Genomic DNA, 72089 nt, shown 5'->3' on the forward strand with positions numbered 1-72089 from the left:
CCACTCGTCCTACTAAGTGCTCCGCTTTCCTGGCCTTAGGGGTATGATGGAGCTTCGCAGAAATCAGCTCGAGGCTTATCACTGCAATCATATCCTCTTAGTGAACAAGTCCGTTGACCCGTCTATTAGCACTAGGAGCGAGCCTACCAGCTACACGATGGCCAAAGATTTAATTGCTGAAGTTAAGTCCAAAACACCAAAGCAGAACGCTGGGGGTTTTATAAAAAAAGTCCATTCGTCAATCAGGACCCCAGAGGTCGCCCAAGTTCCTATTAATCCACCAGGTCGGGGACCCGAGGTCGCCTGACACTTGTTAGTTCACCAAAGTCTGATTCCGAGGGTCACACCAGCCCCTGTTGTCATGACCACAGAGGTCGTATCAGCACCTATTATCGTAACCACAGAGGTCGCTCCAACTCTTGTTGCCAAGACCTCCATTCCTCAGATCCACAAAGCACCACCAGAGACCAGTTCCCCAGAGGTCGCCTCATCTTCAAAAGCAGCAGTCCAAACTGAAGAAAAAGGGCTAGTGAACTTAGGAATAGAAGACGATCCCAAGTTCGTCTATATGGGGGCTAACCTTGACCCTACACTCAAGGCCCAGCTTGTAAACTTTTTATCAATGAATAAAGATGTCTTCACTTGGTCGTATATTGATGTGCCTGGTATAGATCCTAGTGTTGCATGTCATAGGTTAAATGTCAACCCTAATGTTAGGCCAGTTCGGCAGCGACCTCGAAAATTATCCCTGAGATTTCAAAAAGCAATCAATGATGAGGTCGACAAACTGAAGCAAGTCGGTTTCATCAGAAAGGTCGATTATCCAGACTGGATTGCTAACATAGTAGTGGTCCCAAAAAAAAATGGCACAGTTCGCCTCTGCGTCTACTTTACTAATGTCAACCAGGAAACGCCTAAAGATAGCTTCCCTTTACCTAGAATTGACCGACTCGTGGACTAGACCTGTGGCCATGAACTCTTGTCATTTATGGATGCATACAGTGGGTACAACTAGATACCACTCGCTGAAGAAGATCAAGAGAAAACCTCATTCATCACAGAACAGGGAATCTACTGCTACAACGTCCTCCCGTTCGGCCTCAAGAACGTAGGAGCTACCTACCAGCGGCTCGTCACTGACATGTTCCAGGACATATTGGGGGACACCATGGAAGTCTATATTGATGACAATCAAGATCAAGAAAGCAATTGACCACCTCACTCACCTTGAGCAGACGTTCTCCAGATTACGCCGAACTCAGATGAAGCTGAATCCCGAAAAATGCCTTTTTGGAGTGTCCTCCGGAAAATTCCTTAGGTATCAGGTATCACAACGAGGAATTGAGGCCAATCCAGACCAGATCCGAGCGCTCTTGGAAATGCCCAATCCAAAGACAAATTAGCAAATACATAAACTATCAGGAATGGTTGCAACACTCAACCGATTCATATCAAGGGCGTCAGACAAATGCCGAACTTTCCTACAACTTCTCAAAAAAGGGGAGTAGTTCTCATGGAACGGCTAGTGCCACCAAGCGTTCTCTACTCTCAAAGAGTACTTGACAACACTGCCCGTCCTAGTAAAACCCACAGAGGGGGCAGTGTCAGACTTTGCTATCAGTTCGGTTCTCTTCAAGGAGGACAACAACTTAGATAAACCGATCTACTTCACAAGTAAGATATTAACACCATCAGAAAAGAACTACTCATACATTGAAAGAGCAATTATGGCATTTCTATATTTTGCAAGGAAATTCAAGCCTTATTTTCAAGCACATCCAATCAAAGTACTCACCGATCTCCTACTGAAGAAGATCATTTTTAAAGAAAACAAGACAACTCACATGGCAATATGGGCAGAAGAGCTCGGGGAACATCACATCGAGTTTGTCCCGCGCACTTCTCAGAAAGGGCAGGTCATTGTAGATTTTCTAGCAGATTTTCCCGTTGACGACCTGAATTGGGAACCATAAACAGACATCCCATCCATTAAAAAATTAGGACAAGTCCATCTGGTCACTCTTTGTGGATGGTTCTAGCAACCCCCAGAGGAAGTAGAATCGGAGTCGTCTTAGTATCCCCAGATGGAACTATGGTTGAGAAGTTAGTTCGCATCGACTTCACAACCTCTAACAACGAGGCCGAGTACGAGCACTAATCATGGGGCTCAGAATGACGCTACAGCTTGGTGTACAGGAACTTCAAGTCTTTAGTGACTCGCAACTGGTTGTTCGCCAGATTGCTAAAGAGTACACTACCCATGAAGGTAACATTTCTAAATACCTTCAAGTTATTTATCAGTTACTTCCTTCTTTTAAGAAAGCCACCATACACCACTTCTTGCGTGACGAGAACCGTCACGTGAACAATTTAGCTTATCTGGCTACTCAAACACCGAACTGTGCCCCTAGACAGTTACTCATCGAAGTAATTGACCGACCTGCTTACCAAACTGAACACATCCTAGAAATCAGCGACCTGTGCCCACTCTCTGATAGTCAGATGAGTCAAACATGGATGCAGCCCCTCATAAAGTACATCCAACATGGTACAATCCCAGAAGAGAGTACCAAAGCCATACAAGTTTAATATCAGGCATGTTGTTACTACCTAATCAATAACAAATTATTCAGAAAGTCTGCTGGCGGACCTCACTTGAAATGCATAATCCCAGAACAAGGTCAGTTGATTTTTGCAGAAATCCATGTGGGCGAATGCGGGAACCATGTTGGAGGTCGCTCCTTGGCTCACAAAGCGATCTCCCAGGGGTACTTCTGGCCACGAATGTAGGTCGATGCCAAAAAGTACATACTTAAGTGCATCAAATGCCAAACTTTTGGACACAATATCATTCAGCCAGCTTGCGAGTTAATCAACATTGCCAGCCCTTGGCCATTTCACATGTGGGGCTTGGATATCATGGGACCATTCATCCCACAAAAAAACACTGGCTTTCGATTTGTCTTGGCCGTAACTGATTACTTTACTAAGTGGGTCGAAGCAATCCCCTTAGCTCATGTCAAAGAATCACACGTCAGAAACTTCATCTGGACACATATCATCACCAGATTTGGCTTGCCACATATACTGGTGATGGAAAATGGTTCCCAGTTTAAGGGAAAAATAATCAAGGAGTTTCTGGCCAAGTGGAAGATCGTTTATACATTTTCCACTCCCCAGTACGCCCAAAGCAATGACCAAGCAGAAGCTAGCAACAAGGCAATTCTAGAAAATTTGAAGAAGAAGATTGAAAAGAAGAAAAGCCAATAGCCGAATCCAGTTGGAAAATATCTTATGGGCTCACCGAACAATAACTCGCTCTAGCACAAGCGAGTCGCCATTTTCACTATGCTATGGCACGGAGGCCATTATTCCTACCGAGCTGACAATCACAACGACCCGGTCAGAGCTCGTCGAATCTGGGCAGAATGACTTCGTCCTAGCCCGAGAGGTCAACTTACTGGAAGAACACCGCGACCTCGCAGCCATCAAAGTAGCAGCTTATCATCAGACTCTAAAAAAGTCATACAATAAGCGAGTCAATCCTCGATCCTTTCAACCTGGTGACCTAGTTCTGAAAAAGACTTAAGATGATTCTAAGCTAGCACCAACTTGGGAGGGTCCGTACATAGTGGAACGCGTCGTCGACAATAGAGTGTATTGGATCAAGACCCAAGAAGGGAAACCATTACCATGTCTTTGGAACACTTATTTGTTAAAGAAATTATATCAATAAAAGTGTCATGTTGTGCAATCCATGTTTCTATTTACTGCAAATTTCGGTATAATTTACTTATGTTTATTATTACAACCGATTCCGTTCAAGTTCATCAACAGACATGGAACTCGCACTGAAAGAGCCACCAGTACATGCGAGCCACAAACATTCTCATGAGTTCAAACGCTCTCAGCAAGCAATACACTTTCTTAAGCTAACACGCTCTCTGCGAGCAATACGCTTTTTTAAGCTAACACGCCCTCCGTGAGCAACACGTTTTCTTAAGGTAACATGCTCTCTGTGAGCAATACGCTTTCTTAAGCTAACATGCTCTCCGCGAGCAACACGCTTTCTTAAGCTAACACGCTCTCCGCGAGCAATACACTTTCTTAAGCTAATACACTCTCCGCGAGCAATACACTTTTCTTAAGCTAACATGCTCTCCGCGAGCAACACGCTTTTTTAAGCTACCACGCTCACTCGAGCTACCAGGCTCCATAGCCTATACAGTTCTTACTAGTTGACGACCTACAACTCTAGGATCAACTAAGAGAGGACGCTCTTTACGACCAGAACGCTCTCTACGAGCAAAACGCTTCCTTAAGCTAATTTTCAGGCTCCTTAGCCCTTACATGCCTTATTTATTATGGATAAAACAATAGCTACAAGCAGTTAAGCATAAGCAAATGACATGCATTCCATAAACGTCCATAATTTGAATTGCCTGAACAAACTCAGGAAACCAGTTCACAAATCCACTGATCTGTTGGGACTACCCAGAAATCCAAATCAGTCTTCTTCCAACTTTTGAAATTGTCGAATTGCCACTTGCGTGGAAACCAGTTCGTTCTATATCTGTACCAAAAAGGTGAACTGCCCAGGCAAGCCTAGGAAAGCAGTTATATAGTTTTAATTTCTGACAAAGAAGGGAATAGGCAAAACATTCAAAGTATTTAACAACTTATATCCAAAAGACAAGTCCAACAGCTATAGTCAAGAACCTTGAATAATGTGTTTATCATCAGCATGCATAGTGGGAGCAGCACTGGTCGAGGGAGCATTCCTCACATCTCTTGGTACGACACACATACTCATACCCAGAGCCTCACGATCGCACGTCTCTCTCAGCTACAAGTACTTCTCTTATAGCTCGCATACTCGCCGCATGCCCGGTCGTATGCGCCTTGCGCCTTGCGTGCAACGCCCTGGCAATGCTTAGCATACTCCGTCACAACCGCCAACTTTTCTTGCAAGTCCATCATTGAACTAACCAACACCGACCTCTCATCAGCAACATCCTGGTGCTTTTTCGTCATAGCTTTCAATTTCTTCTTGTCAGCCTCCCATGCAGCTCGCATACGCCCCAGCTCGACCTTAGCATTGTCACCATTGTCAGCACATTGAACAGTATCTTTCAGCTTATCATACCCAGCAATGAACTACAAATAAAATACCAAGGTTAGAATCTCCCATTAAACAACAGGAAACCATACCAGATAAAGAGCTTACCAAACAACAAGCCATGTCCATAGTCCCTAACAACATTCCCAAGTCTTCATCTTCAACTTCTGCTTTATCACCGTCCAGTACTATCCCTTCCAAAAGGCAGGTCGCTATAGGTGCCGAGTGGAAGCTACAGTCAGAACGTTTGACCATACGCGTCTTCCCCGTCCTCCCAACATAGAAAAACTCGCTCCCCACGTCACCAACACGTTGTGCAGAGCTGTCACCAGCAGCATTTTGGCCTTGACCCAGGTCGCCACGTTCCTCAGCCGACAGGTCGTCCCCATCCCTCTGATTGGGGGACCTGAATACAATACCTCCGCTTTCTACTTTTTGAATCAGCAGCAACCACCTTCCTTTTTCCATGATCACATTGATGACAAGGCTTAAATTCTATCTCCTCCATTACGAGGGGGGATGCTTCCCTTGCCCCTTTATCATCAGCTGTACATCCACGTCGCCTGGCCATCATATATGCTAAAAGATATTCAACGATCAGCTAGGCAACGCAATAGGATAAGAAGAGAAAAACAATGAAAGATGCCTACCTGAACTGATCAAGAAACTTGCACAAGCATTTCGGAGCAGCAACGTCAAGAAACGGTAGAGCAGATGCCCTTGAACTTACTACAACAATTCTTTTTATGTTCAACATGTATACCTTTCCAACGTACATCATAAATGCATCAAGAAACCAAACGTCAGGCCACCTTGCAGCCATTATTTTATATCTCCAACGTTCATTTTCTCACGCGTGCCACACACGTGGTAAGAGCCCCCTATCAGCAGCACGCTCCGAAATGGAGAACACTTCCTCCGACCTCTCAGTTTATACAGACTTAGTACCTCTCACTATTCGCGACCTACAACGCTAGGGACGAAGAAGGAACAGGACGCTGACTCAAGCTCACAAGCTATGAAGCCTCAACCATTTTTACTAAGGGTTGCATACACAGCCAGACAATTACAACAATATCAAGAATCACACATTCAAACCATCAAGGAGCTTAAACAAAATGAAAGGAGCAAAAACAAGCATTTCATAAAGGCAAAAGGACAAACTGCTCGACCAACCTTAGGTCTCAGTTCGTCTACTAACCGAGCTGTTGAGTCTACTCAGGAAATCTAACTCGATTAGCCACTATTTATCACCCCATGAGCTCCCCAGAACAATCTGGGAAGCCAGTTCGTTCAGTATTTTAACAACCCAAAAGAAAGGCGAACTGCCCAGGTTACCCTAGGAAACCAGCTCTAATGTATCACAACTTACACCATCAGAACAAGCAAAAATAACTCACAAATCATAAATTCAAGAAAGAACAGACAAATTTTCAGTCAACAGAGGATCCAGTTCAACCTCTGCAACGTTCCCATCACCCACAACAATAGAGAGACCAGCAGCTTCCACATCCACAAGCACGTCAGTAGCGACTTCTTCAGTTTGGGACTCAGTGACCTCCAGACCTAGTGCAGAGAAGATAAGAGCATCACATGCATCTCCCAACACGAGTACCACTGATGTACTGAGAGCCCCGCGTTCATGCTCCTCTTTGAAAGCTTTATACTCTGCCTCCAACTCGAGGAAATCAGCGTCCAGAACATAGTAAGCTTGGGTAGCCTGTTGAGCGACATCTTTACAATGTTGAGCATACCCAGTCACCCTGACAATCTCTGCCTACGCAGCATCAAGTTTTTCCTTTGTGACAGTCAGATTTAGCTTTGTCTCTTCCAACTCGGTACTCATCACCATCTTCGCCAAACAAGCGTTCTGGTACTCTTTCTTCAGTTCCTCGAGCTCCTTGCAATCAACGACATATGCGTCTTGGACATTGCTAAACTCTTCCTTCAGCTAGGTGACGGACTCCTTCTCTGACTCAACGATCTGAGCAATCTCCTTCAGCTTCTGATATCCACTCACAAGCTACACACATAAAAGTACAACAATAGTCAATATTTGCGACGTAGATACAGAAGTAATGAACAAGATCTGGAGAACGTCACTTACCAGGCAGTGAGCCACATTCATTCGCCTAAGATTGTCAGCAAGGCCTTTGGAGTCCAGTTCTTTACGGTTACCATCCAGAGACATATAATCAATCATACAAGATGCAATCTTACTTGACTTGAAGCTTACATCGGTTCGCTGCACAGTTCACTGCACCCCCTGGTCGTCCACATACACCACCTGACGATCCAAATCAGCATCAGCCATAACAGATTTCCCACTCACCTTACTCGGGACTTTTAACCTCGCCGACGAGCTGGGTTCTCAAGGCACTGGTGGCCGGTGGACTCTGACTGACCCCAAAAGTCTCCAAGTCTAAGAGACTCAGGTCAGGCGCAGGCCTCAACCTGGTGTTACGAGTGGTTTTACCCCCAACTCGCTCACCACCAGCACCAGAGCTGCCCCCAACAAGGAGCTCCGCAGCCCTAGGCTTAGCCTCAGCAGCCTTCCTCTTCAATGAGCTGTTCCGCTCGCTAGGCTTGAAGACCATCTCATCCAACTCAAGGGGAAAGCTACTAGACCCCCCTCCCCCTTCAGATCGCCTAACCGACCCACAAGCCCCTGAGGCTACAGCACCTCCGGCAGGTCGCTTAGGACTAGAGCAACTGCGGTTCCTGTCCTCCCTCGTCACCAGATCGCTCTTGTTCTTCTCCATTGCTACTTCACTAGAAGATTCACGAACAGTTTGGCCCCGAGCCCTTTCTTTCTGATTCCTTCTCTTCTCCCTGACCATGCGACCTCCTCACTCTACAAAATAGTGTGCGACCTCCTGCAGTTTCTCCCATTTCTAAGCTCGAGTTAACTTAGCAAACTTCTCTATCACCCCCCGTTCAGTTCGCTTCTTTATAACGAGCTCTGCAAAAATAGCACAGAACCATGTCAGTTACAATATCAACAATCCAAACATCAAAACAACAGAACAATACACTCCTACCTACCCAAAAAAGTACAAACCCTAGTTTGCAAGCCAGATCCTCTGACACAGAAGTTCCTAACTAACAATAACGGTCTCCTTTCCCAAGCCTCATTACTTACACCATCTAACACGCTCAATTTTCCTGTCACTGTTTGCAAGCTAAAGTTGAAGGCGTGAGATCGCTTTACTAAGTAATGCTCAATAATGTTAGCAACCCCAATGCGGTATTCACCACTCGCATTCAGCATATCAAACACCCTTAACAACTACCACGTATTACCCACAAACTGGCAGGGCGCTTTCCAACAAAAGCTCAAAAAGTCACATGTCAACTTCGAGAACGGTATCCTCAAACCAGCCCTCAGCTGCCCCTCACAGACTATTATCCTGTAGTTTGGAAGTGTACCTCTCACTAAACACATTTATGCTCTTTTCCAGTTCGTGTATCTCCCGGGTCCCCCTATATATACACTTCCCTTATATCAGTGAAAGCTTTCGTGGCACGTTTATCTACAGCCCTAGGGGCAACCCACTAGAGGACGACCCCTCATCACGACCTGAAGTACTAGCTACAGCAGCAACATATTCAGATCGTACTTCCTCCTCCACATCCTCACTCTCAAACCCTACTGATTCCTCCCTCTCATCCTCCATTTCCCCACAACTCAATGACATTTCTCGAATCTCTTCATATTTAGTATCGTCCGAATCAAACATTTCCCTTTTTCTTAGTGAATACAGATCCTAAGCAAGACAAGCTAAAGATGACCTAACAACTGAACGAAACAAACAAGAACACAAGAAAAATGAGCAGCAACAATGGCGGGAGCACTAACCTGAAGAGTTCTAGTCTCTGCAGTTTTGGAAACGAAACAAAAAATGGTTTTTTGAATCTCCAAAAGTTGTTTTATACAACCGCCCCTCCAGTTCCCAATGCATCATGATTACAACTTAATCCTTAGCCCGCACACGTCTACCAAAGACCTGTCTTTTCAAAACTCCAGAAAAAGTGCTGACATGTTCCCTCACTAATTGTTCAGATTCTCTCACGTGTCATCCATGTGCCAACTATCACCCCATATCAGTTCGTCATACAACACAAACTGACTTCCATATAGCACGGTGGTTATTTCCTTTCATGTTAGTTCGCTTCTTCACTCATGCTCAACACGCGCCACCGTTTTCTCTCAGCAGGTCGCTTCAATGTACAACACGCCCTACTGAGAGGGGGCTGTGTGAGGAAGTGATATTCTCATTCAGAAATATCAAACACGTGTCCAACATAGCGGAAATACCACACCGACCTCTGACCTCGTTCCTCGAACTGCCTTCAGAGCGACCTACATTATCAACTTACACACCCGAACTACAAGATCGCTCCAGAACAGATCGACTCGCACATCTTCACACAGAGCGTTCTATCTTGTGACACAGCCTATCTTCTAGAAACAATCATTGCCAAAGCCGTACTTACACATTCCATCAATGCAAATTATGAACCACTGTAACCACTCCATCATTACAGAATTCCTACCAATACCATCCTAATACCCCTTTTCAATCTCAACCATACATTTGTGTTTGTGAGTACATGTGTTGGATAGATCTCCACGTTCACCAGCTATAAATACCCCCTACATGAACTATGCCAGGCCTGATTTTACTCTCCCCCCAGAAGTGAGAGATAGATACGTAAGTAGTTGACTTAGCAACGAACTTAGTCTTTCCCATTTTCAAACCCTATCTCCCCTAGATACATTTGCTAGGCGAAACTAAATCACTCCTTTACAATACCCACCCCCATTATTTTTTCTTTCCCTCTGCTACCTCTCTGCCGCATCCATAGTCCCCACAAATAGCGATAATGCAGACACCACCATGAAAGTGAGAACCGACTACAATGGAATTTGTACCGCATGGGTTGAGATTGTGGTGAAACATATGGTCATCGATTGCTTATTTTAAGGTTGAAACGTGGATCAACACTTGTCCTGGAATGTTAGTTGGTTCTCACTTTGATATTTGTAATTGGTATGGTGCTACTGCTAATGTGCATAGTTGTCAATTATAATAGCTATGGAGATAGTGGTGCAGAAGAATCATAGTTGTTGAAGGGCAACTATTCTCAGTTCACGTTACTAACAATGACTTAATATGGTAGACTGTGGAATCTGAAAATTTGAAGATAGCAACCAAGATATGAAGATATATTAAAATTTGGTTTTGTCTTTTAGGGTATTTTAGTCATATATATAAAATTTGGTTTTGTCTAATAAAAAGCAATGGTGTGGGGCCCGTAGGGCCTCCATCCAATGGTTGCCACTGTCTTTTCTAAGTTGTGACATGGCAAAATAAGTCAATCCCAAAGAGTATGCTTCCTTACGCCCTAACACTCGGATCTACTAGATCTTATTTCCTCATATTCAAACAAAACATCTATGCCCTATTTTTCCTGCTGCCGCCACACTATTGTCTGTCTTCCTTGATGTTTTTCTGTTAGAACCACAAGCTGCAACACTTTCACTCTAATAAACTGTACACACATACTTCACTACTTCTCTCTGCTTCAACAAAACTTCTTTTGAGGGTATCTATTGCAGATTGATAAGAATACAGGCGAGAAGGGAGGGTCTGTGTCTTTGCAGTCTACGTGTCCAGCAAGAGTCGAGAGTAAATTTAGTGATTTGAGTATATCTGCTACTGGAGGTGGTTTGAGTACTGACACTACCTGTTTAAGTGAATCTAAAGGTTTGTCCTATTCATACCCATTCAATGATTTTTGAAGTTTTAGTAAGTGTTTCCGGAAAATATAGGAGTTTGGTTGTATTATGAATTGTTCAAGTTGGTTGGTTCTTGTTGAAGGTGATTTAAAAAGCTATAAGTGGCCTTCTTGGAGCCAAACAGCTGAAATTCCAGTTGTTTTTCGATGATACTAACATTTTATTTGACAGCATATATAAATGATTCTAACCACATCAGCCCCATCAGTTGACAGTCTCTGTTGAACATTTTTTTAGCTCTATCACTTCCTTCAACTTCCGTTCCGTTCTTCCCTCCCTTCAGCTGTAATAATCAAAACAACACAGCGTCAAATTTGCCATTTAACAAGTAAAATTAAGTGCTTTTAAACTTATAACAAATGTAAGTGCTTATTAGTGGAACCAAAGACAAATAAAGCAAGAAGTCAAGCTATAAAAATCGTTGGTTTCCCAAAATAATGGCTTGAGATTTTTCTCAAGGACCTAAACTACCCATGTGAAGTAATTTTTTCTTTAAAAACCATGAAAGTTGAGAAAATTACAAGGGTACATTTGTCAAAGAGAAGCTGAAAAAATGTGTGCAAGGGAAAACCTTGCTTTTCAAGAGCACCAAGACTTTAAAACAGTTTTACTTGGAGAAAACCATATATAATTTACAACTGACGTTTGCCATCAAGGCTTCGTTGCCATACCAGTTCCTTTCAGAAGGTGAAGTTCCTTCTCCTTACTTTTGTTTTAAAGTCTTCATTTGGGAACAGGGGTCTTCTTATATGGCCGTTGGAACTCAAGGTGTAGAACGAAGGGACACCTATGCATCACTTGATTTTCCCTTTCCACCTGGGTTTAAAGCTAAGGTACATTGACATTGGTATGTGTATCACTATTGGACACACATGTGAAGTGTCTGACACAGTGTTTGGAAACTATTGGAAACTTATTTATGAAGTGTTTGCTATTTTTGTTGTTTATTTCATTGGAGAAAACCAAAGTTAAAAGAATACAAATCTATAAAGTATAGTTTAGTCATGGTCTGTTTATTAATTTATTTGCTGTTATTCATATTCCTGTCATTGCTTCAATATTGGTTGCAAAATCTAAATGTCATAATATGTGGTACTTTTATATATGTGGTCTAATTTACTTCCGCTTGCTATTGTTTGATTTTTATTTCTCATTTGTTTTTTTTTTGTTTTTTTAATTTCGGCGTGGTTTACTACCGTCTAATTTTTTTTAATCCATTTTGTTTTATTTACTGCCACCTAATTTTTATCTGTGTTTACGCCTAATTACTACTACCTTTACATGCGAAATAATCACTGCTCGTGGTTTATTACCGTCAGCTACCCTCTAATTTTTTAAATCCCCTTTGTTTTATTTATTGCCACCTAATTTTTATCTGTGTTTACACCTAATTACTATTACCTTTACATGCGAAATAATCACTACTGCTTTGTCTTTTTTTTAGGCACCCTTTTTCATTACAGATTCGACTTTCAATGGTATGTTATCCCCACCTATCTTTTTATGTTTGTTTCTACAGGTTTTATTGAGTATCTATTTTTATTTGTTTCTACAGGATCCCATAGATAAGGGTAAACGTGCAATGGACCCTTATAAGGATCCTTCGAACAAGAAAAACAATATTTATGTTCCAATTCAAGATGGACTCTACCTTCAGCCACCTACTCCTCAATGACCTGCTCACCCCCAGGTATTAATAACTTCTATTATCATACTTTGAGTTACCCAAATTGTCCTAACACTCTTATTGGTTTCACATTACATTTTTGAACTCTCTTTCAAATATTTATAGCTTCCTACACGACCAATTCTTGACAAAGGAAAACGCCCTATGGACTCCTTTAAGGAACCTTCAAACCAAAACAAACATGTCTTTGTTGCCCCCCAAGATAGGCTCAATCTTCAACCGCCTCTTGGCTTCCAGGTATTTCTTGCTTGCATTGCCTTATTTATTCTTTTGTTTTATAAATGTCCTCTATCTAATCTCCCGCCATCCGGTTAAAAAAAAAATGTAATGGCCTGATATATTGTGTCCATAAGGTGTTTCACTGCCATTTAATATACTGACTTTATGAATCTCATTTCCCCACTTGCGAATTATTTTTCTACACTGTTGCTTATGTATATTGCATTGTCTTATTTCTTCTTTTGCTTTATAAATGTGCAGCGCCCATCAAATAGTGTTCCTCTATCTCATCTCCCGCCATCCGGTTCTCATGTAAGATGAGTTTTAATTAAAATGTAATACTATAATTGCTCATGCATTATCCAAAAGGTGTTTTTGTACACTATAATCGTAGTAAATTCACTGCCATTTAATGCTTGCTTATATGTATAATATTTACCCACTAACTGTGTTGCATGTGGTCATCCATCTATTCATTTACAATTTGCTTTTATTTTTGGGTCTTCGATCACTTATTATCCTTGACTACTTTATTTATATCTTTACATTCCACGTTTTCTAATTTTAATACTAACTGCCATATTTGCTATTATCCATGCATTCATATCTTTACTATTCGGTTGATTATACTTATAATTAGGTGCTGATAACAAATAGAATGCTAGGACAACATGCTCGAAGGGAAAGAGAAAGGAGCACTAAACTAATTGGCAACTGTCATGTCATTGACCACCAACTGATGGGTTCAACATTGAATGGCTCTCCTTCACTTCCACAAACTCCACTTCAAGCTGACAAGCATCAAGCACTTCTCCCGCCATCCGGTTCTCATGTAAGATGAGCTTTAATTAAAATAATACTATAATTGCTCATGCATTGTCAAAAAGGTGTTTTTGTACACTATAATTATAGTAAATTCACCGCCATTTAATAACTTCCATTTAATGCCTGCTTATATGTATAATATTTACCCACCAACTGTGTTGCATGTGGTCATCCATCTTTACATTTCACGTTTTCTAATTTTAATACTAACTGCCATCTTTGCTATTATCCATGCATTTCTCTTTCTCCCAATCTATTCGGTTGATTATACTTATACTTAGGTGTAGATAACAAATATAATACTAGGACAGCGTGCTCGAAGGGAAAGAGAAAGGAGCACTAACCTAATTGGCAGCACAAACATCACCATCCAAGGTGCACAAGTAGTCACACGTCATGTCATTGACCACCAACTGATGAGTTCAACATTGAATGGCTCTCATTCACTTCCACAAACTCCACTTCAAGCTGATAAGCATCAAACACATAATAGTCTAGTTACACCTCATGCAACACCATACCAACGTCTTTCTTCTTCAGAGTCTCTTCAAAAATCTCTATCATTCCTTAATCCTGTAAGGCTATTTATGCTCCCTGAAGAACGTGTCACATCAAGTTCCCATGCTGATTCATCGGATCAAAACAACACGTGAGTACTTCACTTAGCGGTTTTCCTTAATCAAAATCTATATATAACTCACCTGTGCAATTATCCTTTGTCCATCCAACATCACATTCGACAAATGCAGCTTCTACATCATCATCAACTAACCGAAATTTGCGGTATACTTCTTCACACTTATTGAAATTGGAATACCAAAAAAATGGCACCTTTGTCTAAATATATACAATTATTTCTCTTGCAGACAACAACCATTTGGGGATCCTGCACAATATTGTGAGGAGCTTCACCATAATGGTTTTGACCGTCCAATTTCTGCTAATAATGTTGACATAAGTGATGATGAAGACGAAGTTGACAATATTGTTTCTAACCGTCTGATTGAACAAGGAAGACACTCCTTGGGGAGAATGGATGTTTAGTGTCCATTTTGTAATGCACTCCATTAGATGGATGAACGACTAAAAGATTCATCATTATCACGTCTTCGATTCGGGACTTGTTGTTCGCAAGGGAAAGTCAAATTGCCTCCACTATGGCCATTACCTCCAACCCTTAAAGCTTTATATGATGGAAATGATCGCAAGTCAAAGTCATTTCGGAAGTACATGAGACAATACAACCAAGCTTTCGCATTTACGAGCCTTGGAGGAAATGAGCGTGTCTTTACTGGATGAGGTCCAAGGCCTTTTACTATACATGGTCAGTTGCGTCATAGAACTGGATCTCTAATTCCTACCACTGGGCTGCAGCCAACTTACTCTCAGCTTTATATATATGATCCCAGTGCTGCATTGGATATACGTCAACTTCGTAATCCCCATTTGAACACAGATGTTCTGAAGATAATTCATGCAACTATGCTCCAGTATAATTGTTTCTCTGCTACTTTTCGCCACGCATACGATGTTCTTAGATCTGCCTCTCTTCAACATGGTAAGAACTTCAATGTACCTGCTTATTTGCATTATAATGCTACTAGAGACAGACGTCGTTACAACTTGCCAACCGCAGATGAGATTGCTGTCATTTTACCTGGGGATGGCAGCGAGCAGGATAATATGAGGGATATTGTGATATATCTGAAAGGAGGGATATTGTGATATATCTTAAAGGAGGGCAAGAATTCATACAGATCAGTGAATGTCATCTAGCTTACTTGCCTTGCATTATGTGCTAATGTTTCCTTATGGAGAGCTTGGGTGGTCACCTGATATGAGGTGTTCAAATACTAATGACCGATTGACACAGATGGATTTCTACTCTTATCGGATATTTGAACACCCTGGAGAATATTCTGCAATCTTACGTGGGCACAAACTGTTTCAAGAGTTTCTGGTGGATGGATGGGCAGTGACTGGACAGAACAAAATGAGATATTATAGGCTACAACAAGACAAGCTTCGGGCTGAACTTTATCAAGGTATCACTGATGTTGCAGCTGAAGCTTTCGATCCAAACCAGATTGGAAGACGAGTGGTTTTACCAGCATCTTGTGTCGGCAGCCCTAGGCACATGTTCAAAAAAATTTAGGATTCAATGGCCATCACACGTTACAATAAACATCCTGATATATTTCTCACAATGACTGCAAATCCGCACTGGGATGAAGTTGTTGAGGCATTGTCTGAGCACCAAACTACAACTCATCGACCCGCAGGTCGGGGTCCGCGGTCTTTGAACTAGCGAAGGGCCTTGATGAAGGAAATTAAAAAGAAAGGTGTGCTTGGTACTGCCGTTGCACATGTCTACACCATTGAGTTCCAGAAACGCGGGTTGCCCCATATGCATGCACTTATATATCTCCAACATTCCGACAAGATCCGTATACCTGCTTAAGTTGATCGCATTGTATGTGCAGAGTTTCTTGATCCAAAAACTGAACCTGAGTTATTTCGAACCATCCTCACATGTATGGTTCATGGTCCATATGGACTAAATAATCCTAACTCTCCGTGCATGGTAAATGGTAGATGCAAGCATCACTATCCCCAGACTTTTGCAGATGCTACCACCATGGATAAAGATGGATATCCTATCTACCGTCGTCGTCATATTGTAAGGGGGCATATAGTTGATAATAGGGATGTTGTTCCTTATAATCCTTATCTTTCTAAGATGTTCAACTGCCATATTAATGTCGAAGTTTGTACTGGAATCCGTTATGTTAAATACATTCACAAGTATATATTTAAAGGGCATTACATGACAACAATAGTGTTGAATGAGTTGGATGAGATCCAATAATACTTGGATGCGAGATACATTAGCCCATCGGAAGCAGTTTGGAGATTATTAAGTTTCCATCTACATGAGGAGATTCCCACAGTTGTGCGCTTGGCACTTCATCTCCCTGGAATGCACCGCGTAGTTTATAAAGTTGATGAACCAATACATGATAAACTATCAAGGGCGGAGCGCCAAAAGTCAACTTTGACTGCCTTCTTTGATTGTTGTGCATCAAATTTAAGAGTAAGAAGCCTCACTTATCAAGAGTTCCCCGAATACTATGTCTAGAACAAACAATCTCAGACTTGGACAATAAGGATACGAGAGGGGAAATTTGCTATTGGTAGAATGTATTTCGCCAGTCCTAATTCCGGTGAGCGATTTTACCTGCGCTTACTTGTAACTGTTGTAAAAGGACCTCAATCATTTGATGATCTGAAAAGGATTGGTAATGGTCCTCCACTTCCAACTTTTAAAGATGCATGTGTTACACATGGAATTCTAGAAGATGACAGCGAATGGGTGCAATGTCTACAGGAAGCTTCAGTTATGCAGACTGGATATCATCTTCGCTGACTATTCTGTGTTATTCTCGCAGAGTACAATCCTTTGTAACCCCAAACATTGTAGAATGATTTTTGGGAAAATATATGTGATGACCTTCCACATAAGCTTCGCACAATGTTCAACATTCCAGAATCTACCCCTGCTGAAGTGCAAGATTATGGTTTATTTCTCTTAAATGAGATTTTGATAGAGTCAGGTAAATCACTGGCTAATTTCCCTCTAATGCCGCTGCCTCTGTTAACTACAAGATGGAACTTAGTTGTTGCAAACTGACTCATATGGGACCAACGACAATTTCAGTTTGATCCTCAAAATGCAAAAGCACATGGCAACAGGGTTATCCTAAATGCAGAGCAACACTTTTCATATCAAACAGTGATAGATTCTGTTTCCCAAAATCTAGGGAAATTTTTCTTTTTGAATGGAGCAGCAGGAACATGCAAAACTTTTGTTTACAACACAATCGCTGCTACGTGTCATGCTGAGGGGCATATTGTTATTATGGTCGCTTCATCTGGAATAGCTTCATTACTATTGGCTGGCGGTCGTACTGCTCACTTGACCTTTCGTATCCCACTAGATATTCTTGATACCTCTGTTTGTGGGTTTAGTAAGAATTCAATGCACTTAATTATTTAGGAAGCTAAACTTATTATTTGGGATGAAGTCCCAATGCAAAATAAGTTTTGTGTGGAGGCGCTTGATCGCATTACTTTTGCGATACTTGCGACAATAATAAACCTTTTGGTGGATTAACAGTTGTACTTGGTGGTGACTTCCGTCAATGCCTTCCAGTTATACCCAAAGGGGTTCGAGAACAGATTGTGCGTGCTTCCTTGCGGTCTTCCTTCCTCTGGAGTCACATTCATGTCCTAACTCTTTCCCAAAACATGCGATTGGAAAATGGAAACTCTGCAAATATTAAGGCTCGCGAAAATTTCTTAATGGAGGTACCAAACTATGTATTTTTCTTTGTACTATTTTGCTTAATATTGATATTCATTTGCATCATTCTTTGTACTATTTTTATTCGTACTAATATTCATTACTATTTTCTGGTTAATTAGATAGGAAGTGACCCAAGCGAGACAGTTGAACTACCATCAACAATTCATCGATGTGCAAATCTTTAGGATCTCATTTCTACTACATATTCTCAGCTAAATCAACCTACCACAGTTACACCGGAATATTTAACTAAGCGCACAATTCTATCTGCACGCAATGATGATGTCAATGATATTAATGCAGCAACTTTAAATATGTTCCCAGGAGAGAGTACTCTCTTTCTAGCTGCAGACAAGATGGCAGATGAGGATGCAACGAATCCAGCCAATATTAATCAATACCCAAATGAGTACCTAAACTCACTTGATCTAGCTGGTCTACCACCGTTTCATCTCAACCTAAAAGTCGGTTGTCCTATAATGTTGTTGCGAAATATTGCTCCCAAAGATGGATTATGCAATGGAACCCGATTGATGGTGGTGCACTGTCGACCTCACGTTCTTTTCGTAAGAATTTTGACTGGTGAAAAAGTGGGTAATCATGCATTTATTCCAAGAATATCTTTGTCACCGTCGTCTTCTGATTTTCCTTTTCATATGACAAGAAGACAGTTTCCTATGTGTGTTGCTTATGCAATGACTATAAATAAGTCACATAGACAATCGGTGAAGTATGTGGGGATTGACCTTCGCACTGAAGTTTTCAGCCACGGTCAATTATATGTCGCACTATCAAGGTGCACTTTTTCAGATAGAATCAGTATTCTCCTCCCTCAAAATTCGAAAAGTCACACCCCAAACTTTGTTTACCCAGAAGTCTTACTATAATCCATAAGTTCTTTTCATTTATAGTCACGTGTTGAGTAGTTTCTCATTGAATTTATAGTCATCAAATTGATACATTTGTATTTGCTTTTACTTGGTTAATTTGCTTCGTTCAAATTATGTAGGTTTTGCGAGTTGGTGTGTAATTACATTTTGTCAGTATTGCGTTGAAGAACTTTTTGCGAACCTTGGTTAGTTTTTTTCCCCCTAATTTCTTCTTTTTGATATTACAACACCTGAATTTATAGTTCTATACAAATATATTTCAATTCCTACTAAATGGTGACGTCTGTTTATATGGTATTTAGCTGAACGAAGAAATTTCAATTCTCATATCTTCAAACTTAGTGATTTCTGCTAATTCTCGAGTATGTTCCTTTTCATTTTTTTCATTTTTCCTTCCCTAGTCTTTCTCTACTTATTGTGTTGTTTAATTTTTTCATCCATGGACGTGGCGATGGGACCTTGGCCAATCACTATAACTTAGTGATCTTTGCTGATTCTCAGGTCAAGTGAAATAGGTAACATCTCTTCTCTTATAACTCAATCTCTTTGATTTTCCATGTAAAGATTCAGTTAGTTTTAAAATCGTTTAGCCAGAGATGAATTATTTGTTTTCTTCTATGTAAAGGTTTAGTCTGAGCTTCTTCTGGTGTTGTTACAGGTATTTATTTGCTTATTTATTAAGGGTTCTATTTTTTGGTTTTGGGTTTGTCAAAAAGTATTAATTTTGATTGATTTGTGCTTTGATTTGGTTATGCTGCTTTTATAGGTATTTTAGTGCAAGTAGTATTTCGGTGGCTATTGTTTGTTCTTTGATTTATTAGTGTTGTTACAGAAAGTCGCGTTTATGGAACTACCCCAATGGAAACTTTAGGAAATATGGTATATGTATACATTGTAAATATCATTTGTTAAGGGTGTAGACCTTTTGATAGTTATGGGACTCGGATGTATGTATTTTACTTGTGTTTTCGGTAATGACTTTGTACGAGGTGCTTTGATGATCTGGCATTAGTCGAGACATTCAAATACTTTGGCGTACTAAGTCATAATGTTGAAGTGGTCTCATTTTTGTAAGCCAGTTATTTGACTGCTCTGGCATCTGTCGAGACGGTTAAGTAACTGGATTAACCAATAAGAAATATATGATTGTGATTTTCAGGTTATAACAGGTTTATATTTATGAAACGTCAAAAATACAGAGGAGATGCTGCCAAAATTTTACTATAAAAACCACGTGTCATAGGTTTGTAATTGTTTGAGTTTTGGGGCGTTACATATTTGCTTGTTCCAAAACTAGAAAAGAGTCTAGAGGTGAATACAATCGTTCATTGTTTCACTTCTAAATTGTCAATTTCTTCTTCCCTTCAGTATATATAATATTTCCTACTCACTCTATTTAACGAATTTAAAACAGATAATTACATACTTCTTCGATGAAGTTTCCTCAAGGCTTGGGATTTATGATAATGACCTTGACATTGGCGAATGAGGATGGGGTTTCTGGAAGAGTTATGATTGTCAACAATGTTATCTGTACTTTTGCTACTTTTTTTTGTACTTGGCGTACTTTTGTGGGTGCTTTTTTTTGTACTGTTTTGATGTCCTCATTCAAACCACTTGTGGGAGTCTGATTATGTATCTGTTTCTCATATTGTTCTTATTTCATTTGGTTTAATTGGTGTTCTTCTATGTTTAAGTCCATTTAGATGAATGAGTCTAGAGCATCTATGCAAATCACTATTGGATTTATTGAATGAGAATTGTCTTTGCAACCTTTTAACATGATCCAAAACATTGGAAAGTCATAAAATAATGGGGAGGTTCTATCCAAATTACCCCTCAGTTGGTTTAAGTTAGTGTGATGTCGAGTTCAGCCTAATAATCATTCTTGACCATAAATGGAACAATATCCAGTATAATAAAATCAAAACGGGGGAGGGGGGTGTGTTCAAGTTCAGGCTGCTTCTACAGAGTTAGCGTCGCAGGCGACTCTATTAGTGCCGTACGGCACGGGCATACCCTAGTATAAAATAAGAGCTGAGTGCACCTGATGTCACCATTTCTAACAACCAATTAATTGACAGTGACATTCCATCCAAACATATTTAACATAATGTATCAATTGTAAAAAAAAAAATGTTTCATGTATTTTTAGGGTAAGAAAAAAAATATATTGGAAAATTACCTACGGGTGGAATTTTCGTATTTCTATGACTAAAAATCAGGTGGTCTAATTTTTAGGACCAGCCAAATGGTAATCTACAATTTGTGTTACCAAAAACCAAAGTAACTAGGGAGAGCAGGATAAGACTAACTGGATGAGGCGTAAATTCACTATATTTTCCATAAATATCATTATCCAAGTTTTTTTTTTTATAATATTTTTTTTATTTTATTTTGGTAACAACTAACTAACAACCTTACCCTTTATATATATATGTAGAAACAAAAAACAAAGTTAGCAGATATGTGTAAATTTGAAGAACTGCCATTAAAATATATGGAAAATTAGCTAGAGAGATATCTTATTTGAGAAGGAGACTATTTTGAATGGGGTATTCTAACATCTTATTTCAAATGAAGAGATTTAATGGCTACAAAGACAAAGACGAGAAGGGAGAAAATCATGCACCCACCATTTTAAAATTTGAAAAAATAATAGTAATATATTTTATTGGCGTTAATATAAGTGGGCTCCTTGGTTAGTCTGGTTTCTAGTAACGAAAATTGTAGATTACCATTTGATTGGTCATAAAAGTTAGACTACCTGTTTTTTGGTCATAGAAATTCAAAAATTCAACTCATAGGTAATTTTCCAAAAATACATTGCATTTAATGTAAAAAACACTAAAGTATGTTGTTCTTTTAGGTCAATGTGTCTGTTTTTTAACACAATATTTTGATTGTTTTAGAGATTCGAAGCTTTGAATTTAGGGTAAGGTGATCTTTTGTGAAGGCCATAATTTTAACTTATGAGTTACGGGACGGTGTAACTCTTGCTTGTTACTCTTCACTAGCATCTATGGTCTGTGGAATAATAATAATGTAGTGTGGCATCTAAACTTTGTACGGGCGTACATCGAAGCCTGGTTCGTTAAACAGCTGCAAGATGGTTGGCCACTGGCCTAACTCCAAAGTAAAAGCCGAAGATGAACTTTGGTATTGGGGGACTTTGTTGTCCATACTCACGTGTCAAGTGAGTATGGACAACAAGAAAAGTAAGTCGACTGCTTAACGAAAAAATAAAATAAGTGGACTACTACAGTGGAACTACACTTTAATTAGTGGATAATTACCGTGTCTGTATCAGGTTCAGATCCAATCCACAATAAATCGTACTTTGAAGCAGGTAAGGACGACCGGACCGCGCGAACGCCCCTAACAATTATACTCCACTAACTCCAACACTTTCATAGTGGAGACCGCGACCTGCGCTCTGCCAATGCAGATAGAGTGCGACCCGCCCATGCGAATAGTAGATTCCGTCACTCTTCTCAAGCAAGACAATCGTCCGCTATCTGTTTATTTCACTTTACTTAAATCTTTCTGGGATGAATTAAGTTTTTTTATCTACTATGCCTGCTTCTACTTGTGGTCATGCATCTATTTTTGCCAAAGAGGTTGAAGACGGTCGTTCTATGAAATTCATGCAAGGCCTAGATGCTTTTTTTTTTAATCCATCCGGCAAATAAATTCTCTTGATGGATCATTTTCCTCGTATGTCCAAGATTTATTCTTTAATCCGACAAGAGGAGAAGCAACAAGAGATTCATGCACTCTCTCTTCCTTCTCTCTTCCAGACTGCTGCCACGAAAGTACTCATTTTCGAAGACCAACCGGGCTTCTTCTCACAAATCAGTCCGCCTAAACCTCCACAAAGCACTGGTGGTTCGCCCACACTTTGGCCTTGTTGCGCCTCCGAATCTGGGGCCCCGTGAGAGAGCACGCTGCGTCCATTCTGCAACCATTGTAACCGAGTTGGACATCATATTGGTACATGCTACAAAATGCACGGTTATCCACCCAAGCCTGCTCAGGCTAATTCGGTTGCTACAGACTCCAATTCTCCTGTTTTTTCCATAGAACAATACAACCAACTTCTCAGTTTCCTTGATTCAGGTAGTACCTCTTCACAAGCAAACCTGACAGGTATATCTCTCTCGTATTTTTCTAAATCCATATGGATCATTGACTCTGGTGCTACCAATCATGTCTGTTCTTCATTACATCTGTTTTCTCATTATCATACTTGTTTAACATATTCTACTCTTAAACTTTCGGATGGAACAGACCATTTAATTACTCATGTTGGTAGTGTTATTCTCTCCCCCCTTTTGCGTCTTGACAACGTTCTGTTTGTTCCCACCTTTCATTTTAATTTGCTTTCCATTAGTGAACTAGTCAAGTCTCACCCTATCTCTGTCACGTTCACTTATGATTCTTGCCTTTTTCAGGACTAGTTAACGAAGAAGAAGATTGGATTGGGACGGCTTAATGGGGGACTCTACCATCTCCAACTAGCTTCTGTTTGCTCATCCCACAACTCCACCACAAATAATTTATGGCATTATCGCCTAGGACATCTATCTTCCACGCCTTTGTAGATTTTAGCTAAGCAGTTTCCTTTCATTTCTAGTTCAAATAATGCTACTTGCACTGTATGTCCACAAGCTAAGCAAACTCGTTTATCTTTTTCTCATAGTTCAATAAAAACTATTAGACCTTTTCAAATGATTCATTGTGATATTTGGGGTCCTTTTCATTTATTATCATATTCCAATGCTCGTTTTTTCTTAACTATTGTCGATGATTGTAGTCGTGCTATATGGATTTATCTTATGACTGTCAAATTTGAAACTGCCATGCATTTACAATCTTTTTTTACCATGGTTCATACTCAATTTCATTCTACAATACATTCACTCATATCTGGCCATAACAACATTGATGACCATTTTCATGAAAACCAAGTCCTTCGTTTCGACAATGGCTCTGAATTTATATCCCATAACATGCAATAATTCTTTTCAAAACATGGGGTAATCCACCAACATAGTTGTGTTGTCACTCCCCAACAAAACGCTGTTGTTGAAAGAAAACATCGTCACTTACTCAACGTTGCACGAGCATTACGTTTTCAAGCTCACCTCCTATTATCCTTCTAGGGTGAATGCATTCTCACCGCAAGCTATCTCATTAACGAAATTCCTAGCACCTTGTTAAATGACAAATCACCTCATGAGCTTCTATTTACAATACCTCCCACTCTTGCCTATCTTCATATTTTTGGTTGTTTATGTTTTGCTCACAACACTTCCATTAAAAATAAGTTTGATCATCACGGGAAAACTGGCATCTTCATTGGTTATCCTTATGCTCAAAAAGGCTATCGCATTTATGATTTATCTTCCAAGAAAATTTATACTTCCCGTGACGTGGTTTTCCATGAGACTGTATTTCCATATCAACATTTATCTTCCCCCCCCCATCACATATGCATGTTTCTCCCTTACCCATCCCATACAATGAAACATTCGACATTCAATCATCTCATGTAATTCCATTAGATGGAGCGCGACCCACGCTCTCTTCTTCCTGACAATATTCCCACTCCTCCAACTCCTCAACCCCGCCCCCCCTCCCCCCCCCCCCCTTTTGGAAGATCCTCAGCCATCCCACCTCAATCCTCCTGCCTCAACTCGATCTACTAGAATGCGGCAACCCCCACCAATCCTCATCCAAGATTATCACTGTCCTACTCTCACCAAGGCACCTACAGTCCCTCGTTCGGCCAACCTCCTCCAATCGGACTCTAAGGTAACACGGTCTTCCACTCCATACCCTATGACTTTTTATGTTTCTGATACTAACTTTTCTCCTTGTCATAAAGCTTTTTTGTCTAAAGTGTCTTATTTAGTTGTTCTTACATCCTTTTCTCAAGCTGTCAAAATTCCAGAATGGAGAGCTGCTATGGTTGCTGAAATTGCAGCTTTGGAACAAAATAACACATGGACTCTTGTTCCATCATCCTCTCATCATAAGCCTATCGGTTGTAAATGAGTTTCCAAGATTAAATATCATTCTGATGGTTCTATTGAACGTTACAAAGCTCATCTTGTTGCCAAAGGTTACAATCAGATTAAAGGCCAAGACTATCATAACACTTTTGCACCCGTTGCAAAATTAGTCACTGTTCAATTACCTCTCTCCATTGCTGCTATCAAACATTGGACTCTTCATCAGCTGGACGTCCACAATGCCTTTCTTCAAGGCGATTTGGATGAAACTGTTTATATGACATTACCTCCTAGATTCGCCAAACAAGGGGAGAACAGGATATGTCGCCTCAATAAGTCCTTATATGGACTCAAGCAGGCTTCTCGGCAATGGTTTGCCAAACTATCTACCACTCTTATCACTACCGGCTTCACTCAGTCTAAGTCCGACTATTCTCTATTCACTAATATTTGTGGTTCTGATTCTACATTTGTCCTTGTATATGTGGATGACATTCTGATCACAGGCAATAATCCATCTCTCATTCAGAACTTGAAGAAATTTTTAGAAGCAACGTTCTATATCAAGGACTTGGGATGTCTAAACTATTTCTTGGGTATTGAGGTTGCTCGTTCCAAAGAAGGATTATTTCTTACACAGCGGAAATGTCTTTTGGACATTTTGTCTGATTGTGGTATCACTGGTGGTCGTATTTCTGAGTTCCATATGGAACAAAACATCAACCTCCATATCGATGATGGCACATTACTTCAGGATCCTACTGTCTATCGTCACTTGATTGGGTGTCTCTTATATCTCACAGTTACACGTCCGGATATCACTTTTTCTGTTAATTATCTCAGTCGTTTCATGCAGTCCCCACGGACTCCACATCTAGATGCTGCTCATCGTATACTTCGCTATCTTAAAGGTTCGATCAACAAAGGGATTCTCTTATCCGCTAATAGTTCTTTACACATCTCTGGTTTCTATGACTCTGATTGGGCTGGCTGTCCTGTCACTTGTCGTTCTACTAGTGGTTATTGCACTTTTCCTGGAAAACAAAGAAACAAAGCACTGTATCCCGTTCTTCTGCTGAAGCCGAATATCGTTCCATAGCTACTCTGGCATGTGAACTTCAATGGTTGAAGTATCTTCTCTCTGACTTAGGTATCTCTCATCCTTCTCCGATAAACATCATCTGTGACAATCAAGCCACTCTTCATCTCTCTCAAAATCCAGTTTTTCATGAACGAACGAAGCACATCGCCAAGTTACTATCTCCTACATTCGTTCCATCCTCAGATCAGGTGGCTGACGCCTTCACTAAACCTCTCAGCAAGGACACCTTTATGAGATTAATTCGCAAGTTGGGAGTTCTAGATATTCACTCTCCAACTTGAGGGGGAGTATTAGAAGTTATTCTTCACTTCATAGTGGAGAGCGATCTCCGCCCTCTGCCAACGCATGAATATAGCCACCACCTCCCTCAGCGTTGTTTAGAAACCCACACCACCGACTGTTTTAGTTTAGTTCCTATTTTAGATTCTTGTAATCTCTATATAAACATCTTGTAATCTTCTTAGAAATCAATCAAGTAAATATTCTCTCCAATCAATCTCTCTCTCTAATTTATCAGTTCTCACCCGCGACTATGATTGCTTGACATCTATTAAGCAGTTCCAATTATGTCACTCATATGTTTGGGTTTTTGGTTGTTTTAGCTAAGTTAGTTTCTGCAAACAACGTTACTTAGAAGACATGGCTTCCTGTTGAGCAAGGATCCGATTCCATATTTTCATATCAAAATGCTGGACATGTATGTTCCGTTTGAGGATAAATGTTTTACAGGGAAATGATTGTGCATTTTTTTTTTTCTTGATAATGTGGAAATGATTATACAGATACATAGGTAATAAACCAACATATATTTACTTAGACATGGCTTGGTTCTGAGGAGGAAGCTGGACTTGATCTTGATAACTCTGTTGCATCGCCTGTTGCGCAAGGAGTCCATTCCATCCTATATTGTGGCACATGCATTGTTAGATTTCTATGTTCAACTTTATGTAGGTGTAGTGAAAATGATCAACAGATCGAGAGAGAAAATCATAAATGACATACCAAGATTAGGATCAAGTCCTTTCCTCTGGAGCTCTCTAAACTCTTGACAAAGGGAACAACATGGGAAAAATACATGAGAAAAAAAATCTTCATATGAAGCCTCCACCAAATTAAACCTCTTCCTCAGTTTTGCTGCACACGAAGTTCTTAAGAATTAATTTTCCACATAAGAAGCATAATTTCACCATTAAGTTTGAAACTTATTAGTTCTTGTTATAGGTTGGAGTTTTTAATTACTGCATTTTATCTTTGACAAAACAATGTTTAAAAAGCACTTGCTCATTTTTGACAGCATCTGGGGTCTGGGGATGCCACGGGACCTTATATGCGAAAATAAGCATTTGCTAGTTCTTAACTATTTTGTTAGGGTTCTGCCCTAAAAACCAAGCTTTGTGCGAGCAAAAGAAAATGAAAATGTCAGGACTGATCTTTAATGTGTTTTTTTTTTTCTAAGTACGCAAAATGCGTATTAATGAATATAAGAAGGGAGGGGGGGCTACTGTCACCAGCAGGACTGATCTTCACCAAGACAAATGCCACATGTTTCTTTCTATGATTTTTAAGAACCAACATTTATTTACTCAGATGCCTAAGAACCTCATATGCTCTTTTACCTCTTTATGCAAGGAGCGAGAATCGCAGAGACAGCGGAAATAATGGCAAATAATAGTGAAAATGTACGTGATTCTAAACTATCTCAGCACTCGGAGTATGTGAGCAATGTCTTCAATCTCATCACTTGGAGCCTACTGAGATGCAATGTGAAGCGAACTTTCACCACCACTTAGTGTCAACTTCAGCATTCTAGGCAAGCATATATGTTGCACATATTTTCTTGAAGATTGTTTTATTTTTACATTTGAAGATTGTGATGTTCGTTATTGACGTTGCTTGGGAAATGTTACAAGAAACAGACCAACAAAAACATTCCTGAGAAGTCTTGATCGCATCTTTGCATTTCTTTCTTGCATGTTGTATTGAAGATGTGCAACAATAAGAAAGATGTAATCATAGGCATTCATATGGCTGAACTCATTAACAAGTAGTAATGACGAAAAAAATCATATACTAACTAACTAACATACTAAAAATATTGAAGATCACAAGCCAGTATTGTTATATTTCTATTCAAAATATGTATGTATTACAACGAATGATTACAAAAAGAAAGATCATAGTAATAACAAAACCAAAATTTACTTGGACATGGTTTGATTGTGAGGAGGGTGCTGGACTTGATCTGGATACCCCTGTTGCATTGCCTGTTGCGCAAAGAGTTCATTCCATCCTAAATTATTACATACGCACCGTCAGTTTTTATGTCTGATTTATTTCTATAAGATCACACATCTAGTTTTAATGGTGATTTCAACATTTATGTGTTACTAGGTAACGACTACGAGACAGAATTAATAAAAAACAATATACCTAGATTTGGATCCAGTCCTCTGCTTTGGAGCTCTCTGAACTCTTGACAAAGGGAGCAACAAGAGCAAAATACATGAGAAAAACAATCTCCATATGGAGCCTCCACCAAGTTAAACTTCTTCCTTAGTTTTGCCCTATACTTTGAACCCATAACGACTTGAGAGCATAGTAGCGGCATCAGTAAAAGGTAGCTCAAACTTCCTGAACGACGGGCTGCACAAATCCATTTCTAAGGCATTACATACAAAAATAAGTATGTACTTACTATAATTATTTGTTCTACTCTAGTAACAGTACCTCACCAGTTACAGTTCATACATTTTGTTTTTATTTTTTATTTTTCTGAATGAGCTAACTTTTGTATGGGGTGCCATTTTGCAGGGGAGGGCTATTGTGTTAATGTCTAATCAAATCTTAAGGTAAACAAGGGTTGATTGCATCTTGATAAATAAATCACCCTTCATACACCATATTCATAAAAAACTATGGAGATCACCCTTCATACACCATAAGGTTCTAGCATCAAGACCATCTTCTCCTGTAGTCTCATGATACGTAGTTACTAAACCTGGTTAGGTTGTAACTTAGATATAGTATTTGGTAGACAAACATGAGTTCACTTCCACCAGTTACAGTTCATACGCCACAGTGATCATCATTTGTGCAGCCTCCACATTCATTGATTCCTAGGATAAGATTCGGTCACTATGCCTTATTTTAACTCTAATATTTTATATAGTCACTACAGGCTATGTGATAAGATCTTTTTTTCATCACAACAAGTGAAGGCAAAAAAGATTTTCTCTCTTACTCATTTTCCCACCATCTAAGACCACTGCAATTTTCCCAAACGTCGCACAAGGCAAAAATGCGGTCATAATAGCTGCATAAAAATGAGATAATAATAAAATGCATTAGTAAGTAACTGATCTTTCAATTCTGATATGATACGAAAATTGGTTTGGCTTATAAACATATTGCCTAACATGTTCACAATCACTCTGCTCATTTTTCGTACATATCTAGTAAGTATCAACTGATACTGTAATAGATAGTACCCCAGTTAAGCTTCAAATGTAGGATATATCTTTTAAGAATCATGCTGAAAATTTTGAAGGAAAAAATTATTCATGTATAAGTAGTTACCGTTTGCCGGGTTTAGCTGGCAATCAAATAATCCTGTTTTCCAGGGTTCTCCAATTTGATTCTGAACCATCAAAGCTCTCGGCTCTCCAATTTGATTCTGAACTGCCTCAGCGCTTGGAGAAGTAGGAGCTGTGTCATATATGTCATCATCACTCTCTGTGCTCCCATCACTTTGAACATATTCAGATGAATTATAGAGCGTATTCCCACCACCTCTTAGTCTCAACACCAAGAACACTACACTCCCATTTTGAATATTGTAATCGGACAAAGTTCGACCGTCTTGCAAATGTTTTCCGGAAAAGAACAACCTCTGTTGGTCTGGTGGGATCCCTTCCTTATCATGGACCTTGGTCTTCAAAATTTCAATCGTATTTGAACTTTGGACCTGAAATGTAATTTGTCTTCCAGTTTGAGTCCTGACAAGGATCTCCATGGTCTATTCCTCCTGAGTATTGTAATTGTCGGAAATTTTGAATGTCTTTGTTATTGTACTTTTGACTCATAAAGGATGCGTTGGAAGTCCCATTTGGTTTAGATGGAACAACAGTCCAAATTGTCAAATTTCCATTTTTAAACCCATTATGTGTAGGCCTGTTAATTTTCAGACTTTTAATTTTGGTTGATGTGTTTAAGCCTATTTGTATAATATATAGTTCCTAGCGTTAGCTTTTGCCGAAACAGTAACATTGTGAAGTTACAAATATAATTAACTGAAAATTATAAGTTCGATTTCTTTCAAATTAATCCCAAACTTGTTAACATAACAATAGAGAAAAATGAATGTTATTGAAAAACAATTTTAAGAGTAAGAAAGTTCTTACATGTTATTTAACAATGTTAGCAAGCCATTGTATTCAAAGTTCTCAGTAAACGAAAATTACACGAGTTATAACTTTTAAGACGTGGACATCACTAAGAACTTAATATGGTCTTATATCAATCAATGGTATTTTATTTTCCTATTATTTATTCATGGCTAGCCAAAGAACCTCACCTAATAATTGTGTGATGCAATCCCAGCTATGAAACAAAAGATAAGGTAAGGACTGTGTTGCTTGCAACTTGGTGAAAGAGGAGATATTTGCTGTTGAAGAGTAATTGCAAACTTTTAACTTTCCTTGAAAAGAACATATAGTTAAAAGAAGACTAAAAAGCTTGAAGAAATAAAGAGAAGATGATCATTGGAAACACAATAGACACAAAAATACGATAAAATTCCGCACGTTCAACTTTATATTTCTCTTTCACATTTCATATAGAGAGTAATACATTTACATAACTAAATGATCTCATTAGTAATCATAAACTCTCACATAGTCCAAAAACTCGTTCAAATGTACATTTTTTTTTTTTTTTGCTTTTTCATACAAAAAAACTATCTGCATAGTCTAATCACTCTCTATGGTATACCACATAATATAATTGTTTTCTACGGTGATCCTTCATTGTTTGGTACTTGTACGATCATAAATAGTTGCAATTCGTTGTGCACCATGAACATATCTATTGTGCACCTTGAAAGTGGCCATGTGATTAACCACTGATCTTTGCATCCCTAGAATTTGTTCTACCACTCGTCCTGCAATGCCAAAAAAAGGTTAATATACCATACCAATTCAAAAGTCTATACAAAAAATCTAAGCTATGTGCTTATATATATAACAAACATACATATTGTGTACATGTCGGTTTTGTATCTGTGCCAAATTATGTTGTTACCAATATGTCTAGCCTAAATCTTGAATGGAATATCTAATATATTGCCAAATGCAAATAAATATATTTAGTGGTAGTTCTAACTGTATATATCATATAGATTACAACCATAATATTTGTTAAGCAGGGTACGTTGGACTCACTTTGTTTGTCGTTGGCTCGTAATAGCTATTTTGTAATGAAAATAAATAAGACTAATATACTCATTTCTCAACAAACCTCAAGAAACTTCATGTGTACCCTAGAAATCTCTAGACGCTCCATTCATTATTATTATTGAATTCCCCTAGAGTACAAAAGCAGATTGAAGTAAAATAGGTGTACATTCAAGTACTTCTTACTGATAATAAAGCATAGTATGTACAACATATCGATGATTCATTGTACTCATATAAATGCGCCGACAACAAATTGATGATGGTATGCATCAATGAAGAAAGAATGAGCTATTTTGTAATGAAGATAAATAAGACTAATATACTCATCTCTCAACAAACCTCAAGAAGCTTCATGTGTACCCTAGAAATCTCTAAACGCTCCATTCATTATTATTATTGAATTCTCCTAGAATACAAAAGCAGATTGAAGTAAAACACGTGTACATTCAAGCACTTCTTACTGATAATGTGTACCCACATTACACATTTGTGAGGCCTCTATTAAGACTTTGTAGCCAAGGATTGGAGGAGCAGAAGTGTATCCCTTTGCCTCAGAGTCTCATACTACTAAGGACTTGATAATTAAAAATATAAAAAATTAAAAACCAACTAATAATCAAACATTGATGATTAAAAACCAAAATACAGTTAGATGTGCACATATTAAGTTAGATGTGCTCATGTGCAGATATAACACCAGTGAAGAAAATATGATCTGATAATGCGCATGTGCACATATCCATTTTGTAAGTAGACAACCTTATATAAGTCAGAACTCCCTAAGCACTGCCCGCAAAGACTCCTTTGGTTTCCTCGAGTTTCTATTTTTTTTCTTGCTGATTATCTAACTTCCAATCATACTCCAAAAGGAAAGGAAAGAGAAAATTACTAACTTCACAATCTTAAGCTTAAGTTTTTACAAATTGATAAAAATAATACGATGTTCACAAATCCAATAAAGTCTACATACATATCCATCAAAACACATAAATATTCAAAGACTAAAGACAAAAAAAAAAAAAAAAAAAATCGATGGGATGTGAAAGCAGCTCGCAAAGTTATACACGTTATCTCCCAAGAAAGCGAAAAGAGATAAATCAAATGCCAAGTCCTGAGATATGAAAATTAAACAAAATCAATAAAACTCAAGATATAAGTACCCAAGATCACTGCTTAAACAATGAAAGCATCAATGAGGTAATAAGGGCATTTATTTCAACTGTCGCTTTTCTCATTGTGCTAGACGACATCTTAGAAAAAAAAAAGTTCAAAGCTCGAATTGGAGGATGGATCTGTTTGTTTTTTAAGAGGAGGTGATGTTTATTAACTTAGTTTTGTGATTGTTTATTGGGTTTTGTATTTCTAACGACGAATAGGAAAATCATGCGTGTGTTTACTTTTTCATTTTAGACACAATTGAAAAGACCAAAAGGTTCTTTTATAAATTACTATATGCACCAATAGTAAGGTTAATTTGGTAATCAACCAACTAATTATTTGTTAAGTGAGGACTTTTTTTTTGAAAATTTTGCTGACGTGGCTCACTATGAGCATCTTGGGAGAATGAATATTAATGTAGGTAGGATGGTATGACTTGAATTGGTTGTGGTCACATAAAGAAAGGAAAAAGTCCATGGGGTAGTATTCAAATGGAAAGACACATGGGCCTAGTGCCGGCTCAATCCTTAGGCGAGTTTGGCGGCCGCCATTGTCACCAAGTACGGTACGACACTACTAAATGAAGAGCTTTTTGTGTCACTTTTTTTTAGGCCTCGTGTCACTTTCTACAAAAAAGTGACACACAGAAGTTTGATGTGTCACTTTTTTTATGGAATGAGAGTTAATGTGTTGCTTCTAGGAAAAGTGACACAACTAACTTAATTTTCTGTATCACAATATTTGAAAGTGACACTAGTGGTTTGGGTTGTTGTGTCACTTTTTACTAAAAGAAAACAAAACCAAAAGAAAACTACGATCAAATTTAAAAAAAACGACACAACTGGACCTACAAACACACAAGTACTACTCAAAACTACTTCTCAATGTCTAGCCCACGTCTCTCTCCCACACTCGCTTAAAAAATGTATATTTGCACTTACAAACACCCTAAAAAACAGAATATGAAGATGGGCACTAGGGTGAGGTGCGACTTAAATCAGAGTTTCTCGTGAAAGTGACACAAGAAAATTGTGTTTAAGTGTCACTTTGGTTAGAAGCGGTAGAAATAGAGAAATTTTATGTGTCACTTTGGGTTAAGAGGACACGTCAATTTTTATATGTATTTCGTATTTTCAAAAAAATGAAACAACCAGATATTTACAAATCCCTTCCGTAGCACGTGCTCTCAAAGGACTCCCTAAACAAAAAAGAAAAATTCGCAAGTTCCACTCAAATTAGGTCATGAATACAATCAGGTCATCTCTTTCTCAACAATTCCAATGTTTCATCTGTATTAAGCGAAATGAAGTTTTCCCAACTAGTTCGAAGCGACATTTTCTTCCTTTTTTTTCACACTATCACTCACTGTTGTTGTTCTTTGTGGTTTCTCAACATCAAGGTAACCCTATCCTCCTTTTTCTTCCTTATTGTTTTGAAAACAAAATGATGTTTTGGTGTTCAGTAGTCGTGACTTGCAAAAAAAAATGTTCTTCTTTATTGATTTCAATATTATTCACGTCAATTCTTTGAATAACTTACGGTTTCGATGTATTTCCCCTCATTCTCTGCTGCCTCTTAATTTCATGTTATTCAATTGAATATGGTTTAAGAGGGTTAGGATTTTTAAACAGATTAGTGATCCACAACAAAACAAATTTGGGTTTTTTATGGGAAGTTTTCTTCTTTATAATTCTCTTTGGGTTTCTATTATGGATTTGGATTGTGTGTCTATTAGCGGAACCCTTCAATGTTCGCTCTACCAACTGAGGTTCTTCTAAGCTCACATTAAGTGTATAGGGTAGGCTTCTCAATGTTAACTAAGTTATAACAAAATCTGTTGCTTGTAGAAGGCAAGCAAAGTGAAAATGGGGATATAATCCCAGTAGCCAGGCTAGCAACATCAAGTTGAGCTCAAACACACTTTGAGCTTAATATTGGTTAGCATATATATATGTGCACTTGTTAATCACGAGTGTTTTGTCCACCAGCCAATATAAAAACTATGGGCTGAAAAGGCAGGTAGCAATCATTTCTTCCTGTTACTTATATAATTGTATGATAGTATGATATAAACACATGCTACTACTATACCGTCAGAATTTAGGATTGAGACACTAATTTCCATATCTTACTACTTACTATTTTCATACATAGCATATAATCTTCTTAAAAGGAAACAACGGGAGGAGCACATTAATTGTTCTAGTTGTTCAACATGACCTTCAAGTATATGATTACTAGATAAATGTTCATTGTAAGTGAGACATGTCTAATTTTTTTTCTATTTGTTAGTTAGTTTTTTTTTTTTTTTTTTTTTTTTTTTTTTTTTTTTTTCCAGTTTCATATCCATACCACCGTAAGCCATTTTGACTCAATACTTGCAGAAATGATATGTTAGGGTTAGTGTTATCTTTTTTACTAGTAAAGCACATGACATTCAAATTTTGTGGATATTGCTAGCAGAGTCTTTTGTTTGTTTTTCTTAATTTGTTCCATTGTACGTCGAGATGGCTTACATATTGTGTTCTATGTGTGGTGTTACATTCACTTTTGGCTTCTAAGTAATTCTTATAAATAATCTGATATGGGAGAGCCATTTAAAGTTCAACTATGCTAGTAAGTTGATTAAGATTACACTATGATGAATGTTATACTAACTACTTGATACTTCTCTTTGTTCATTCTTTTTGTTAGTAGTTGACTTTGAACGAGAAGTTTTGGTGGATGGACTAACAATTGGCCAGATAACGATGTCTTTTGGGAAACGGAATTAGGTCTAATTAGGTACTGTTATTTCTATTCACGCTTGCATATGATTCATTGTAGTTGATTCTTAATTGTAATCCTCTTACTTTTTTATTTCTCCTTCTACTAGTTTGAATCAAAATTGCTGAAATTCATTTCACCTTTTGCAAGTCTAATTAGGAAGTTGATTTCTCTTTGTATGTCCCTATTTAATGTTGAATTCACTTAATTGGATGTGGTCCAGAAACATGTTCATGCAATAACGCAAGCTGGCAATGTGTATTCTGTGAGAATCTCGACCGAAATATAATTTGAGGTAAGGCACAGTTGAATGCTTCTCATTGGTTCTACTATGGCTGTGTTATTTGTCTGATAGCTAGTCTTTTGGTAGAATTAATAAAATAGATGCATAAAATAGCCCTATCTGTTACTTTGTAAGAACAAGGCATAAATTATTGGTTTGGGGTTGTGAAGGGTCATTCACTTCTTCTATTACTTTTGCTTACAACATATGGATTGTAGAGTTGAAGTGCAATTTCTTGCAAGTTTAGAATATAACTTTGTTTTCGTGCTGGATAGGGTCTGATTTTCTCATCAGATATAACCAAGAAGTGCAACATGAATTGAGGCTACTTAGGCCTTTTATACGAGGAGCTTTCAAACTATTTCATATCTCCTTAACTATGCACTTATGACCAACGTATGTACTTCATCCAATAATTATATAGTTTTATGATGTTTGTGTTGAAACCATCTGACTCTATCAGTTGCTATACATAAAAGGGATTTAATAGGAATGTATCAATGATAGTTGCTGTTGTTGTTATATTTGTTGTTCATTGTTTCCTTATTTTTCATTTGCCTTTGTTATTGTTTTTTGGGTGAACTAGTATTACCCCCCACTAGATGACACCCCCCACTAGATGGGCAATTAGGGGAACCCCCAATAAAAAAAAACACACACACGGTCAACTCAACTCATTTAGGGGAGACCTAATTTCTCATCTGGGGGTAATCCAGTAATCCTAATTGGCTCATCTAGGGGGGTGTTTAATATTAGTTAACCTTTTTTTTTCCTACTCAAGTGGTTCCATGTGTGTTAATATCTAGATGATGCTTCATATTATATATAAAATTAACTATAAGAAACAAGACGATGTACCCTACTGATAGAAAAAGTATGAATCTGAACTTTCCTTACCATCCTCACTGACCCTCTCACCTCTCTTCATATGCACTACTTATAAGTCCCAATGCAATATGTATAGCACTATTTGATAACATGATAAGATATGGTAGAACAAGAGTTACTTATTGCTAGACTCTCTTGCTAACGTATACTGTTCTTATCGATTTTTTTTTTCTTACTTGTGCAATATACCGTACCCTTCTTGATTCACTTGATTTTTAATTTTGTATAGTCATAGTGGAATGAGGACTTCGTGATGCAGATGCAGGGATCGATTAACAGATGAATAAATGACAGCTAGGTTCTTTGGTGTTGGAAGTGCGCATAACAAACTAAGATATAGCTAGAATAGCATTAGTGTCATATAATTTTATTTTGTTTGCTTTATTGTTATTCTTTTGGTATTGGAATGACTTATTTTTTTGGGAGTCAAACTAGATGATAGATACTTGGTTTGATCAATGAAATCAATATAAGTTAATTGTTTTGAATGTTGTCTTTTTTTTCTCGAGTGGATGTTTCCATCATAAAGCAGGTTAATGTGATTTTGGTTGTGATGTTTTGATAATGTGGATGTTCTTTATATCATAAAACATGTTAATGAGATTTTGGTTATGACATATAGGATGCAGGTTGAGAAATGAATGTATATGATCGAATACAAAAATGAGAAAAAATTAAAAAAATTATATATATGTACATTAATGTCGCTTTTGAAAAAAAAATGACATAATATCTATTAGAAGTGACACAACTGACCACTCTTATGTGTCGCTTTCTTTTTCATATGAGTTACATGGAGTTGATTCCCAAAAGTGACATAAGAAGTAAGGGGCTTTTGTGTCGCTTTTGACGTACTTGTGTCTCACTCTGGTCCAAATATGACACAACTAGTATATTTAATGTGTCACTTTTGACGTACTTATGTCTCACTCTGGTCTAAAAGTGACACAACTAGTATACTTAATGTGTCACTTTTGACGCATTTTATATGTCTCACTCTGGTCCAAAAGTGACATAACTAGTATACTTAATGTGTCACTTTTGACGTACTTGTGTCTCACTTTGGTCCAAAAGTGACACAACTAGTATACTTAATGTGTCACTTTTGACGAAATTATGTCCCACTCTGGTCCAAAACTGATACAACTAGTGTCACTTTTGACAAGCACTGTGACACTTTTTCTTAAAAGTGACACAAAAGGTTATTCTTAAGTGTCACTTTTATTAATAAAAAGTGACACATTTAGTAAGGCTTTTGTGTCACTTTTGATAGAACTTTATGTGTCGGGGGCTTATAGGTTACTTCAGAATTAGTTTCAAAAGTGACACAAGTGACTTCTTGTGTCACTTAAAAGTGACACAAAAAGCCCTTCTTTTTAGTAGTCTTGGGTTTAAAATGGTGTATTTGAAAAAACTTAGTTAGGTGTTTTAAAAACGGACGCCTCGGGAAAAAATGGAAAAAAAAACGTAAAAAAACGTGGGGCATAAAAAACGGGTTTAAAACGTATAATACGTCCAATACGTAAAAGAAACGGTAAAAACCGATGATAAAGAATATAATAAATAAAGAATTTGATTTTTTTATAAGTGGAAAAAAGAATTGACACATAAAATAAAAATAAAAATAATACAAATGAAAGAAAATTCAAATACATGAAAGTATCAAATTATCATTACTCATCCAAATACTAGAAGTTTTAGATTCAGTACCAAAACACGACTCTAAATAAGATACTACTAATTACCAACCATAATGGCATAATCAAGTTCTACAAATAAGTTTATAACTTTAAAATTTATAATTAATTATTAATAGTCCAAAACAAAATAAAACTATCTTAATAAGGCAATCTAACGCCCACTCTTCAAAAAGGTAAACTCCAAAACCCCTTTTTCTTCTTCGTGTTTTCTTTTAGATTAAAAAAAAAAAAAAGTTTTAAACAGGAGATTTTCAAAATCTCGGGTTTTAAACGTTTTTTAAGTTTAAAACGGGTTTTTTTAAAAAACTCGGGTTTTAAACGCGTTTTTTTCACAAAAACGCCAAACATGGTGACAATGGCGGCCTCCTAAGGCTTCAAATTTGGAAGGCCTCATATTTCCTAATTTATTATATTTGTTTATTATTACCTAATTTTATAAAGAAAAAAACACCAAACAAGATTATGATAGTCAATTTGTTTACAAATGGGTTTTCTATCCACGCACTAAAATTTGGAGTGAATTAATGTGGAGTGTATACAATCCAATAGTCCACTGCACAAATGACATCTCGTATTAATATGAATCCAATGGCTACAAGCGTGTAGTAATTTCAGTTTTTATAGGAGTGTGCTTATTTAATCAAATTGTTTAATTGGAAAGAATAAAAACAAATGGGAAATCCCACTTTTAGTGAAAGAATCTCCACATTAATTTTATGCATTTTCTTCTTCTCTTTCTTAATTAAACTGTCTTAATTAAAGAAATTGTCATTACACTTCTCTCATTAAATCTTTCTCTCTCACTTGTTCTATTTCACCAATTTCAAGTTTAACCATTTGTCAATTTCACTTTTGAGTTCTAAACTGTTAATCATCAATTCATCATCTAATACTCACAGTTTTTGTGAAATTTGATTTTTTTTTTATTTATTTATAGTTTTGATGTTTATTTGGTTATGTTCTTGTCGTTTTTTCGTTCGATTTGAGTCATGATACTAGATTTTCGCTCTTAATTTATAATAAAATGGTGAATATATAGTGAATTTTTTGGTGATTATAGATGGCCTAGGAAATAAAGGCCTCGCCTAAGGCCACATTTTGGTTTGAGCCGGCCCTGCATGGGCCAATTCAATGTACATACAAATGGTGTACTCATTGATTATTATGGACTTGTGGGACGTGTTATTGTTTACTAAGGTATGCCCGCCGCGTTTATTAATAATCGATATATAGAGTCGCTTGCACTAACTCTGTAGAAGCGACCTGAACTTGAATCCCCTTGATTGTATTATACGGGCTATTGTTCCATTCATGGTCAAGAATGATTATTAGGTTGAGAAACTCGACATGACACTAACTTGAACCACCTGAGGGGTAATTTGGACAGAACCTCTCCATTATTTGACGACTTTTCAATGTTTTCGATCCTGTTAAAAGGCTAACTATTATTCAATAAATCTGGTAGTGATTTGCACAGAACCTCTAGACTCATTCATCTAAATGGACTTAAACATAGAAGAAACCTGAGGGGTAATTTGGACATAACCTCTCCATTATTTGACGACTTTTCAATGTTTTGGATCCTGTTAAAAGGCTAACTGTCATTCAATAAATCCGGTAGTGAGTTGCACAGAACCTCTAGACTCATTCATCTAAATGGACTTAAACATAGAAGAACACCAATTAAAGCAAATGAAATAAGAACAATATGAGAAACAAATACATAATCAGACTTCCACCAATGGTTTGAATGAGGACATCAAAACAGTACCAAAAAGAGCACCCACAAAAGTACGCTAAGTACAAAAAAAAAAGTAGCGAAAGTACAAATAACATTGTTGACAATCATAACTCTTCCATAAACCCCATCCTCATTCGCCAATGTCAAGGTCATTATCGTGAATCCTGAGCCTTGAGGAAACTTCATCGAAGAAGTATGTAATTGTCTATTTCAAATTCATTAAATAGAGTGAGTAGGAAATACTATATACTGAAGAGAAAAAGAAATTGACAATTTAGAAGTGAAACAATGAACGATTGCATTCACCTCTAGACTCTCCTCATTGAAATCTTATTCTCGTGGGTCCAAATGTGCAACAATGTCTGCTGATAGAGATGAACGCAAGACATAGAAGATGTGAAGTAAAAAAGATTCATTGCACTCCTGCAAGATGTATCACAAAAGTTTTAACGAAGTGGCTACCAAATGTTTTGTGGACTGAGCGTCCAAGATGATTACTATGGTCATGTCTACAAATACTTAATTTTTCTCAACTAACTTAACCTTTATTAGCAAACTCATATCCTAACTTCCTTTGAGTGTAATGTTGGACAAATAACCATCAAACACAATACAAAATGAGGATAAAACTGATGATATACAATTGATATAGATGGTGAAAATACCTTACTGCCAAAATAGGCTATTGGGGTAGTTCCATAAACGCGAGAAGGGTACCTCTTGAACCTGCAATCATCAATGCTGATTGGACAAAGAATATAATGTACCCAGGATAGAGTCCCTGTTATTTGATGGAAAAGAGAATAAGAATCGAGTTCAATCTTATGAAATTAAAATTAAATAAAAAATAGAAATTTGGATCTCCATATAATGTACTTCTCGTACTAATATCACAATGAAATAGTTACTTATAAATGCATGAAAATAAATCAGAAACAGCAGAAGATGGCAGTTTTCTCCAATAAACTTCTTAATAAGGGATCCGGACTGATTGCAAAATGCAAAGCTAAAAAGCGAGGGTGCAAGAAGCATCGGTATCGGCCAGTCTCTCCGGATGGAACGAGAGAAAAGATTTACACATACTCACTCTCTTTGCGTGCGTGCATGAACACGCATTAATCGGTCTCATCACTGCAAATGCCTATGTTTGAAGCCCCATTACATTCAACTCTTAGCAGCCGAATATCGGCAACTCAAAGACGACTTATGCGAAATGACCGTAAATGAAGCACACCTAAACTATCTGCTTACCCTTAAAGCAACTTATACTTTTAGATTTGGGACTTCTGAATCTCTAAAAAACTTTAGATATCAAATAAGAAAGATGTTTTTTTTTTTTTGAGAAAGATATAAGCAGGATAAAAGTTTATAAAGTAACCGTTGGCCAAAGAATGACCTCATCTTCCCCATTCAGGGAAAACTGCTTAATATAATAATTATAAGCTTTTTTTGTACAACCTCGAAGACTTCATCAGGTGTCCATAGATTTAAAAAAAAAAACCCAAGGATAAAGGTCTCGAGAAACCTATGTAACATTTTCACACCATATTTTCAAAATATTCTGTGTCAGAGACTGATACATGTGTTCTAGTCCATGTCCCTTAGCAAGAAACTAATGCATCAGTCATGCTTCAAGTATCAAAGGCAAAAACATCTTCAGGTAAATAAACAAAAAAGATCATACTCACATGCCAAACAACACTAATAGTTTGAGTATCCAGCAGTTGAAAGAAACCAGGTCTTTTCCCCTTCTGAACAAGTATATTGTAAACATCGAAAACAACAGAATATGTTAGCTTGTATAGCAGAGGTTACCAATTTAATACAAGCACACAAATTTGTACATGACAATAGATTTTTTACGTAATCAAACATTATAATACCAAACAACCAGGGTGCATAAGATAATCGACAATCGATCTTCGACTACCCACATAATGAGTTCCCTTTTGAATGGATATCGGGCCAAATTGAACTCAACCGAAATGCCAATTCCCATTAACATAATGCAGCGATGCGTATCCAACAAAGGTTTCTAAAATGAATAACTTAACATCACCAAGTTTCTGCTAGGTCTTGTAGGCTTTTACACCATGAAGTACAAATGGGAGCTGATAAGAGCCCAAAACTGTAGTTTTAACCCCTTAATAATCATACTTTTAGACCAATTATGTGAGTAATAATTAAGAGTTAATACCGATTCACGTTTTTTATGTATTTCAGGGCTTCAAAGTCCATTATGTGCGATATGTACCACTTTAGCGAGATAATGGAGCAAGGGTTGGTTGCTAAGAAGTTCTATGATTAAAGGCCAAGATTCAAGAAGACAAAGCCTTTGTAAAGCCCGGTCAAAAGATGAAAAGTCAAAGTCCACGCGGGCGTAAACAAATAAAAAAAGTCAGCAGAACGTCCAAGACCATATCTTTGGACTCGGACCTCGAATTGGGTCTACCTTATGTCAAAACGACCGACTCGGAAAGAGCTTTCCAATGGTCCAAGCCTTGACCCAATCAGAGGAGAAAAAGTGGACGAAACATCTGTCGAAGCCAACTGCAGCTGAAGAGCCCTTTTTTGACTGAAAGAATTGGGTTTTGGGCCTGATTCTCTGGCCCAAAACATGGCTCCAAGCCCATGCACGATTTTTGGATCTGAAACATATAAAAACAAAGTAAAACTTAGTTCTTAAGGGATCTAGTTTTATTTAGAAAACTAGTTCCTTGTAATGGTAGCTAGGGTTAGGTTAGAAAAAGTAGATCTAGATCTAATTAGTTTTTACATTCAATTAGTTAGTTTAAATTCATATTTAGTTTTTAGAATAAAGTATTAGTTCTTCATTTTCAATTTAGATTATTGCTTAAATTCTTATTTAGATTTAGTTGTCTTAAATTTATAAGTAGTTTTAGTTTAAACACCAAACACATCACTCTCACTGTTCCTTGTGTTTGATAAATTGAATTCTATTTAAGTCTTGAAGGTTTAAGAGTGGAACGAATCCTTACTCATTATATTGCATGATTATGTTTTGAGAGTAAGAAGAATTGATTTAAACGTAAGAACGGTAGGATTACGTATTAGTGTTCTTGTAGCATTAATATTTAGGATTTTACTGTTTTTTCGGGTTATCAGGAGCCCTCCTACTTCTGACTTATTACTAACAGATTTTAACATCACAATTAGATATGTATTTTGGTTTCGATAGTCTATTAGTTATGTACATGGAGTCGGAGAAACTTACAATGTCGTAGCCATGTGCTGACTTGTTCCAAAAAAGTGGTAACTGGCCATCACTCTTTGCCAACTCAACTCCAAGAATGTCAACATTTTTAGCATGATCTCATTACAGTTTCGGTGGAGAAGAATATGTCCAACCACTGAACCCCAGACTCAAATACTCTTTTCAGTCGCGAGTTCTCGACAAGATCAGAAAAGAGGTGGGAGTGATGGCGGCGGTTAGGACAGATGTTGGAAGAGAGATTAGAAAAGAAGATTTGATCTCATGGATCCAAACGTTTTGGATGGAAGTAACATACCAGGTGGGAGTCGTTCTTTTTGCCATGTCATAACTTGCTAAAACACAATGACAACCATTAGATGGAGGCCCTGCGGCCCCCACACCATTGCTTTTTATTAGATGGAAGAAAGAAGATAAACAAAATGAAACAGTGCAAATATAGGCACTAGTTCTAGTATGTTTTAAACAAGCACTTAATTTCTGAAACGGTGTGAAGTGTGTATGAACAGACACATCACAAACGGTTATTGTGTCTCTTTGGATTTTGGAATGACACTGAACCTTTTCGAAGGGGTCAGTCATTGTATATATTGGCGACTACGCCACACTATAGATATATACTTTTAATACAGAGAAATTAAACCACTTCTTTGTGAGCGTAATTTGGCATCATCAATTTTTCTATCGAGTGTTTCTCGGTCGAGTCAAATAATACACAATTTGATACTCGACGAACTATCAATTGGGGCTTCATTGTATCTTGAGAGCGTATTTTTTATAGATTCATTGTGTGTTCGCGGTTTCTACCAGAGGTGAGAAATTTTGCTTAAAATGCAGCCGATTCTCTGTGCCTTGAAGTCATTGAATCGATACTCCTATTCTCTTGTGTTTTTATTCTTCGTTCTGCAACCCATATATACAACAGTAATCTATCTAACAAAATAGAGAAGTGTGAGGCCCAAAAGGCCCCATCCAATGGTAGGTAATCATTATCACCAAAATATGACTTGGCAGATCCAAGTATTTGGAGGGTTTGTGCAATTTTGTTAAGTGCAATCAATATCATGGGATCTATCCAAAAATCAGCCAAAAGTCAACAATTGCGGCTGGGCTTATAAACTATTGGGCCTCCAAATTTGACATGGTACTGCACAATTGACTGACCCAATTGATACTATTGGGTTTATGGATAATGGGCAATTGGGCTGGCCTTTGGCGCGATGTATTGTTTTGCACCGAAGGCGCATAGAGCTCTCTTGCGCCATAGGCACATGCATACCCTAGTAACTAATAGAGCGAGTTTGAACTGTTTACTAGGCAATTGCATAAAGTGATCAATAAGTTCCTTGGTCGTCTTCTTGATTTTGAGAGTTCAACTTGGCCCAGGTGTGCTAGCTCTTGACCTTCAGAAAAACCATACATCCTTTACTACTTTTGACAAAGACTTCAACTTGGAGGATGAAGAAAAATAGGCTACAATTGAATCAAATGGTAAACATAGAAATGAATATAAAAAAATACCAAGCCTAGTGATCATCAACCACAGATTTTAGACCAAAATTTGACATACTTCATAGAAAAACTACACAAACACAATCAAGACTTGGCTTCTCCAACATAGAAAATATCTAACCCAAATATTTCTATATAAGCCGTAGGAAACTAAACAACATGTAACGACAACTGTTGTGTCCAAAATGGATTTAAATTGTAATTTTTGGCCGAAGAATTTATGTAATTCAAATTTGACAATCTTCATACTACTTCATACTATTAAGTATAGGGTTAACGAGTATTACCCACTTCCACTAGATGAGCCAATTAGGATTCTCCTCCACTAGATTGGAAATTAGGGTCTCCCCCCAAAAAACAAACAAAAAAAACACAGTCAACCCAAATTGACTTTTTTTTTTGTACTTGGAGGGGGGGGAGGGGGTAATACTAGTTAACCCTTAAGTATATAGGCGCATCATATTCAAATTTCTATCTTCCCCAAAAGAAAAGGGGCTGAAGAACTGTTGTGTCTAACGCAGAAGCTATTAACAACAAACTAGTTTAAGCCTTAAAGGTTTGAACTTTCTATATGTACCACTATATTCGTAACCCCACAAGTAACTATCGTTGGGTACCAAATGTTGCATACTGGCATTGCCCACTAGTGCGGCCGATTTGCATTGCCCACTAGTGCGGCCTACTTTTCTTGCCCACTATGCTAGCTGGCCTATTTTTATTGCCCACTAAGCGGGCCTATTTTTATTGCTCAATAAATTGGCCGACATATATTGCCCTTTTGTGTGGCCAGCATAATCGTCCCACTCAGCTTAATATAGCAGTTTTCCATCTAAACAGAAACCTCATTTATTGTTTACCTATAAATATCCCATTTCATTTCAACAAAGAAACTATGCACATGGAGACTTGATTATGGAAAACACTTTGGATACTGTAAAGACTCAAATTCTTGTTAAGGGTATTTTCGTAAATTTCATATTTAACCTAGGGACATTTAGGTAATTGGTCGGTCGGGTTTACATTTCAAACTTATGTAACTTAATGAAACTTAACCCAAACTCATAAACCACGTTAGATAAGCAAATCATATGAGAAAATTTTGACAAAATGTCGGTTAGCGGCTTTCTGCGTTCGAAGCTGGCACGAGTTAACAGCTTACATGCATGAGTGGGTTATCGTTATAGCCTACGGTGTGATAGAATGTAGGAGATTAAATTAAGCTGGATGGGCCGAAAAATAATTTCGACGCTAAGTCAAATTAGCTAGTGGTTAGGAGTGAATTATGCTTTAGGCCTAATTTAGACAATTGGGCTTGGGCCTTAACTAACTAAACAAGAAAAGACAAAAATAGAACAAAAACGTATCACACCAAAACAACAAAAAATCGCAACCAATTCTCCAATTTCACCCAACACTGAAAACCTAGGAGAGAGAAAATTCAAATTCGCCCAAATTCAATCGATTAAAACCTCAATTCAAACACCCAATCCCTAACAACATTAAACGTGAGTGTGGGGATTCAAAAATTGATTGGAATTTCGTAGTATTCCCGCGAAAGGTGAGTTTAATTTCGTTTCAAATAAATATTTAAACTCATTTCAATGGATTTGATGTGTTACTGAAGATATTTGAATGGGGTGGTTGTATAATTCGACAGTAGCTATTTGGAGAGGTAATGGCTTGATGAAATCAGCCGAGAAGAAAGCTAAATGAAGAATTCTTACTGATTTGGTAAGAGACTTTTATATCCTCTAGTTCTATACTTTGTTTCATATGCCTGGGAATTATAAAAGCAATGATTCTAAGTTTATATGTATTCGAGTAAATTCGCACCCATTCATTGATGAAGTTATTATGGTTGGAGAGTGTTGAAATTTGGACTGGGATTGAGAGTTTATTACAAATGGAATTGGTGTTGGGATGGGAGGAAGGTGTATATGAAGCATCTGAATTGTTTAAGCTACTAATAATATATATGTAAGAACCGAAAATGGCTGTCGTCGGGCCGCGGCTGCGGCAGCCAACCGTTGTTCTCAGAAGGTTTGTGGTGGCCTATAGCAGTCTAGAACAAAACTTTTGGTAACTAGAAGGGTAGTACGTTAGTAATTACATTAGTAGTTAATATAATCAACGATTAATTATTTCTTTCTACTTAAGTTGAAAGGAAATATTAATTAGTTTTCTTCGGGTCCTAATAGATTTATGGTTGGGCTTATATGATTTTATAGGAGTTGGATAAGGTTATTGCTGGTTGGGATTGAGGAGAAACGGAGCTTGCTAAGGTAGGAACCTACATACCAATATATAGCCTGCTTATTTTCATGCATGATTTGAGTTGTTTAAATTGGAAGGGATAGTTTTCGTATCAACCATGCATGTATATATGGTATTCATGTTTTGCATTTGTATTTTTCCGCGATATAAACTAAATATACGGATAGCTTTCGTGTGAAATGGTTTTGCGAAATCTGGGTAGCGGGGATTGTTTTCTTTATTAAAAGAGTAAAATTTGGTTTTGGGAAGGGTTCTCGCCTCTTTGTCCGATAAGGAGACAGAAAGATGGATTTTGAAATGCGGGTAAGGATTACCCGGTTGTTTGTAACTATGTGTGAGGTTCTGGATTGTTCCACGGATGGTTCGTTGTTATTTACGATGATTCGCCGTTTGGGAATCATCGGTTGTCATTTACTATGACTGGCCCGTTTGGGAGTCATAGGTTGTATTACTCGATTGTTGGAAATCCAAGAACTCACACATACAGAACCAACAGTTTTAAAAGAAAAACTAAATATGTAACTATAGTATTTGGAAATAATTGGTAATACGAGTATATATATTACTATGCTTATCACGAGGGGATTTGGAAAAGAATTGGTGAATTCCTATAAAGAAGGAACTGTTGTCACATTTCCGGAGACCGCAGTTCGCTTTAGAATTCCAACTGTGGTGTACACCTTTTGAGGTGGTGGGCCACCCTTAAAGGGATGCATCACAGGATGTAGTCCGGGAATTCCCTTTCTACTTTTCTAGATAACCATGCTTGTACGTGTCACGCTGTATGGTGCTTAGCTTGTATGAGGTTACATGTTACCTCGATGAAGTTTAGACGCGAGGAGTGAGAGTTTAGTCCACTCCTGGATGTGTGTCAGGATCCTGAGTAGTCTGCAGTCGTCGAACGGTTTACCACCGTAAGTTAGGTGACAGCCCGTATGGGGGTCGTGGTCACAGGGCCCACCTGAGCCCTAAAAGCTTTGGGGATTTTGTGTGTACGAACACAACAACGACATTTCAGCTCCCTGCCGGTAAAATCAGGAAAACAACGGTGCATGGATCATACTAGAAAGTACTGAACCGAGATATGCCTGTGACTGGGGCTGAGTACCAGTCGTACCCTCACCATTCTAATAGGATGCAGCGGCCACAATAGTTGTAAGATGTTGTGAAAACTATATTTTGAATATTAACGAAGCATGTCAAAATGATTTTTGCTAGTTAGTGAGGTATTATATAGTCACGATATTTGGATATTATCATTGATACCTACATGTTTTAAATGTTTTACTATAAGTATTCTATTATTGGTTATGTGCGTTTCTACTGGGCATAGTTGTTTTGCTCATCTTACTTTAACATTTCAGCCGAGCCCGTTGCGGAGGAGACTATCCCTACCACCGATGATGATGGGTATGGGGATTTGGGTGGTTTCCCCTATGCTTGATGAGGGATAGAGTCGAGTTATTTTGTCGTATAGGGTGTATCTATCTCATTTTGTTGGATAAGAGATAGTATAGTTCATTTTGGTTGTAAACTTCATTTTGATGTAATCCGCGATGTAATTGAGTAACGGTGACCGTAAACCTTTGGTGGATATGTACATATACATTACTGTTGTTTAGAAAGTTAGTTTATATAGATTTGGTTGTTGGAAGTTTGTATTATGCGATGTCCAAGTTATGACAGGTTTTGGAGTATACGAAACGTTGATTAAACAAAAGAAACTCCGTCGAAATTTCGGTAGAATTGGGATAGTGACCGCCTCGAGATTTATCTTCGTGTCCTCGGGATGTGTGTTGGGTCTCGGGGCGTGACAAATACATAGGCAACCACCTGGTTCAGTCTCTTCTCTACCACAATCAACACCCCTTACAACTTCATTAGTGTGTTTAGGTGAATCATTGCCCAAACATAATTGGTGCCGTCTGCGGTTCTTATCAATGGGCCCTCTTCCACGTTTTTTCTTCAAGCTCCATTAATGGCGACAACTACAAGATTTCAAGTAAACAACTAAGCAAGAATACAACAGTCCGATGGAAACAACTTAGCAAATCTTGAAGATCCAGTCAATCAAGTTCCACCATACCAAAAGGCTTCACCTTTGTAGCTTCAAATACCATGAAAGCCCAGATCTAAACTTCTACGGTCTCACTAGCCAATATCTTCTCCTCATAATGGCAAAATTTTGCAAGATGTAGATTTAAAAAATATGGAGACAGATGATAAAAGCCTGACCCTAGAAGTGCTGCATCAAAGGTTCAGGAAAACAAAGAAATTTAACGACAACTTGTAGAAGCAACTAAACAAAAGGAGGCCAATACAACTATCAACAATGGCAAAAATGCAAGAGAATTTCCACAAGTGCTCCAAGATGTTATCAGATCTCTCACCCTTACAGAGAAGAACACCGACGTCAACTATGGCAGAAAACGGAATGAAGAAGTTAAACAAATATTCAAATTTCAACTATTAGCCGTAATAGATCTACTACTTTCAAGTTCCATCAACGGTTGTTACTCGATATCAAACAAGCAGGCAAACAAAAGTTCATCAGTCTAACACAACAACTCGCTAGATCAAGAGACTCTATAAGCCAAAAGACTCAATATTAATTTGCATTCTCTACCGCCTTCATTAATGGCCACCACAATGCAAATCCAGACTTTTACAATCTAAAATTTTAATTTTTGCTTTTCACTTTTTCTTCCTTTAAATTTTTGTTACTATTTATTTTTGTCCGTAGGCTTCAACAATGGAAAACATAACAGCACACAAGATAATACCATCGTTACAAAGGAGACGCTACAATATTGTCAGCGTAAAGCAAAAGGAAACAACCACAAGATAGACAACGACAATAACGCTGCCACTTCTACAACACAATAAGATTTAATGTAAACTATAACATATGGACTGAATACAAGACAACATATAACAAGAACGGAGGAAGACAACACCATCTCGTAGGCACTAAAAGTGGGAAACACCAACGAGCAACACTTCTGGTTCTGACCAAAAGAGGGAAGCAATAGTGAGCAACACTTTTGGGCACCAAAAGTGGGCAACACTAATGAGAAACAGAAGTGGGGAAACATTAGTGGATAGTATCAGAAGGGAAATCAATGACACCATCTACGCACTAGGCTAACATGGTGTTCACTTATGTTGTCGAAGCACTGATGATCTAACCACAAACAACTACTCAACTCCTCTGCCCTATGGGTTCACATAGAGCTCCAGGCTCACGACTTGCCCACTCTCTCAAAAGTACACGAGGTCTAATTAAAGACACCCTTTTACACAGGTTCACTGGAGCTAGAATGCAAGAACACGACAAGAAGAAGAAAACAACTTACCAAATCTTGAAGTTATGATTAATCAGGCCGCGATGGATCAACCAGTCGTACTATATCTGCAAGCTCGACCTTCACATCTCCAAGTGCCACGACAACCTAGATCTAGACGTACACGACTGAAGGCTCCAACAGCTCATCCTCAAGATCTAGATGTTACAAATGCAGACGAAGTAGATCCAAAAAATATGGAGACATAAGATGAAGACGTTACATTAGAAATGATGCGTCAAAGGTTCAGAAGAGAAAATGAACACAACAACTACTTGCAGAAGCAACTGGACAAAGGGAAGCAAATACAAACGGATGATGCCGATGCTACTTCTTCCACAATGGCAAGAGCCCCTAAATAGAGTGAAAATTGAAATGTATTCAACCGAATATAGGATAATAATGGTAGATTCCGTCCATTAGAATTTATCCCTGAAAATTATCCAACTCACTCAAGGTCAAGAATACGTTCATCTCATTCGAGGAGGTGATCTAGATCTCGAAATAACAAGGACGATGGGCGTAGCAAGGGTCATAACACAAGGCATGAAGAACAACAAAACACGTTGTCAGGTAGACAACATACCTCCCGTGAGATTCCAAAATTATCATGCGTTAATCGCAGTATGTCAAGATCGAAGATCAGAAAGATGGATAACATCAACCATAAGAGATGATGCCGGACGACAAGGTCATGACCTCATGCACGAATTGTAACACGACCTACGACATGGTTTGAATGCAGCAAACTGCTACAGAAGGTTTAACAAAGATCAGCCCAGAATGCGGCCACACCGAAGAAACTACTCCCCAATTCGACAACTTTGCCCATATTATCGGCATAGCTCTTGCAGTCCAAGGAACCAATGAAATCTAGAAGTATGCAGCAACTAGGGGCGACCACACCGTAAGATGTAGCATAACAAAGTTACTCCTTAAGTTTAAAATCAAGATGCCACAGGAGCAACATTCACAGTACAACAATCAAAGACATTATCAAGAAAATAATGAACAATGCAAGTGTGGTTAAAACTCGATAGAAAAATCTTGCAATAAATGAAGATGTCGTTGGGCGATTTTCTTTGATGATACAAAATACAGAACTGGGGGTGACTGTAAGAAATCGATGTCAAGGTCGTATAATATGACGTAAAACATTAGAGAACCCCAACTTGCCTACACTGACCAGCAAAACAAAGACATGGTCATGAAGTCGTTCTTAAACAAAACTGGAGACATATCAAGAAGTTGGTATTACAATAGAGTTCAAGCTTCACCACTACTTTATGTACAACTCAAAACTTGGGGACGACAAAGTTAAATACGATGGTTTGAATACAAACAACTGATATATAATGCTTACTGAAAACTAGCTCAAAATGCGACCGTATGAATAAACTACTCTCAACTTCGACAGTATAGTCTGTACTATAGACTCAGGTCTCGCAATTCAAGAAACTAGTGGACTCTAAAGCTAAGCAACAACTGGAGGCGACTACTAAATGAAACATAACGCCAAGAAATTCCTCCGGTGCAGCCAAAAATCATTGGAAAGACCTAGTTGTAAACGAAGATGTTGTTGGGCGATTTTCTTTGGTGATACAGAATGCAAAGCGTCAAGAAGGATTCAAACATCCAAATCTACCAAAGTTTGACGAAGTAAGGAGTGACCCGAACAACCATATCATGGAGTTTAAAAGCAAGCTAGTTCTCTGGTGTAGAGATGATTCTCTCTTATGTAAACTTTTTTCGTCTACACAAACAAAAAAAATTTACGTTGGCTCGAATTAAAAGTCATGGAGTTTGCATTTGCGACACCTTACTCCACGCATCAAAAGTCGTGGAGTTTGCATTTACGACACCTTAGTCCACGCATCAAAAGTCGTAGAGTTTGCATTTACGACACCTTACTTTAGGCATCAAAAGTCATGGAGTTTGCATTTACGACACCTTACTCCACGCATAAAAAGTCGTAGAGTTTGCATTTATGACACCTTACTCCACGCATCAAAAGTCTTGGAGTTTTCATTTACGACATCTTACTATAGACATTAAAAGTTGTGGAGTTTGCATTTGCGACACCTTACTCTACGCATCAAAAGTCGTGGAGTTTGCATTCACGACACCTTACTCCATGCATCAAAAGTCCTGGAGTTTGTGTTTATGGCACCTTACTCTAGGCATAAAAAGTCATGAAGTTTGTATTTACGACACCTTACTCTAGGCATAAAAAGTCATAGAGTTTGCGTTTACAACGCCTTACTTCACGCAACAAAAGTCCTGTCGTTTGCACTTACGACACCTTACTCTAGGCATCAAAAGTCGTAGAGTTTGTATTTGCGACACCTTACTCCACGCATAAAAAGTCAAAGAGTTTGCGTTTACGACACCTTACTTTAGGCATCAAAAGTCGTGGACCTTGCGTTTGCAACACCTTACTCCACGCAACAAAAGTCCTACAGTTTGTGTTTGTGACACCTTACTCCAGGCATCAATAGTCGTGGAGTTTGCATTTGCGACATCTTACTCCACGCAACAAAGATCCTCAAGTTTGCGTTTGCAACACCTTACTCCAGACATCAATAGTTATGGTATGTACATACACTACAAAAAAATTGAGCTTTGGCCACAGGTACAAACAAGCTTTAGCCACGGTTATTAGCTGTTGCTAGGGTCCAACGGCCCATAGCCGTGGCCAAGTTTTTCGGTGTCCGTGGGGAATTGTTTGTGTATTTGGGTCTCACTGCCCATTTTGGCCACGGTTGTGTCCATTGTTTTTTCAACCGTTGGATTGGACTTGGTTTTCGATGTCTGGTTCAGATCACATTAAATCGTCGTGAAAATAAGCGGAGATGTAAAACTATTATCAAATATGGAATGAGTGCTCGAGAAAAACTCTTCCTCTCTAATATGAAATTATCTTCTCTCCTCTAACAAATCTTTCCTTCCCCTTCGTCTCTTATTCTAGGACAAGACAAGCATATATTTTTTCCCTCACCTCGCGCTCATTAGGTCAAGTGATTCTTTCACTTTGTCTACTCTTGAGTAAACAAAAGAGGGAAAATGGGCGTGTTGGTGCTGCCACCAAGAGCCAACTGAGGTATTTTTTTCGTCCTTTTCTTTCTCTTTTCTCTCAATTCCTGACTGATGATATTTATTTTTTGGTTGATCTGCTAGGGGTTTTTCAAGTTAGTTGTTTGGGCACCCAAAAGGACAAGCCTTTATTCATTATTTCAATGCAAAATTGCTCAATCTGGAAGAAAGCTTGCTTTAACGAAGGTAACAAATATTTAGGGTTTCAATTTTTTTTTAAAATGGGTTTTGGCTAAGCATAAAAGTGTGTGATCTGTTTCATTTTAAATAGTTGTTTGTTATTAAACCTTATAATCGGTTATTTATTATAATTCTATATAATTGTTATTATGCTTTTTAGTGTTTGATTTTCTGATTTTAATGGTGTTCTTGTACTTATCCTGAATGGTCGTGCTTCTTCTTGAAATAACCCTTCGTGATATTAATGTATAACTTATATACATCAAAATGATAAGTAGATGTAAGTTCAGTTCAAAATTTTTGCTACAGAATATTAGATCTGATGCTACATATACTAAGAAAACGCCTGGACTTCAAGAAAACCTATTAGTGTACAATGTAAATTCGATGAAATTTATGTAGCTTGGGTTGTGGCATCATTGTTTTGATTGAACTTGCATGTTTGTGAGGGATCATTTTCTAAGACAGAACAAAACCTTTCAAAATGCATTTTGATTTGACCAGCAAAATTTATTAGGTTTGCTACTTTGCTATTATCACTATTGTGTAGATTTACCTTTTTGCCTTCTAATTTTGTTCTGGTTTAAATAAAGAAACCCTGAGGAGATCCCTTGGGGCGAGACTGGAGCTGAATTCGTTGTTGAGTCGACTGGTGTGTTCACTGACAAGGACAAGGCAGCTGCCAACTTGAAGGTTAGAAATGATTGGCATTTTACTGGTTCATTTTAAGATAAGGAGTTGAGAATATAACTTTCATATCTTCATTTGTGGTTAAGTATATATATATATATTGCCTATTTTAAAATTATATTGCCTTTGTTTTGGATGTCTTGGTGATCTGGGTGGTGCAAAATAGGTTATCATTTCTGCCCAAAGCAAAGATGCTCATATGTTTGTTCAGGGTGTGGAATACAAATCTGACATCCACATTGTCTCAAATGTATAGCCGCATCGCATTACCACCGCCTTACTCCCCTTGCCAAAGTTTTCAAATTAATACGTTTTGCATCAATTGGATTGGTTGATCTACTTTTATATCTTTTGTGTAGAGGTTGTTTTTCTCATTGTCCGTCATATTGAACACGCCATCAATGACAAGCTTGGCATTGTTGAGGGTCTTGTGACCAATGTTCACTCCTAGTTAGTTTTTTTTTTTTTTTTTTTTTTTTTCAAGTTGATTTTTCTTACATTGAGGGAAAAATCATTAAATCATTTTTAATTAATTTCTTCTATTGTGCAGCCACGCTAAAGACTGCTGATGGCCATCAATCAAAGGTTGGAGGTGGAAGGGTCGTGCATCATTCCCAGCATCGATCTTGGTGTTGATAAGGTACTAGCATAACCTTTTTTTCCCTTTGGTCTTACCCCATTATAAAGTTGAAAGATTTTTGAGGTATTGGCGCTAGTACATATTTAGCCTTTGTCACCGCTTTTAGAAGTTCTTTTGTCTCGGCAATTTGATAACAAGAACAAATGAAATTTTCATTTTTTCGCTCCACGCACAAAATCTTACCCGGTCCATTATTGCCACGCTTGCTCAAAATAGTGATCGCTTAAAGCCATACTAAGACCTATGGTGCCATAATAAGCATTTCCAGTCGAGATTTCGAGATTCCGAATTGAGTGAGGGCAGTGGTTCCTCCATAATAGCTATGAAAAAGGGAAGCGGAATTTCACCACGAAGGTAAGGAAGAACTGTGGTTCAACTCCACAGCGTGGTTAGAGCAGCACCACAAGCCAATCAACCAACAAATAGATACGTTTAGCAGCGTATGAAGGAATCCGATTTATTGTTATCGAGGAGCAAGTTCCCAACATCGCCTTCGGTTGGAATTAGGGAAACTAAGTTCGTTTGGTATGAGAAAATAACCAATCTGAATAAGGGATAAGTCAAGCGTGTCAGCACTATGGCATCATTAAGCTTTTCTTTTCAATGTGAAATGTGTTGTTTCAAGGTAGCTAAGGGTCGGAGACCCTGATCTTTGGTCATATAGCCGTGTGAGAAGTCCGGGTACTCTATTAAGAAGGATCGCTTTGTCATATGCGCGCCCATATCCCGAGCCCGCTTAGAGGGTACTCAATAACGGAGTTCTTCTTTGACAAGTGGACCTAGTTTCCACCAAGCCGGATGTACCCCGATTCGGTGATGACACTTACATTACTATCCCATTTTGTTGGCTTAGGGCCTGATGCTTAGTTTGCTTCTAACTTAGTAATCGATCTATTGTTATTGTCCGATTTGCTTTCTTAGTCGCGACACCTTCTCATTATGCCGATCTTACAATGAAGCGGCGTAAGAAGCTATTTGACAATAATCTATCGGAACTTCAGAAAAAAGACCGAAAGTAAGGAGGATTTCATACTTTTGTAGTCTCGACCGAACTCCCTACTTTTTAGGTTGTATCTTGGAAGCGTCGATGTTAATGATTAACCGTAATAAATGGTACTATTGTTAGCCGCTATAAGCCCATGTATTGTAGATGATCGGTTTCTTAAGTCGGCCCCACTATCTCAAAGCATAACTCTCACCGTCTCACGGCTCTCACCAATGAACCAAGGCTGAGAATGCCGATTCATCGCCATTTCGTATCCCTCTCTCTTCACGCAACTTCATTCAATTCTAATTCTTAAATCTTTTCTCGCTTGTTCTATCCATGTCTTGATTATTCAATTCCTCTTTTCATTTTTTCCATTATCATCATATTGTTTAATTTAGATATGGATTAAGCCTTAGAGAACCCTGATCTATCTGATTCGTTGTTGATTTGAATGGGTAGTACCTTAATTTCAGTTCATTTAATATTCTTGGCTTATTTCGCTAACTAAATCAGATCTGTTTTTTATAATCTGGTCATATTCCGTTTTGAATCTTCTCTTCATTCGTTTGTTAATCCGTGTGACTTTGCAACTTTATATTTTTTGGTATTTCTTCATCAGAAGCTAAATTTTGTTAGTTTTCAGTTTTTGTGAGGGTTCATAAAGCAACTTGATGTCTTGGTTTCTAGTGAATTATTTGTTAAATTAGAGTTTGCTATTTTGACCATAATAAGTAATAGGTTTATAAAAACCAATTGGCTATTTTAGTGAGCTTTCTCATGGTTTTTTTCTTCCCTTGCCTTTATTCCACTTTGGTTTCGTCATAACAGTAATCATTGTTACCTTGTACAAAGATCCTTATGAGCATTCATGTATACAAAAATTGGACGTTGCAAAAGAAGCCGAATGATCGCTTCACTTTCTGGTTCCATTTCGTTTGTCTAATTCATGTATGATATGGCTCAAAATGCAAAGGAATGCTGATTGTGTATGTAGTGTATTAGATGTAAAGTTGTAGTATAATGTTGGTTTAATTTATGACTTTGTTCAAAGATGAGCATTTTCAAGTACCTCATTTCCATACCAAAGTGATCAATTCTATTTTTCAGGTTTGGGGAACAAGGTATTTGGTAGGAAGAAGAAGGGCATGTGCTTGGGGTTACTTGATGAAGGTATATTTTATTTATCCTTTTCTTAGTCCATTGAAATTACTCATTGTTTAGTTGATCTATAGTTTGAAGTTAATCTTGTTCCTTCAATTGATGCTAATATTTAGATCAAAAAAGAATTTTTTTTTTGTCAAGCGGCTTTTGCCATTTTTCTTTCAAATGGTAGGCTCACAAATATATATGCTTATGAAAGCTTTACAGTGCATTAAAATGGTATGATAGTTCGTGGTTTTATTTTCTTCTTTTGCTTGAACTAATTTTTTAGATTTACAGTCTCTAGTATTATGTTGATCAGATGAATGCTAAATGATCTTCTCCTATTTTGGATCATCACTTTGTGAATTCCAAAACCATTTATTTGGTTTTAGACTTTACGCTGTAGTGTATTAACTATTCTTATTTTAATTTGGTGGTAATATATACTTATTTTAGTTGTATGGCTACTAGGGTAGGGTTCACCAAAGCTCCCTTAAGTTAGATAGCCTTAAAATTTGTATGATCTTATGTCTACAACTACAAGTCCTTTTTCTAAATTCATCTGAATTAGAATAGTTAGCAAAATTTAGTTTTTCAGTTTGATCATTTCCTTTATATAAACATAAAACTAACAATATTATAGGGAAACCGAGTTGCTTAAAATGGGTAAAATAACAGAGTAAAGTATTCGTGAAGAATGGCTTTTTAAACTAACCATTTACTATTCGAAGTTATCATTGCGCGTAGCGTAAATGTTTGTCTTCGAAGTTCTAATGTTTGTTTTTATATGGCTGTAGATATATTTTCAAAGCCTACTCTCTAAGGCAGGATACATGATGAGGTACAGAGAAGCAAACCAAAATATATAGACTTTGATCAGAAGTAGTTGATGCATTGTGTATATATGGCTGAGAGCATTGTCCAACGAGTTTAGGTGTTGTTTATAGTGATGTTTTTATATTTTTTGGGAGTCATTCTTAATAGTATATTTCCAATTTCTTATATTTGTTATTTATGCAAGTTTGGATTGCTAATTGGTTCTATGATGTTCAATGTTTATGTACAATACATATTGAGTACGAAACCATGTTTAATTGTGGAGAATTATTGTTCTTGTGGGTTTGCTTAGATTGTTAGAATTTTGTATGAACAGCAGGGGTGATAAAAAAGTGTGGGGCCAAATTTTTTTTAAATAAGTTAAAACATTTGCCACGGCCTTAAACCGTGGCCAAACAATACATTCAGTTAGCAAAAATATAAATACCCACGGTTCACTTAAGGATTAGCCACGGACATCAACTGCGGCAAAAGGATTATTTACCACGGACCTTGGGATAGTTCAAAATCGTGGGAAAAAGGCAAGCTTTGGCCACAGCCATTGGCCGTCGCAAAAGGTTAGCCACAGGTGCATTGGCTACGGTCGTGCAACGGCTTTTAACTGTGGGAAAAGGCCTTTAGCCACGGTTAATGGCCGTGGCGAATACTCAGTATTCTTGTAGTGATAACGATGTTTTACACCATCTTAAGACGATATTTATACGTCTGTACAAAATTTTCCTTCATTTAATTTTGTGGGTTGAGCTCCTAATAATGAGACAATTTATTTTTATTCTTTGCCGCAATGAATGAATTCAATCCGGCAAAGAGGGGGCGATGTATGTACCACTATATTCGTAACCCCACAAGCAACTATCGTTGGGTACCAAATATTATATACTGGCATTGCCCACTAGTGCGACCTACTTTTCTTGCCCACTAAGCAGGCCTATTTTTATTGCTCAATAAATTGGCCGACATATATTGCCCTCTTGTGTGGCCAGCATAATCGGCCTACTCAGCTTAATATAGTAGTTTTCGATCTAAACAGAAACCTCACTTATTGTTTACCTATAAATACCCCATTTTATTTCAATAAAGAACTACGCACATGGAGACTTGATTATGGAAAACACTCTGGATATGTAGGCAACCACCTAGTTCACTCTCTCCTCTACCACAATCAACACCCTTTATAACTTCATTAGTGTGTTCAGGTGAATCATTGCCCAAACACTTTCTACCAACAAAGTATTCAACAAAACAGATATATTGGATGAACTAGATAGAGGATTACAAAGATGAGTTTTCTCTTCACTCACTTAAAATGATTCACTCAACACTTACAAAAGAATGTTTTCTCTCAAATTTCTCTTTTGTTCTCTCAAAATCTCTCTCTTAAAAAAAGATTATTAGGTCAAAACCCAAACTCTTCTTTTTATAGTGGGCTGAAATTTCAGTGTAAAAACCTAAAATCTCGGTTTACTGAAAAAAATCAGAAAACTGTGTAATGAGGTGCGTGGGCGTTCGCCCCTAACTGCCAGTAACATTGTTTTAATACTTAGAGAAAAAAGGATAGGGGAGGGCGCGAGTTGGACGTGGGCGAGTGCCCCTTCTTCTCTTCATACGAACAACACCGAAACAGTACCCAAAACAACATTCTCCACCTCGGTGAGGTTTTAATACATAAAACTAAGCCAAACATAAGATCCACCAAGAATCACTAGTCTTCAAACCACATCTTGAACTCGCCATCAACCGCCCCAAAGGGCCATCCCCACAAAGGGCTATCATCAAACATGTAGGATTTGGAGTAAGTTCAAACAATGTTGGAACTTAACTCCAGTGACAACCTTAGTCAACATATCAGCGTGGTTGTCTTTGGTGCCCACTTTGTCAAGTGCTACATCACCATCCTCAATGACATCCCGTACAAAGTGATAACAGACATCAATATGCTTCGTCTGAGCATGATGAACCTAGTTTTTCGCCAAATGGAGAGCACTTTGACTATCACAATACAAAGCAATACTATTCTGCTCAAACCACATATCATCTAGAAGACCTTGAAGCTATAAGGCCTCTTTCAAAGCCTCTGCCACTGCTATATACTCTGCTTTTGTAGTAGATAGAGCTACTGTAGCCTGTAGCATAGATCTCTAACTAACTGGTGCACCATGCATCATAAACACATAACTAGTAGTCAATCTTCGTCTGTCTAGATCACTTATATAATCTGAGTTCATGCCACATAACCACTGACATGAGAAGTATCTCCACCATAAACTAATCCCACATCCAAGGTACCCTTCAAGTACCTCAATACCCATTTCGCTGCCTCCCAATGCTACTTCCCAGGATTTGCCATATACCTACTCACAACACTGACAACTTGTGAAATGTTTGGGCGTGTGCACACCATAGCATGCATCAAACTGCCTACTGCACTAGCATAAGGAACTCGAGCTATATGCTCTTGCCCTTCCACCGAGCTAGGAGAGAACCTAGCTGAAAGCCTAAAATGCCCACCCAAAGGAGTAGAAACCGGTTTTGCATTCTCCATACCGAATCTAGAAATCACTTTCTGAAGGTATTTATTGTGAGATACAACTAGCCTTCGCTTCTTCCTATCTTTTTCAATCTCCATGCCTAATATCTTCTTGGCTCCACCCAAGTCTTTCATCTCAAACTCAGAGCTAAGTTGAGATTTCAACTTTTCTATCTCCACCATGTTTTTGGAAGCAATAAGCATGCCATCTACATAAAGCAAGAGATAAGCAAAATCATCACCACGAAGCCTATGAAAGTAAACACAACAATCATACTTACTTCGGGTATATTTTTGCTTCATCTTGAACGTGTCAAAGCGCTTGTAACATTGCCTTGGTGATTACTTTAAACCATACAATGACCTATTTAGCTTGCACACATGATCATCTTTCTCAGCAACAACAAAACCTTCCGGTTGTCTCATATAGATCTCTTCCTTTAAGTATCCATACAAGAAAGCGGTTTTCACATCAAGTTGCTCCAACTCCAAGTCAAAGTGAGCTACCAAACTCAATAACACATGTATAGAAGTATGCTTGACCACCAGTGAGAGAACCTCATTATAATCAACTCCTTTCTTTTGTGAGAAACCCTTTGCTACCACTCTTGCTTCGAACCCGGTGATAAGTACCCAAAACTGTGTTTTAAATCTCGTAGAGACATTACAATTGGGTTAATTATGTGTTTAATAAATGTAAATTAATTGTATTTTCATGTTTTCACAGGTTTCGTCAGTCAACGATAAAATACACACAAAACCTGCATTTTAGCACAGAATACAGTCGAATAAACCTTGGTCTTGAAATTAGCCGTTTAAAGCTCACAGATGCCAAAGTAAAGTCGGGGACTCAAACAAGACAGTATCGAGTCAGAACGGAACTACGTTAAGAAAAGCGTTAACTTTTGAAGCTCATATCTCTTGAACCTACACTCGATTTCGGTAAGTGAGCTGTCCTGACGATTATTATGACTAGCTCTACCTCAGGCCAGATTTTGCCGAATGAAATCGACGTTCGAGCCCACAAATGAACACATCACATGGACCCACTTTGTGGGCCCATGAAAATAAATGAGTCATCAATCATGGAACAAGTTAAGACAAAAGTACCAAATTATTGGCACAAATTGACACCTTGCATGTGGTTAAATGCATCATTATCCAAAATAGTGTCAAATAGTGATTACTATTCCTTAAAGTCAAAAAGTTGAATAGTGATCAAATCTCAGTCGTTGGATCAAATTTTTGAGATTCGATCACGACCGTCCATTCAACTATAAATAGAAGGGTCTAGTTTTAGTTTTTCTCATTGAATGGTTAGCATTCAATCATAGGATTTATAGTAGTTTACTACTTTTCTAGTGTAATAAAGAATTTAATTTCTAGTTTTTAATTAAAATATTTTTAATTCAGTTTTATGTTATGTTAATTAGAATAACACTTTAGTTCTGTGATTTCGGAATAGAAACTCTGTCCGAGTGAGGATTATCTCCGTTAGGGAGGGTGTTTCGATAATTATAACGATTAGGAATCGAGTAAGTTCACCCAGAGATGGGGTTCTGAATCGATTCCACGTGCTAATAATGCTCATTCAGAGATGAAGAGTTGTTATTAGGAATCAAAAATCGAGACTAACTCTTTTAACAGAGATATGATTCGCTCAAACGGATTTTCTATCTTCGAAATCAAAATCTATTTTCTTTTATTTTCATCATTTTCTCACCAAATTTCACTTTCACAAAATCACGTGATTGAATTAGTTTTTGTTTATAAATAACATTTTACAATTTTATTGAAATGTGAATAAAATGACAAATCCAACCGCTGTTTTACAGAAAGATCACCCGACTCAAGAAGGACCTCTTTCTTTCTGAACACCAATTTGCTACCAATAGCCCGCTTGCCCTTAGGCAATACAACCAGGTCCCATGTGTAATTCTTATCAAAAGATTCTATCTCTTTTTGTATAGCTACCAACCAATCGCTGTAATGTGCATCTCTAATAGCTTATTTGAAGCTATCTGGCTCATCACCTTCAATATTCAGTGCATATGCTACTAGATCCACCTGACCATAATGTTTCATCGGCTTATCGTGCCCATACTTGTGAACTTCCTTAATTTGTCTCTTTAGCCTAATGCTAGCCAACTTAAGTTGCGGATACTCATGTTCTTCTTCCGGTTGCTGTGTGGTTCCATGATTTTGGGCATCATTATGAACCAACCAATCGTCTGCTGCATCAGACAACTCAAGCTCAGTAGCCTGAGTTTCCATATAATCACCACTCTGCCCAGCTTTCTCCGGTTTACTAAAGTTTAGCACCGAAGTCTCGTCAAAGGTAACATTTCTGATGACTAGGAACTTTTTGTCTTCAAGACACCACAATTTGTATCCCTTTACCCCATTTGCGAAGCCCAAGAATATTGCTTTTTTAGCTCTATGATCAAGCTTTCTTTCTCTCACATGATAGTAAGTTGTAGATCCAAATACTTGCAAAATACTGTAATCAGCAGGTTTCCTTGACCACACCTCATAAGGTGTCTTGCAATCTATTGTTAGAATTGGTGACCAATTATACAAGTAACACACCATGGACACTGCTTCTGCCCAATACTCTTTGACAAGACTAGCATTAGACAACAGACATCTCGCTCTTTCAAACAATGTTCTATTCATCCTCTCTGCCATCTCATTCTGTTGAGGCGTGCTCCTGACTGTCTAGTGTCTCGCAATACCATGTTGTGCACAAAAATCTTAGAAAAGACCATTAGTATACTCAGTACCATTGTCAAATCGTAAAGTCTTCACTTTCCTTTCTATGCGATTCTCAACCCTTGCCTTCTACTTCTTAAATATCTCAAACACTTCATCTTTGGTTTTCATCATATACACTCACACATAGTGAGTATGATCATCAATGAATAAGACATAATAATAGTTACCTCCTTAATTTAGAAGTCACTCTAGAAGGTCCCCAAACATACGTATGCACAAAATCAAAGATGCCCGTTGTCGTGTGTTGCTTGTTTGAACTGAACTTGACTCTGCATTGTTTCCCATAGACACAATGCTCACAGACCCCATGCTTGGCTTCTTCAAGTCCTTCAAGAACCCTCGCCTGCACAACTCAAACAAATCCCGTTCACTCATATGCCCTAAACGCATATGCCACATCTTAGTACACTTGGAATCATTACTACATGCATGTACCCACTGCTACATTGTCAGTCACCATACTACCCATTAAAGTATACAAGGTTCCATGTCTTTGGCCCTTCATAACAACTAAAGAGCCACTAACAATCTTTAGGACTCCACCTTCTCCCACAAACTTGTGGCCTTCGGAATCCAAAGTATCAAGAGAAATAAGGTTCTTCTTTAGCTCGGGAACATGTCTCACATCATTTAGAGTCCTCACAATACCATCATGCATCTTGACCCATATAGTTCCAATCCCAACCGTCTTACATGCATGGTCATTACCCATCAAAACGGAACCACCATCAATGCTCTCATAAGAGATAAACCACTTTCTATTCGGGTACATATGGTAGGAACACCCGGAATCGAGAATGCACCGATCGGCCATATACTCTTGTGTGAACACACAAAGACTCACATCTTCCCTTTCGGAACCCGAAGCATAACTTGCCTCCACTTGAGCCTTACCTTTCTTTTTACCATCTTTCTTGTTACTTTTCTTCGGGTGGGGACAATTACTTGTGTAATGTCCCTTTTCATTGCAATTGTAGCACTTCACATGTTTCAACGGCTTCTTTAACTTGGACCTATATCTCTCATTGCTTGTAGACGCTTTTTCATGTGACCTTCCTCTTGCCACTAACCCTTGTGTATTATCAATGTTATTCTCTACTTGTGTCTTCTTCATTAACTCATAAGAAAGAAACACACTTTGAACTTCGTCAAGATCAACATCTTCTCGGTTCATAAAGGTAGTCATCAAATGCTCATAGCTTTCAGGCAAAGAGAATATTAAACATGCCGCTTAATCCTCGTCTTCCATCTTTATGCCAACATTCAAATAATCCGAGAGGCGTCGACAGAACTCACTAACGTGCTCTTGCATCGTTGAACCATCCACCATCATATACCTATAAATACGCTTCTTAAGGTACATCTTGTTCGTCATGCTCTTGGTCATGACTTGAGCCAAATACCGACAGCGGTATTCTCTCCCATTACATTGTACATAACCTTATTCACAAGACACAATCGGATAGATGAACAAGCTTGGAGGTCGAACTCTCCCCAATCATCATCGGACATCGTCGCCGACTTTGCTTTAATCCCTTTCAAAGTCTTGTGTAAACCTTGTTGGATAAGGATGTCTTTAACTTAAACTTGCCAAATCCCAAAGTTATTCTTGTCATTAAACTTCTCTACTTCAAACCTTATATTTGACATCTTATGAGCCATTTCCCCAAATCACACTAAGCAACCCACAATAAATAATCACTCGGAAATTTGATCGAACACCTTGTCTATACAAATTTCGAGCGCTATGGTTCTTCACCAAAACTCAAAATCCTAGGTCGTATACCAAGCTCCAATACCAATTGTTGCATCTAACGCGGAAACTATCAACAACAAACTAGTTTAACCTTTAAAGGTTTGAACTTTCTCTACCAACAAAGTATTCAACAATTCTCCAAGCAACAATCCAAGATCAATACAGTATCAACAACAAGATAAACATAATCAATAAGAGAGAATAAAGCAAATAATACACTCACACACAAGACTAGATATACGTGGTTCGACAATGTGCTTATGTCCACCGGCGAGCTCTATGATATATTGGATGAACTAGATAGATGATTGATTACAAAGATGAGTTTTCTCTTCACTCACTTAGAATGGTTCACTCAACACTCACAAAGAATGTTCTCTCTCAAATCTCTCTTTTGTTCTCTCAAGATCTCTCTCACTTAAAAAAAGATTATTAGGTCAAAACCCAAACTCTTCTTTTTATAGTGGGCCAAAATTTTAGTGTAAAAAACCAAAATCTCGGTTTACTGAAAAAAATCGGAAAACTGTGTAATGAGGTGTGCCAGCGGTCGCTCCTTTGGCGCAGGTGGGCGCCCCCAACTTCCAGTAACATTGTTTCGATATTTAGAGAAAAAGACTAGGGGCGGGCGAGAGTTGGACGCGGGCGAGCGCCCCTTTTTCTCTTCATACAAACAACACCGAAACAGTATCCAAAACAACAATAACAGATGTAAAATTTACCGCCTACCACATTTGAAATGAGTCTGATTTTGTGGACAGACTCATTTCAACACTTTTCTATTGGTCAAAACCATTTTCAGGCCGTTTAACAATTTATTTGGGCAGTAAAACAGTATTTTCAGGCAGCTACTCCACCAATCACCAGCTGAGTTCTTGTGGACAACAAACAGTTTCATGTACATATTCTCATTTGAAATTTATGACAATAAAGAGGTAGATATCCCAATGTTAGTTATTTTGGAACGAGCTCAAATATAATGTCCACTTCAGCAATCAGCTCTTATGCTGGAAATTTCATGGACCATATCATGTCAACTGTTAATAAAATAGAAAAATCTCAATTAAAGCAAGAACTGAGGATCATGTTGAAAAATTTGAAGAAGAAACTAGTTCATGTTAAAATGGAGTAATTACGATTTGTTTGGTTGTGCTGACAATTAAGCAATCAGGTTTGGCTGTTTTCCAGGGCTCTCCAGTTTGATTCTAGAGTCCGGTTCCTCTATAACCGGGTACAGAGATAAATCTCTGTAACCGTGTTATTGCACCGTTAGATCTATGCCGAGATACACAACGCACAGATGTCGGACTCTTCTAGACCATCTCAGCGCTTGGAGAACTTCGATGAGCAGTGTCCTCAAATTTATTAGAACTCACTATACTCTGAAGTCTGATCACCTGGAAGCTGGAAATATTGAGATGCAACCTAGGTAGAGCGAAGTCCCACCACCACGTAGTATAAATCTCAGCATTTTGAGCAGTATTTATGTTGCACTCTTCCTTGCAGATTGTTTTGTTTTACTTTTGGAGAATGTGAATTTGTGATCTTCATTATCGATGTTGCTTGGAATACTTTAGAGGAAAAAGCAACAAGTTCCAAGACTTCTTGATTGAGTTATTTAGTATAGCTATCAATATCCTTGCGTCTGTTGAACATGTATGATGAAGATATTCCCAAAGAAGGGCAACAAATCATAGCTGAACAAATGAAGAAAGTAACAGAAACTTATAAATCATATACACTTCTTGGTTTGTTAGGTAAGAAATTCCTTTATGAACATAAACAGAACATGACACTAATAAAAACACTTTTGTTCTGCTTTAGGACTCTCTTAAGATGCTCTGCTCATAGTTAACTCGTCATTTTTAAAAATTGATCAGTACACTTGGGTAAACTGTGGATAAGAAGAACCATTTGTTTGCGTGTAACATTTACTTACACATGGGCGAGGAGGATGTACTGAGATCAGGATATTTCTGTTACATTCTTTGCCAAAGAAGGATTCTATCAAACGAAATTCTCCTAGCAGAACAAACAAACAAACAAGTAGTAAAAATGCCATATACTGATATACTTAAAATGATTGAAGATCACAGGTAGATTATTTCTATTTCAAATATGCACGCATTACAAGGTAAGGTTACAAATTTACAACAAAGAAAGATTGAAGTCGCAACAAAACCAAAATTTACTTGGACATGGTTTGATTCTTAGGAGGAAGCTGGACTTGATCTGGATATCTCTGTTGCATAGCCTGTAGCGCAAGGAGTCCATTCCATCCTAAATTATTGCACATGCACGATCCATTTCTAACGATTTATTTACCAAAAAGTTACAAATTCATTTACCCTAGATTTAGTTATCACTTAAGAGTCATTAATCAATTGATGACTCAACCCCATAATAAACACCAGCTCAGCACAAGTTCGTAAACCAGAGTAACCATCATTTTTGACATCACACTCATTGATTCCCAGGAGAAGTTACTTCGACTGTTTGTATTTTAGATAATCTAATTTTTATGACCAGATCGTTTTGCAATTTTTGTCGATGATTAAAAAGAAAATTAAAAACTGGCTTTCGCTCTTACTCATTTTTCCACTATCTAAGACCTCTGCAATTTGCCCAAACGTCATGCAAGGCAGAAATGCTGTCATAATTGGTGCATAAAAAGTGAAAACAAAACGCATCAAGTATCTGATGTTTCAATTGTTATTGGAGTACGAAGAATCTTTCAACGGACATTGTGTTAGGAAATGTATACTTCTTTTAAGCTTCTCATCTATGTATTCTTCTATCTCATTAACACCTTTTCGTACTCTCATCACTTGAAACATATTGAGATTTCATATACAGTGTATTACCACCACCAATTAGTCTCAAACACTGGCGCACTATGCTCCCATTTCCAACATTGTAATGAGCAAAAGTTTGACCATCTTCCAATTGCGTATCTCCAAAGATTAACCTCTGTTGATTTGCTGGGATCCCCTCCCTCATCTCTTGGATTTTGGCCTTCAAACTGTCAATCATATCCGAACTTTTGATATAAAATCCTAATTATTTTCCATGTGTAGTTATTTACAGTGATCTCCATAGTTGATTCCTCCTGAATATTGTAATCAGCGAGTTCGCACTGTTTACCAGCAAAGGTCAGCCCTCGCCGATCAGCATAATACGTTGAGCTGTGTGCCTGTGTCATCTATCTCATTAGCACTCACCGATCTTCAGTTTGGTAACTCAATTTGAAAGTCAATGATTCTGCATTTCTTCACCTGACGAGGTTTTCTCAGTGCATCAGAAAGATGGACGTTTAGAGAAAAACAAAAAAAAAAAGAAAACGGACATAGTGCGTCACAGGGCATTTTAATACTCATATATGTCCTTCCTGGTAGTCTCTTGGGATGGTGGGATGGTGGGAGTGTGGGACGGGACGATCTTTTCAATTGGTTAAACACCCTATTTTGTTTTTTCAGTTTCCATGAAGCAAAATCCACATAGCAACACCTCAATAATCAGACCCAAGGAAAAAACCACGTATAGATAGCGACATAGCAACACTACGAGTCTACGATAATGGATATTACATAGCAATACCTCAACAATCGTAATTTCTATTTTTTAATGTTATTGAAATTGATTTTCGGTGTGTCCTGGAATTAACCTTTTAATCGACTGCTTTTGGGGGCTGAAAACAAAATACTATGTAAAATTATTGACCATCCCACACTTTTTTCCTCCTTCTGGCTCGTCTTCTCTTCCTCTATCCTACCGATTTCTCACCCCCACCATTTTCCCCTTGTAACCAGAGAAAACCATAAAAAGTTGACACTCTTCTTCGGAAATCTTTGATCGATTTTCTTTGTTGGAAAAAGGTCCAATATAATCAGGGGGGACCAGGAAAAAGGTCCTGATTGAGTATTGCTATCAATATCCTTGGGTCTCTTGAACGTATTGTAATATGTAAATATGGGATATACTGATATACGTGAAATGATTGGAGATCACAGGGAGAGTTGTATTAATTATCCACTTTATCCTGGTAGAACAAACGAGCAAATAGTAAAATTGGCATACACTGATATACTTGAAAATTGAAATGATTATATTGAACATCACACAGGTTCTATTCCAAAAAATATGTATTACAAGGAATTGTTACAAACTTGCAATAAAAAAAGATTGAAGTCGCAGCAAAACCAAAATTTACTTGGACATGGTTTGATTCTGAGGAGGATGCACGATTTGATCTGGATATCTCTGTTGCATAGCCCGTTGCGCAAGCAGTTCATTCCACCCTAAATTAGTCCACATGCTCCGTTAGTTTTTAGGATGGAATTCTATAAGACCACACATCTAGTGATATTTCAATTTTAAAATTGATGTGTTACCAGGAAAAGACCAATAGGAGAAGAAAGAAGTGGGAAAGAAAAGAAGATACCTAGATTAGGATCATCTCCTCTGCTTTGGAGCTCTCTGAACTCTTGGCAAAGGGAACAACAAGGGAAAAATAAATGAGAAAAACAATCTCCATATGGAGCCTCCACCAGATTATACTTCTTTCTTAGCTTTCTCCTATACTTTGAACCCATAAACAATTGAGAGCATAGTACCGGCATCAATAGGAGGTAGATGAAACTTCATGAAGGACAAGCTGCACACATTCATTTCTAAAGATTTATTTACCTAAAAATTACAAATTCATTTACCCTAGATTTAGTTATCACTTAAGATTCAGTAATCTATTGAAGACTCAATCCCATAATAAACACCAGCTCAGCACAAGTCCATAAACCTGAGTAACCATCACTTTTTACATTACATTCAGTGATTCCCAGGAGAAGTTACTTCGACTGTACGTTTGTATTTTCAGATCTAATTTTTATGACTAGATCATTTTGCAATTTTAGCCAATGATTAAAAAGAATACTAAAAATTGACTTTTGCTCTTACTCATTTTCCCACCATCTAAGAGCTCTGCAATTTGCCCAAACGTCATGCAAGGCAGAAATGCTGTCATAATAGCTGCATACAAAGTGAAAACAAAATGCATCAAGAATCTGATGTTTCAATTCTTATTGGAGTATTAAGTATCTGTCAACTGGCATTGTGTTAGGAAATACATATCTAGTAAGTATCAACTCAACTGATACTGTAATAGACAGTACCCCAATTAAGCTTCAAATGTAGGATATATCTTTTAAGAATCATGCTGAAAATTTTGAAAGAAAAAATTATTCATGTATAAGTAGTTACCGTTTGCCGGGTTTAGCTGGCAATCAAATAATCCTGTTTTCCAGGGTTCTCCAATTTGATTCTGAACCGCCTCAGTGCTTGGAGAAGTAGGAACTGTGTCATGTATGTCATCATCACTCTCTGTGCTCCCATCACTTTGAACATATTCAGATGAATTATAGAGCGTATTCCCACCACCTCTTAGTATCAACACCAAGAGCACTACACTCCCATTTTGAATATTGTAATCGGACAAAGTTTGACCGTCTTCCAATTCTTTTCCGGAAAAGAGCAACTTCTGTTGGCCTGGTGGGATCCTAGTCTTATCCCGGACTTTGGTCTTCAAAATTTCAATCGTATTTGAACTTTGGACTTGAAATGTAATTCGTTGTCCAGTTTGGGTAACGACAAGGATCTCCATGGTCTATTCTAATAGAATGAAAACAAGAAATGAAAAAATAGAAAATTTTCATTAGTTTGTTCTGTCTAATTACAAGTATTTATAGGATACCTTCTTACATTGACACCTGTCCTTACAACCTTGACTTACAATGACTGAGTCAATATTTAAACTAAGGCATTAAGCATTACAGAGTTAATACTCTATTACACCCCCTCAAGCTTTTGGTTGAAAGCAAAGAAATGTAAAAGCTTGGACTTCGTGAAATTAAACCTTGTAACCGAAAGACCTTTGGTGAAGACATCCGCCACTTGGTCTTGAGTGCATATGTACTTGAGTTGAAGAGTGCCGCTAGTTACCAATTCCTCAGGTAATGGTAGTCAACTTCAATGTGTTTTGTGCGCGCATGGAAGACAGGATTGGAAGCCAAAGCAAGTGCCCCAATATTATCACACCATAGAATAGGTGCAGTATGTAATGGAATACCAAGATCTTGCAAGATTTTACAGAGCCAATACAACTCAAGAAAGAAAGGTGAAGCTAAGGCTCAGACTCGACTCGAGAAGACCGCGGAGACAAGATTTTGCTTTTAGCACTCCAACTAATAGGATTTGTACCAGAGAAGATGATAAAGCCATTAGTAGACCTTCTGTCAATTGGACAGCCTGCCCAGTCTGCATCACAGAATGCAGTGATAGCAGGAGATCCTTTTGTAAATTTGAGACCATGATCAATAGTCCCTTTCAAATATCTTATGATTCTCTTCACTGCAGCAAGATGAATAGTTCTTGGACTGTGAAGAAATTGACAAACTTGATTTACAGAAAAAGTGATGTCAGGTCTTGTCCAACAGAGATACTGAAGAGCACCAACCAATGACCTATTGTAGACACCCCATTTTTGCACCCCAGGCATAATTCATTCACGATTTTGCCTTGAATTAAATTTGATCATATAAGGTGATTTGCTTTCTAGAGTCTTCATTTATACATCAATCTTCTTTCTTTTCATCTTCTTTTAGTGTCTTTAGACTCTCCTCATCATGTTCTAGCTATGGCTGAAGTTTTGCTGCTTTCTGAGTTTTGAGCTGAAAATGACCAAAATGCCCCTATAACCCTTTGGAGCCCAAATCTCATTTTTTCCACTCTTTCTTTGGATGAGATTATTTCATATTTGAATTCCCCTTGAAAAATCCTTCGAAATGAGTACAAGCTTGCCTATGTTCCTTTTGATTTCGAAACCCTAATCTTGCCTCTATCCCGCTTTAATTTATCATGCGCCTTTGACCGAGTGCAACGTTTTTGGAGTAAGATTTCGACCCAAGGGTATTTTTAAGAGTTCATGGACCTTCCTAATGGATTAGTTAACAATTTTTGTGAAGAAGAGTTTGCCTAATTTTGACCTACCAAAGGGAATTTCGCAAAGATTTTGAAAATATGGTCAAAGTGG

General features: G+C 37.9%; 2 protein-coding genes and 4 long non-coding RNA genes across 8 annotated transcripts; 4 read left to right on the forward strand and 2 right to left on the reverse strand.

The window, feature by feature from the left end:
* Positions 1–12507: 12507 nt before the first annotated feature.
* Positions 12508–20635, forward strand: LOC147507783 (uncharacterized). The gene is made up of 3 exons (XR_015217798.1): positions 12508–12612; positions 12715–12846; positions 20324–20635. It is a non-coding gene; the product is annotated as an uncharacterized LOC147507783 (long non-coding RNA).
* Positions 13475–19293, forward strand: LOC147507784 (uncharacterized). The gene is made up of 3 exons (XR_015217799.1): positions 13475–13660; positions 19029–19094; positions 19212–19293. It is a non-coding gene; the product is annotated as an uncharacterized LOC147507784 (long non-coding RNA).
* Positions 20636–28123: 7488 nt separating the features above from the next.
* On the reverse strand, positions 28124–30112 carry LOC147507785 (protein PLANT CADMIUM RESISTANCE 8-like). Of its 2 annotated transcripts, XM_086600464.1 has the most exons (5): positions 29688–30112; positions 29605–29651; positions 29270–29341; positions 28459–28671; positions 28124–28318 (listed from the first exon to the last, which is right to left on the reverse strand). In XM_086600464.1, the coding sequence occupies exons 1-5, from the start codon at positions 30038–30040 to the stop codon at positions 28227–28229; spliced, it is 777 nt and encodes a 258-aa protein (XP_086456590.1). In that variant the 5' UTR covers positions 30041–30112; the 3' UTR covers positions 28124–28226. The 2 variants fall into 2 exon arrangements, with proteins under 2 accessions (XP_086456590.1, XP_086456589.1); XM_086600463.1 differs by having other exon boundaries at positions 29605–30104.
* A 3762-nt stretch (positions 30113–33874) lies between these two features.
* LOC147507786 (uncharacterized) lies at positions 33875–36038 on the forward strand. The gene is made up of 3 exons (XR_015217802.1): positions 33875–34038; positions 35337–35423; positions 35964–36038. It is a non-coding gene; the product is annotated as an uncharacterized LOC147507786 (long non-coding RNA).
* A 17248-nt stretch (positions 36039–53286) lies between these two features.
* LOC147507787 (uncharacterized) lies at positions 53287–54340 on the forward strand. The gene is made up of 3 exons (XR_015217800.1): positions 53287–53479; positions 53557–53658; positions 54246–54340. It is a non-coding gene; the product is annotated as an uncharacterized LOC147507787 (long non-coding RNA).
* Positions 54341–69089: 14749 nt separating this feature from the next.
* On the reverse strand, positions 69090–70714 carry LOC147507788 (uncharacterized). 2 transcript variants are annotated; one of them, XR_015217797.1, is made up of 4 exons: positions 70262–70714; positions 69959–70030; positions 69447–69659; positions 69090–69303 (listed from the first exon to the last, which is right to left on the reverse strand). XR_015217797.1 is itself a non-coding variant. In XM_086600466.1 (3 exons), exons 1-3 carry the CDS (start codon positions 70659–70661, stop codon positions 69646–69648), a joined length of 486 nt encoding a protein of 161 aa, XP_086456592.1. In that variant the 3' UTR covers positions 69090–69645. The 2 variants fall into 2 exon arrangements, 1 of the variants encoding a protein (XP_086456592.1); XM_086600466.1 differs by having other exon boundaries at positions 69090–69659; positions 70262–70661.
* Positions 70715–72089: the final 1375 nt, after the last annotated feature.

Source organism: Coptis chinensis, chromosome 3 (assembly GCF_015680905.1).
Source record: "Coptis chinensis isolate HL-2020 chromosome 3, ASM1568090v1, whole genome shotgun sequence".
Taxonomy (NCBI): domain Eukaryota; kingdom Viridiplantae; phylum Streptophyta; class Magnoliopsida; order Ranunculales; family Ranunculaceae; genus Coptis; species Coptis chinensis.

Excerpts from the sequence above, each read along its gene's own strand:
- LOC147507785 (XM_086600463.1), bottom strand. The coding sequence starts at position 30,040 with ATGGAGATCCTTGTCAGGACTCAAACTGGAAGACAAATTACATTTCAG. Across the intron at positions 28,672-29,269 it reads CTTAGATGGTGGGAAAATGA|CCCGTCGTTCAGGAAGTTTG; the intron begins GTAAGAGAGAAA and ends GGATTTGTGCAG. Across the intron at positions 28,319-28,458 it reads AGGACTGGATCCAAATCTAG|GATGGAATGAACTCTTTGCG; the intron begins GTATATTGTTTT and ends GTAATAATTTAG.
- LOC147507788 (XM_086600466.1), bottom strand. The coding sequence starts at position 70,661 with ATGGAGATCCTTGTCGTTACCCAAACTGGACAACGAATTACATTTCAA. Across the intron at positions 70,031-70,261 it reads CCAGCTAAACCCGGCAAACG|CTATTATGACAGCATTTCTG; the intron begins GTAACTACTTAT and ends CTTTGTATGCAG.